At 41.4% G+C, this 58065-nt stretch overlaps 1 protein-coding gene across 1 annotated transcript; it reads left to right on the forward strand.

Moving 5' to 3' along the window:
- Positions 1–12613: 12613 nt before the first annotated feature.
- ZNF235 (zinc finger protein 235) lies at positions 12614–36552 on the forward strand. Its single transcript, XM_042918685.1, has 4 exons — positions 12614–12807; positions 15660–15786; positions 16504–16587; positions 33903–36552. Exons 1-4 carry the CDS (start codon positions 12700–12702, stop codon positions 35837–35839), a joined length of 2256 nt encoding a protein of 751 aa, XP_042774619.1. The 5' UTR covers positions 12614–12699; the 3' UTR covers positions 35840–36552.
- The last annotated feature ends 21513 nt before the right edge of the window (positions 36553–58065 follow it).

The raw sequence follows: 58065 nt of genomic DNA on the forward strand, positions 1-58065 counted from the left end.
CTTTTTTGTCTTTGTTTTGTTTCTTAAATTCCACATACTGGTGAAATCACATGGTATTTTTCTCTGAATGACTTATTTCACATGGCATCATACTTTCTAGATCCATCCATATGGTCACAAGTGGCAAGACTTCATTTTTTTTTTAACAGATGAATGATATTCCATTGTGTATGTATTTACCACATCTTCTCTAGTCACTCATCTATCGATGGACACTTGGGCTCCCTCCGTGACTTGGCTATGGTAAATAGTGCTGCAGTAAACATAGGGGTGCATATGTTTTGTTTTGTTTTGTTTTGTTTTGTTTTGTTTTGTTTTGTTTTGTTTTCACTTAGTGTCTTTGTATTCTTTGGGTAAATAACCCGTGGTGGAATGACTGGATCAAATGGTAATTCCATTTTTAATTTCTTTTTTTTAATGTTTGTTTTTGAGAGAGAGACAGAGCACGAGCAGGCGAAGGGCAAGGAGAGAGGGAGACACAGAATCCGAAGCAGGCTCCAGGCTCTGAGCTGTCAGCACAGGGCCTGACATGGGGCTCCAACTCATGAACTGGGAGAACATGACCTGAGCCGAAGTCGGATGCTTAACCAACTGAGTCACCCAGGCGCCCATATATTTTTAATTTCTTGAGGAACCTCCGTGCTGTTTTCCACAGTAGCTGCATGAGTTTACATTCCCACAACAGTGCACAAATGTTCCTTTTTCTCCACGTTCTTGCCAACATTTTTTGTTTCTTGTGTTTTTTATTTTGGCCATTCTGACAGGTGTGAGATGATATCTCACTTTAGTTTTGATTTGTATTTCCCTGATGATAAGTGATGTTGAGCATCTTTTCATGTGCCTGTTGGCCAACTGTGGGTTTATTTATGGCCTCTCTATTTTGTTCCATTAATCTATGTGTTTGTTTTTGTGTTAATATTATACTGCTTTTATTACTATAGCTTTGTAGTATATCTTGAAATCTGGGATTATGATATCTCCAGTTTTGTTATTTTTCAATATTGCATTGGTATTTTGGGTCTTTTGTGACTCCATACAAATTTTAGGATTATTTGTTCTAGTTCTGTGAAAAATGCTATTGGTTTTTATAGGGATTGCCTTAAATGTGTAGAGTATTTGGGTATTATGGACATTTTAACAATATTTGTTCTCCCAGTGCATGAGCATGGAATATGTTTCATATGTTTGTGTCATCTTCAATTTACTTAACGAATGTTTCATAGTTTTCAGAGTACAGGGCTTCTTTTACTTTCTTGGTTAAGTTTATTTCTAGGAATTTTTTTTTGCAATTATAAACGGGATTGTTTTCTTAATTTATCTTTCTGCCACTTCATTGTTAGCGTATAGAAAAGCAACAGAATTATGTATATTGATTTTGGATCCTGTGACCTTCCTGAATTTATTTATCAGTTCTAGTAGTTTTTTGGTGGAGTCTTTAGGGTTTTCTATATATGATATCATGTAATCTGCAAATAGTGAAAGTTTTACTTCTTTGTTGATCTGGATGCTTGTCATTTCTTTTTCTTGTCTGATTGCTGCGGCTAAGGCTTATGGTACTATGTTGAATAAAAGTAGTGAGAGTAAACATCCTTGTCTTGTTCCTAACCTTAGGGAGAAAGCTCTCACTTTTTAACCGTTGAGTATGATCTTAGCTGTGGGTTTTTCATATATGGCCTTTATTATGTTGAGGTATGTTCCCCCAAACCAACTTTGTTGAGGGCTTTTATCCTAAATGGATGTTGTACCTTGGTAAGTGCTTTTTCTGCATCTATTGAAATGATCATATAGTTTTTATCTTTCCTGTGTTGATGAGCTGTATCACATTGATTGATTTGTGAATATTGAACCACCCTCTTATCTCAGGAGTAAATCCCACTTGATTGGGGTGAATGAGTTTTTTAAATCTGCTGTTTGATTCAGTTTGCTAATATTTTGTTGAGGATTTTTGCATCTATGTTCATCAGAGATATTGGCTTGTAGGGGTTTTTTTTGGTAGTGTCTTTATCTGGTTTTGGTATCAGGGTAATGCTGGCCTCAGAGAATGAATTTGGAAGCTTTACTTTCTCTTCTATTTTTTGGAATAGTTTGAAAAGAATAGATACTAATTCTTCTATAAATGTTTGGTAGAGTTCACTTGTGACTCTGTCTGGTCCTGGAATTTTGTTTGGTGGGAGTTTTTTGATTACTGATTCAATTTCATTGCTCATCTATTCAAATGTTCCATTTCTTCCTTATCCAGTCTTGGTAGGCTATATTGTTTTAGGAATTTACCCACTTCTTCTAGGATGTCCAGTTTGTTGGCATATAATTTTTCATAATGTTCTCTTATAATTGTTTGTATGTCTGTGGTATCAGTTGTTATTTCTCCTCTTTCATATCTGATTTTAGTTTGAGTCTTCTCTCTCTCTCTCTCTCTCTCTCTCTCTCTCTCTCTCTCTCTGTCTTTCTACTTTTATTCAACATAGTACCATAAGCCTTAGCCGCAGCAATCAGACAAGAAAAAGAAATGACAAGCATCCAGATCAGCAAAGAAGTAAAACTTTCACTATTTGCAGATTACATGATATCATATATAGAAAACCCTGAAGACTCCACCAAAAAACTACTAGAACTGATAAATGAATTCAGGAAGGTCACAGGATCCAAAATCAATATACATAATTCTGTTGCTTTTCTATACGCTAACAATGAAGTGGCAGAAAGATAAATTAAGAAAACAATCCCATTTATAATTGCATAATCCTCTGGCTAAAGGATTATGAATTTTGTTGATCTTTTCAAAGAACCAGCTCCTGGTTTCATTGATCTTTTCTATTGTCGTTGTTGTTTTGTTTTGTTTTAGTTTCTGCTCTTATCTTTATTTCCTTTCTTCTACTGGTTTGGGGTTTTGTTTGTTCTTTTTCTTGTTCTGTTAGGTGTAAGGTTAGGTTGTTTTTTGAGGTTTTTCTTCCTTCTGGAGTAAGGCCTGTATTGCTAAATTTCCCTTTTAGAACAGCTTTTGTTGCCTCCCAAAGATTTGAGACTATTGTGTTTTCATTTTCACTGGTCTCCATGTATTTTTTTGATTTCCTCTTTGATTTCTGGGTTGACCCATTCATTGTTTAGTAGCATATTATTTAACCTCCATGTACTTGTGTTCTTTCCAGATTTTTTCTCGTGGTTGAGTTCTAGTTTCACAGTGTTGTGGTCAGAAAAGATGCATGGTATGACTTCAGTCTTTTTTAATTTGTTGAGACTTGTTTTGTGGCCTAACATGTGATGTATTCTGGAGAATTTTCCACGGGCACTCAAAAAGACTGTATTCTGCTGTTTTAGGATGGAATGTTCTGAACATATCTGTTAAATCCGTCTGGTCTAATGTGTCATGCAAAGCTACTGTTTCCTTGTTAATTTTCTTTTTGGATAATCTTACCATTGATATTAAGTAGGGTGTTAAAGTCCCCTACTATGGTATTATTCTTGATTATTTCCTTTATGTTTGTTATTAGCTGCTTTATATATTTGGGTGCTTTCGTGTTAGGTGCATAAATATTTACATTGTTATATTTTCTTCTTGGATTCTTCCCTTTATGATTATGTAGTATCCTTGTCTTTTGTTACAACCTCTTTTAAAGTCTATTTGGTACAATATAAGTATTGCTACCCTGGCTTTCTTTTCATTTCCATTTGCATGATAAATGCTTTTCCATCCTTTCACTTTCAATCTGCAGGTGTCTTTAGGTCTGAAATGTGTCTCTCATGGGCAGCATATAGATGTGTCTTGTATTTTTATCCATTCTGCCATGTGCTGTCTTTTGAATGGAACATTTAATCCATTTAAATTCAAAGTAATTATTGATAGGTGTGTACTTATTGCCATTTTGTTATTCATTTTATGTTTTCTTTTTCTAGTTCTTCTCTATTCCTTTATTCTCTTGCTCTCTTCTTTCATGGTTTGCTGGATTTCTTTAGTGACATCCTTGGAATCTTTTGTCTTTATTCTTTGCATATTTATTAGTGGTTTTTTATTTGTGGTTACCATTAGGCTTGTATATAACACCTTCTGCATATAGCAGTTGGTGGTCATTTAAGTTTGAACCCATTCTTTATTCCTCCCTCCCACCCCCCATGTTTTAGGTAAATGGTGTCATACTTTATATCCCTTTATTTTGTTAATCCTTTGACTTATTTTTATAGATATATTTAATTTTGCTGCTTTTACGCTTCCTACTTTTCTTACTCCTGCTTGGGGCCTTTCCTTTCCACTCAGAGTCCCCTTTAACATTTCTCGTAGGGATGTTTTAGTGGTGATGAATTCCTTAACTTTTCTTAGTTTTTGAAACTTTTTTTTTGTCTTGGAAACTCTGAAACTCTTTATCTCTCCTATTCTGAATGACAGCCTTGCTAAATAGAGTTTGTTTTGCTGCAGGATTTTTTTTTTCTTTCAGCACTTTGAATAGATCATGCCACTCCCTTCTGGCCTGCAAAGTTTCTGCTGAAAAATCAGCTGATAGCCTTCTGGGATTTCCCTTGTATGTAACTGTTTTCTTTTCCCTTGCAGCTTTTAAAACTCTCTATCACTACTTATTGCCATTTTAATTACTGTGTGTCTTGGTGTGGATTTCCTTGGATCGATTTTGTTGAGGGCTCTCTGTGCCTCCTGAATTTGGATTTCTGTTACTTTTTCCAGATGCAGGAACTTTTCAGCTATTATTTCTTCAAACAAATTTTCTGCCTCATTTTCCCTCTCTTCTCCTTCTGGGGTCCCTATAATACAAATGTTGTTATGCTTGGTGGTGTTGCTTTTTATTATTCTTTTTTCTATCTCATGTTCAGTTTGATTGCTTTCCATTACTCGGTATACCCATCACTGATCCATTCTTCTACTTCCTCTAATCTACCCTTTATTCCCTGTAGAGCATTTTCAATTTCACTTTTTGAGTTCTTCATCTCTGGTCCTTTTTATGTTTTGTCTTTGTTGAGGGACTCACCAAGGTCCTTCACTCTTTTCTCAAGTCCAGTGCGTATCTTTATGACCATTTCTTTAGCTTATCTGTCAGATATATTACTTGTCTCCATTTTGTTTAACTCTCTTTTGGTATGATTTTGTCCTGTTCTCTCATTTGTAACATATTCCTCTGTCTCCTCATTTTGTCTAACTCTGTGTGTCTGTTTCTGTGTTAGGAACGTCAGCTATGTCTCTTGCTCTTGAAAGTAGTGACCATATGAAAAAGAGGTCCTGTAGTGCCCTGAAGTTCAATGTCCCCTGTTCACCAGAAACTTGCACTTCATGGATGTCTCTTACATGTGTCGTATGCACCCTACTGTTGTGGCTAAGCCACATTTGCCTTCAGTCCAGTCATCTGCACTGACTCTTTGCCTGTTGTAGGCATAATTTGGTCTCTGTGTTGTTATGGAGCCAGTCTGGGGCCACCTTGAGCTTGAGTTGGGTCAGACCAGGCTTTTTCCACAGATTTAGTAGCACTGAACTGCAGGGTGCTCTCCGTGTATTGCCCCCTAAGAAGTTTTCATTGGTTTGCAGGGCCTGCAATCAGACCAGATGTCTGTCCCTAGCCAATTGCTTGAGCCACAATTGGACTGATATATGTGCTTATCTTCCCCTCTCTCTGGGAAAGGAGTCACTTTAGAGTGGTGGTACTGGCCTCTGTTGGGGCTGCTTGCATACTGCCATATTGTGTCACCACTTTGGATAGACTCCTGCTGAGGGCACGTTGGAGATGTTGGTCTACAGGAGAGTACAGGGGCGGGGGCAGCTCATGATGTTAGCAAGGTTTACACAGGTCTGTTGTGGGGGACCTGTAGCCACTTAGGAATACTGCACAAGGTAGGTCAGAGGGTGTGAGTCTTCAGGAGAGTGTGGGGATGGGGCATGCTGTTCGCAAGCTAGGTGGAGAGTGTTGACACTATGCTGACTCCCACAGTTGTCTTGTATCTAGACTGGGGTTGGGGGGAGGGGAATGGTTTCCACCAGTTCTTTTGTTCTTGGAGAAGTCTCATAAAGATCTTTGTCCCTCCAGCACATGTTCTGAGATTAGTAAATAAATCCCCTTCCTTTGAGCCTCAGGTGTTTTTCAGACTGCTGCTTCTAAGCTATATCTCGGTGGGGCTGTTTGTTATACTCTTTTTAAGGGCAGGGACTCAGTTTCCTATCAACCTCCACTTCTCCTAGATCTGAGCCCCACTGATTTTTAAAGTTCTAGGTGTTAAACCCCACTGACGGTAAGAACTCATGAAATTAAGTCCCTCTGATTTTTAAGCCAAATGTTAATGGGGATTTGTCTTTCCAGTGTGGGTCCCCTATGCCGGGGTTGCCTAGTGTGGTCTGTTCCTTTCCTTTCTCTCCAACTGAGGCATCCTCTTGCGTATGATCCTGCAGGTCAGTTTGGTTCCTATCTGCATCTCCACCCTTCCTACCCTTTTTTATGTGGTCTCTTCTCTACATTTAGGGGTGGAGAGTCCGTTCTGCCAGTCAACAAATCACTTTCTGGGTTATTTACACTGATGTGGATGTTATCTAGGTGTATCCAAGGGACAGGGTGAACTTAGGATCCCCCTACTCCACCATCTCCCCCCCACTTCCTGAAGCTACATCTTACCACTGGTTAGCACTTTGTAGCTGTGCCCAGAACTTATTTGTTAAATGGGTAAAAGGGAGAAAATTATATTGAGTTCATCTCAAAAATTTCATATAAATTTTACTCAGAAGAATCCTGCAAAAGGTCTTAATATAACTAATACAGGTAAACAGTCAAAATGAAGAAGACCATTGACTTTACTTGGGCCTTATTATGTAGGCATGATCGAATGAATCATTAGTCTTGGGGCTCAGTCTCCAGTCTCCTTCCCCTCCATAGATTGATATCACCTTGTTCAAAGTACCAACCCTTAATCACATGGTTAGTCTTTCTGGTGTGATCAGCCCCCATCCTGAGTCATCCATTATCATAAAATTATCTTGCCCTCCCCCCAAAACTCATCTGTCTGGTGTAAACTGTCAGGTGTGGTCTGAGGGAACCCTCATAAATAAGAAAGACTCCTGTCACTTAGCAGATTCTAAGGATTTAATGGCTATCTTCCAGGATCTGGGGGCAAAATTCAGCCAGCCTATTAATTATACAGGTGCACACAATTTAGAATTGTTGTATGTTCTTGGTGAACTTAACATTTTATCATTATGAAGGGTCTCTCTAGCAATGTTTTTAAAACATGTGTTGATTTAATTCACATTTTATAAAAGTCACCCTTTTAAAGTATACAATTCAGTTGATTTTTAGTATATTCACACAATTGTGTACCTCACCATTATTCTCCCTCCAGAACATTTTCAGCACTCCAAAATGAAACTCTATACCCATGCACAGTCCCTCCCTATTCTGCCTACCCACCCCCAGCCCCTGGCAACTCCCAGTCTACCTTCTGTCTCTGTGTATTTGTGTATTATGGACATTTCATATAAATGGAATCATATACATCCTTTTGGGCTGGTTTCTTTTACTTAACATAATGTTTTCAAGGTTCATCCATTGAAACTTTATTCTACTTTATTCTCTTTTTATGGCCAAGTTATATTCCATAGTATAGATAGACCACATTTTGTTTACCCATTCATCAGTTGATGGACACTGGTTTCCACTTTTCTGGATATTAATATAATAGGCTTTGAACATCCATGTGCAACTTTCATGTGGTCTATCAATAGTTTTTGACTTAAAATATATTTTGTCTGATATTGTATTTAAAAATTTGTCAAAATAATTTCAGGCTTAGGGTGGTATCTTTTTTCCAAAGAGGATATTCACTTGACCCTCAGGTACCCGAAGGTATTAGCAATTCAGGATTCCTTTTACATAGTTTTAAGGTTACAGCTGATTTGGATTTGGGCTGCAGACCCCTACCAGTGCAGATCTGTATGCTATTCACTCTTACCTCCAGGGTTCAGTGGTTCCTGGTGTCCAACACAAAATATAGGAGTTTTATCAGTTATCCACTCTTGGCAGGCCGTGGACTCCAACTTTTATAACCCTGGAGTCATCACAGTGTCAGAGATGAGTGCCTTGCTTCTCAGCCTTACCATTTTCAGAACTGGCCAGTGCCCCTCAGGGGAAAAGTGGCTCCAAGTTCTCCTGAATTTCAGAACTTATTCTCCTGAAATTCTGTACACACTGTTAGCTTACTGGTGCTTATCAACAGACTGTGTGTGTGTGTGTGTGTGTGTGTGTGTGTGTGTGTGTGTGTGTGATTAATGGGAGTTACCTATTTTGCCATTACTCAAAGTGGAAGCCTCTGTTATATTTTTTGTCAGTCATTTTTATCTTTCCTATTGTCAGGTTGATCCTGCTTAATATATAAAACAGCAAAACAAATGTTACCAAACGTTTTTATTTTGGGGAAGAATCTTTTGATCTTAAAATGGTTCTTTTCTTTAAAATCACCATTTTTCACACATTTAATGTTATCTATTTTCCTATTCAGAGGTGCATTGCCCCGGATTTGAATTGGCTTCAGTTGGTGTTCAGATATTTTCACTATCCTCCATGGTCTTTTTGTCCAGAGAGATAAACTCAAATCTATCAGGACTTTAGATTTAAACTTTATAGGAATTGAATCACTGTATTATACACCTGAGCTAATATAACACTGAATGCTAACTAACTGGGATTAAAATTAACACTTTAAAAAATAGGGGCACCTGGCTGGCTCAATTGGAAGAGCATGAAACTCTTGAACTTGGGGTCATGAGTTCAAGCCCTATGTTGGGTGTAGAGATTACTAAAAATAAATAAATAAATAAATAAATAAATAAATAAATAAATAAATAAACAAACTTAAAAAGTAAACTTTAAAGGAGATACATAGAAGAACAAATTATTTAATGACACAAAAAATAATTGGAGAGATCCAATTATTTGGATCCAGTTAACTGGGACATCATGACAACTGACCCAATTCCTCCACAGGTCAAAGATCTGAAAAGGTAAACTGAAAGGGCTGTATTCAAGGATAAATGCACCTGAGTGGATAAACGGAAGGAACAACTCTGGATGCTGACTTGACCAAACCAGTTATGAAAGATTTGGGAGGTAATTGGAAAATCTGAATAGGGATTGGGTATGTCAAAAGGCAATTTCTGCATACTGAATGAAACAAAGCAGGATGAGTTTACGGCAAGGCTTTTGACCTGCAAACCAGGAATCTCAAAGCTACAGAAACAAGAGTTCTGAGTTGTTCACAGGCTAAGGGGTATTTATGGGATAAATATGGAAGTCATTTGCCTTTTTTAGTTGATTGGTTGCCTAGTGGTCTTCTTTCTTATTTGGATCAGGGTAGCTGAGTCAAGGAAAGGAAGTCCAGACACAGCCGTGAACAGACTTGGCATTTGGGGATTGACTGGTGTCCTCCACTGATTTCTGAGATGAGCTGTAAATTCCTGTAAGGTTAGGTTAAGTTTCCTTTTTGCACCTGCATTAACCATCTCCATTTTGTCCCTGACCTAAGAGACTCCATTTTAGTTCGGTTCTGCCACCAAACTAATGTGAGTTTGCTCCTTGGTGAGTTACAGATAGAGACAACACCAAGTGGAGCTGTCACACAAAGGAAATTTTATTTGCAGCAAATAAGGAGATCACAGGGAATAATTTCCACAGCTGTGACTCCCCTGGCAGCGGTGAGAGGTTTCTTTTTGGGGTTTAGGATGAATATTCAGTAGGAGGAGCTTTGTCATTTTATGCAAAGGTGGGCATAAGGTCGTGCATAGGCGCTTAGAAAACATGCCTACACATGCATCCTATGTTATGTTAATACACTCTTGTGCTTCTCTTCGGGTGGAGACTTCAATAGGATAATGAAGCAGAGGTAACTGTCAGATAAGGAGAAGGGGCTATGGGCGTGCTCTGAGAGCCAGTATAAACTGGATGGGGTCTTGGGCTCTTTATCTCAGGTGAGGAACGAAAGGTCTTGTTTACTTTGGAAAGCTCCCAGGAGCTTCTTTCCATTTACTAAAAGGGATACTGCTCAATTCATGAATGGTTACATAAGGCCAATTCGATTTTTTAATTTACTTGGCTTTTTTTTTAAACACAACTCATTTTTTTAAATGAAGTTCAAGATATTTCTCTTTTAGGCGTAATCAACATTTGTATCTACTTTTTGTAAATTCTTAGCATATTGGAATGAATAGATCATGCCACAAAACGGTGTCAAAAGCCCTTGGGTGCCTTGTGGAATAAAGGAGGCAGGGGAGTCAAACACACTCCCTTTACCTCTGTTCCTTCCCCTCCGCACGAGACACAGCGTGGAACAGCTATGGTCACCGAAGACTGAAATTTCCTATCTACCTACCTCCTTTACCACCGTCTACCGTCTACGTTAACATAACTGTTCAGTCGTCATTAGCACAGGTTTAGTACTCCAGGGGATTCCTGTCCTAGCAAAGTGCTTGATTGTTCAACAAAGGAACTTCCACAAGGTCCATCAATTCTTCAATCTCTGCAAAAGAAAGCAACCGTTGGCACCTAAAAACCCTTGCTGTTCTCCCCAATCCTGGCCTACGCGAGTCTAATCCAAGTCCGTCGCACTGAAAGACCCGCCTGCAACCGAACTTGCAATTCTCAGTAAATTCAACCTTGACTTCGTGTCCGTGTCAAGGTGCCGTGTCCATCGCGGTGGTGTTCTCCCTCCCTGCGATTAGCAATAAACTCCGTGTATTACCCGACGGTGGTATTGGAGATATCGGGGAGCCGGCATTTGATACAAGTTTGAGATCCAGCCTTCCCCTAAAAATTTTGGTCCGTTTTTCTTTAATACGACCGAATTTTTTTCAACTCGCAATTTTCTCAGGCGCTCTAAGAAATGAATAAAACAAAAAGAAACGTGACGGTTACAGCAGCAGCGAGGTAACCCAACCTGAACCCGCTACACCCAAACAAGAGTCAGCTGTTGGAAGCGCGGTCCCGCAAGCTGCATTCTGGGAAATGTAGTCCAGGAGTTGCGTGAAATCGGAGGCGCTTCCGCTTGGGCATTCTGGGAAGTGTAGTCCAGGAGCGGGGTACAGTCGGGGACACTTCCGCTCCAGGAAGGCGAGGTCGGGGCCGAGATTGTTGGCGGGGAGGTGAGTTAACCCCGCGCCCCTGCGGTCCCTCCGAGCCTTCTCGGCCTCGGCGTGAGGCCAGCAGCCGCCAGGTCCTCGCTCCTGGGGCATGGGAGCCGCGGCGGAGGGCGGGGACGGAGGCAGTGGCGACGAAGCCTCCGCGTGGGGGCGGGCGCGCGTGGCGTGCGGAGTTTGAAGGTCTCCCGCGCTCTCCGCGCCCAGAGCTCTCCTCCCTCACCCCTAGAGCCAGCTGTGCGTGTGCCTCGAGGTGACACACTGGGCGAGTGATTAGCATTTCCCTGCCTCCGTTTCCCCCTGGCTGAAAAGGGTTAGTGCCTGCCCAGTAGTGTTCTTCTAAGAATTAGATGAGATTATATACGAAACGCTTAAAACCAGTGCCTAGTGCCTAGTAAAATGTTGGGTGGTGCCGGGAATGCTGTCATAATATCGGGTCCCCTGTTATTTAGAAGCTCCTGAGAGGCTGGCATCGGGGGCGTGGGGTCGGAGCCCCGGCTGCAGCTCCACTGGCCCTTCACCGATCTCTGCTGTGGGGCCGTCCCGGGATTCCTGGACTCTTCCCAGACCCTTGATTAGGAAGGAGAGTTATCTTCGGCTGAATCCCGGGGAAAGTTCTTTGTGGCTTATCGCAGAGAAACAGTCCTGCGCACGGCTTCGCAGAGTGCCTGCGGTGTACTGAGTCCTTAAGTGTTGTGAACGTGTAATAGCTGCGTGTTGTTCATTTAAGATGCAGCAGGATTTCTTAGTCTGCGGTTTCAGTCATTGCCTTCATGCATATGGGAGAGGAAACTTTGTTGAGCTTAATAACATGCTCAAGTAATTACACCTATTAAAATGGTGTCATTGGGGGGAAATCATGGCAGTTTTTCATTAGCAGCAGAACAGATTATCTGTGGGCAACCGGTCGGAATTAGACTTTCCTAGGGGCTCCTGGGTGGCTCAGTCGGTTGAGCCTGCGACTTGGGCTCGGTCGTGATCTCACCGTTGCTGAGTTCGAGCCCCGAGTCAGGCTCCGTGCTGGCAGCCCAGAGCCTGCAGCCTGCTTCGGATTCTCTGTGTGTGCCTCTCTCAAAAATAAATTAAACATTAAAAAAGAATAATAATTATTAGACTTTCCTAGGGTATCGGTGACTCGCCACCTGGAGCCTTCATCTCTGAATGAGTGGGTTTCTGAAAAGATTTATTTTCTAGAAAGCACATTTGCAAGGGAAGTTTCGGGAAGCATGAAAGCATCTGCCTGTCTGACACCTTAGGGAATAGGGAATACCTGCATTATTATTATGCCCACTTACAGGTGACTGGATTGAGGCACAGAAAGATTAATAATTTGCTCAAGGTTTACACTGGTAGTGAGTAGAAAGTAGTAAGTGGAAATGGCAGAGCTCGAACCCATGCACCTTGGCCCCGTTAAATTATACTGCCTGCCTGCTTCTCATTTTCTCTGAGACCCAGGCTCAGGAATACTCTGGAAGCTACCAGAAGCACTTAGGTGAGCGACTGTTCCTGAGCTCAGGCAGCTGTCTGGGGGAGCCCAGAGGAAGCTGGAATCCAGCCCCTGGTCTACAGGGGCACCTCTTGGGGTTCCCACAAGTGCCATGTGGACTGACGGCTCTCTCACGACGGCTTTCCCATCCACAGCTTTGCCTTCCCAGAACTCTGCCCTTCCCCAAAAGGAAAAGGAGAAAAAAATGACCAAATTCCAGGTAAGTTGGTTTTGCCTTTCTGTTCCTTAAAATGACCTCTCGTTTCACATTAATTAATTAATTAATTAATTAATGCGTTTCTCGCATTAACCCCCTACTTGGGAAGGGTGGAAGCATTTACCCTCCTACTTGGCAAGAACCCCAGGCACTTGAATAATTGTTGTGTACCAGCCTCTTGTTTTTTGTTTATTGCCAAATAACAGCGTGAAAATTGATTTTTAAAAAACAAACAAAAAAAAAAACTTGCACGTTCTAAACATGTTTACAAATGAACAGTATTAATCGTGCCGTATTCTTTCCCATTTGTGTTTACGTGTTTAGACTTGTAATCACAGTTTAGCATTTTGGATTTTTAAAATTTTATTTCTTTTAATGTGTATTTTGTTATCTTGAGAGAGAAAGAGAAAGAGTGTGAGTGAGTGGGAGAGGGGCAGAGAGAGAGAGAAGGAGAGAGAACCCCAAGCAGGGTCTGAGCTGTCAGTGCAGAGCCCGACGCAGGGCTCAGTCCCACGAACAGTGAGATAATAACCTGAGCTGAGATCAAGAGTCTCAACCCACTGAGCCACCCAGGTGCCCCCCATTTTGGATTTTTAAAATGCAACTTGATAATTACCTACAGTGTAAAAGGTCACATTATTTTCTGTCATTGACCTGCTGTTTTACCCCATTCTCCATATAAAACCCACATGGGGGGCGCCTGGGTGGCTCAGTCGGTTAAGCGTCCGACTTCAGCTCAGGTCACGATCTCACGGCCCGTGAGTTCGAGCCCCGCGTCGGGCTCTGGGCTGGTGGCTCAGAGCCTGGAGCCTGCTTCCGATTACGTGTCTCCCTCTCTCTCTGCCCCTCCCCCGTTCATGCTCTGTCTCTCTCTGTCTCAAAAATAAACAAACGTTAAAAAAAAAAATTAAAACTAAAAATAAAACCCACATGGATTTTACCGTTTTAGAGATGTTTACAGTAACAATTTGCTTACATATAACCTTTCACCCCATACAAAAATTCTGAGAAGTCAGTCTTTTTTTTTTTTCTCTTGAAAGTTCTAGGGGCTCGATTGTTTTCTCACATGTGGTGCCTCATTCTTTGTGATAAGAATGTCTACAGTATTGCCTGGAGCAGCAGGGTCTGCCAGAGACTGAACTCAGAAAATAATTCTAGTTTTCAAACAGCAAGAGCTAGATTCTGAGAGCGCCTGGCTGGCTCAGGGTAGAGCGTGTGACTCTTGATCTTGGGGTTGTGAGTTCAAGCCCCACGTTGAGTGTACAGGTTACTTAAAAATGAATAAGTAAATAAATTTAAATACTTCTTAAAAGCTAGATTCCTTTTTTTTAATTCGAAGTTAAATCATGTGTGTATTATATAGTTAAATATTTGTTTTATTCGTTGATGCGTTAGTATGTTTTGAAGAAGCACATTTAAAAAAAAAATTTTTTTTTTAATGTTTATTTTTTGAGAGAGAGAGAGAGTTTGAGCAGGGAGGGGCAGAGAGAGAGGGAGACACAGAATCTGAAGCAGGCTCCAGGCTCCCAGCTGTCAGCACAGAGCCCGATGTGGGGCTCGAACCCACAAGCTGTGAGATAATGACCTGAGCCGAAGTCAGACGCTTAACTGACCGAGCCACCCAGGCGCCCCAGCACATACTTATTTTTAAAAATCTTGAGCACTAGGGATTTGCCAGGCATTTACTCTGTGGGACAGCTGTGTGAGGATATACCTGGTCTTCTCTGCATTTTCACATGAAGAAACAGGTTTGTGAACCTTCAGATACCTCCTGAAATCCACTCGGTTCCCAGCTGACCCTAAAGTTCCCATTGCCTAAGTCGGGAGTTTCAGGTGTCCGATTAGGGTAAATGGAAAGACCCAGAAGAAAAGAGACTTCTCTGTTCGGGGACCTCGGGCCAGGCTAGATGTGTGCTGGCAGATCTGGTGGATGGGGGTCTCCAAACATAACATTGTTGCCACCTGATTCCTTTTCTTAGTGCCTGTCTCTTCTGTGTCAGACATGTCAAGTCGTTGTTTAGTACACAGGTGCTCAGAACTCCAGCTAGAGTTTTTATTTCCATGCAGAAAAAGTTATGACACAAATAGGAAACAGGAGTTGGGGGAGGGTGGTGGCTAAGAATTTATACATGCTAGAAAAAAGGCTTGATATTCTCAGTAGGAATTTTACTGATGCATAAGATACTCCGGTAGGATTATGAACAAAGGAAATGAACAGGTAATATGTGAAAAAAAATGGAAAGATGATCTTTTATTATTATTTGAGAGTAGTTGCCACACTGTGTCGAAAAGACTACGTTCTGGTTGTTTCGTTTTGAAGATTTTATTTTTAAGTAATCTCTACACCATACGGGGGGCTCAGACTCACAGCCCTGAGATCAAAAGTCCCAAAGCTCCACCAACGGAGGCAGCCAGGTGCCCCCCAGTTTGGGCCAGAGTGTAGAGAGTCCAGAATACTTGTAATCTTTTACAGGAAGAGTTAATGGGGGAAAATTGCCATTATGTTAACAAAATCAGGGTGCATATTTTTCAAGAGTGCAAATGCCACTTCCTGGAACTTATCCTAGGGAAGTAACAGGACAGTTGGCTGAGATCTGTATGAAAACTGTATAAAGGGCACGATGCTACCTGTATACAAGGTGTTTTTCTCCTTCTTCCCTCTCCTTCCCCTCCCCTGCACGGCCCTAGCGTGTTTGGTAAGACTGTGGAAGGGGAAGAGGAGAAACTATGAGAAGAGTTGCCCGGTTCCCTCAGAATCGGGAACGGCTTCCCCCAGACCTCCACCTTCTCCGTGCTGCCCCGCTCCCAGTGGCCACGGGGTGCGAGCTCGAGGTTACGTGTGCTTGGTGTTGTAGGAGGCGGTGACGTTCAAGGACGTGGCTGTGGTCTTCACGGAGGAGGAGCTGGGGCTGCTGGACCCCACCCAGAGGAAGCTGTACCGAGAAGTGATGCTGGAGAACTTCCGGAACCTGGTCTCTGTGGGTGAGCGCGAGACCTTTCTGTCACTCATCCCCTCGAGCAGGGTTTCTTCACCTTGGCACTGTTGGCATCGGGGGCAGATATTTCTTTGTTGTGAGGGCCGTCCTGTGCCTACTGGGATGTTGAGTGACATCCCTGGCCTCCGCCCACTAGTTTAAGGCTTCAGGGCTCCTCAGAGACCAGGGTTTCCCAGTCCCTTTAGAACACGGAGACGAGATGTTTCTAGTCTTTGTTCCGAGGCAGACATCGTCTCGTGTAAATGAACTATAAATGAACAGTTAAGCTTGTCTTCGCCTGGCTCCATATTTCAGGCATCTTTTTTAAACTTGTAGATCATGAGCCACTGGTGGGTCAGGACGTTCGTAAATGGCATCGACTGTCTTCTAATCTAGAATACTTACAGGACAGAGCTCCTTAGCGGGGGTTCACCTTGACGCGTTAAGTTCAGCTGTTTCCATTGAGGGGTGTCAGACGGGGAAGGATGTGAGGAAAACAGACGGTGGTTAGAAACCGTTTGTTTGGTCATTTATTTCAGTAATTTGTGTGGTAAGAATAGATTTCTAATGATGCCAAGCGTACCGCTCACCATGGGTCGTGACGGAAAAGTGTTTGGTAACCACTGCTGCGGGGCGGGGCAGAGCCTCACATTATGGGATGGGAACCCACGGTTTTCAGTACTCGCGCCCTTCGTGTTTTCACTCGCGTCTTCTCTTTCCACAGGGCATTCATCCTCCAAACCAGATGTGATATCCCAGTTGGAGAGAGAGGAAAAGCTCTGCACGAAGGAGATCCACACTCAAAGAGGTAGGCGCGGCTCGCGTCCTGGCAGGGGACGGTCCCGTCGATCTGCCTGCGTCCTGGCTGATCTTCGTGCAGCAGCCAGAGAGGCCCCTTGAAAACCTCAGTCCCGCTGCGTCACACCTGCTTCAGTCCCTCCCCGGGCTTCTCCTTTTACAGAATAAAACCCAGCGTGTTCCAGGGGCCTGGAAGGTCCTGTGGCATGGGCTCCTTCCCCCAGCCTCACCATTCATTCTACGTTTTTCTCCCGTCACGTCCCCCTCCCTCTGTCTGCCAGCCTCACGGCACTCAGGTGCCTCTGCATTAGGACCTTTCCCGTTCTCTCCTCCGGCCGGAACGCTGCCAGCCCGTACACGTCTGACCGCTCTTGCTTTCTCACTCGCTCCTGTCGATCCAAAGACCTTCTACCCAAGGCCTTATCCGACCACCACTTAAAATGCCATCTCCCGCCACTCGCCGTGTCCCTGACTTGCCTTCATTTGCGTGTAACCACCAGACTTATTAGCATCTGGGATTTTTACATTGTGGTAAAATACACATAATACCCTTTATTTCAACCATCTTTAAGTGGGCCTTAGGTACATCCACACTGTCGCACAACCCTCCGTGCTGTCCCTCTCCAGAACGTTTCCATCATCCCACACTGGAACCCTGCGCCGTAAACAGCGCCCCCTGTTCTTCTCTTACCCCACTTCCTGGCGACCACTGTTCTCCTTTCCGTCTCTTTGGATTTGACTATTTCACGTACCTCATGGAAGTGGAGTCATGCGACATTTGCCATTTGCACCCGGTTTATTTCACTTAGCATAACGTCTTCAAGGTTGATTGTGTCGTAACGCATGTCAGAATTTCCTTCTTTTTTATGGCTGAGTAATGTCGCGTCGTGTGCACCTATCGCATTTTCGTCATCCGTTGATGGACATTTGGGTTTGTACCGTTTGGTTATGGTGAAAAATGCTGCTGTGAACATGGGTGTACAAATATCTGTTCAAGTCCTTGCTTTCCATTTTTTGTGTGTATACCCAGAACAGAAGTGTTGGATCGTGTTAGCAATTCTATTTTTTTTTCCTTGGGAGAGGAAGGGAGGGGGAGAGAGAGAGAGAGAGAGAGACTGCAAGCAAGTTGGGGAGGGCAGAGCGACAGAGAGGGGGAGAGAGAGAATCTTAAGCAGGTTCCTTGCCCAGCACGGAGCCCCAGGGAGGCTCTATCTCACGACCATGAGATCATGACCTGTGCTGAATCGAGAGTCCGATGCTTACCCGACTAAGCCACCCAGGTGCCCCTGGTAATTCGGTTTTTAATTTTTGAGGAAGTGCCATACCGTTTTTCACAATAGCTGCACTGTTTTATGTTCCCACCAGCAATACACAAGGGTTCCAGTTTTCTTCATCCTCACCAACACTTGTGTTCTGTGGGTTGGTTTTTTTTTTCCCCTTAATAGCCACCCTAATGGGTGCAAAGCGGTACCTCGTTTTGATTTGCGGTTCTCTGATAACTAGTGATATTGATCATCTTTTCATGTGCTTAGTAGCCATTTGTGTTTCTTCTTTGGAGAAATATCTGTGCAAGTCTTTTGTCCATTTTTGAGTCCGAGTGTTTGTTTTCCTTTGAGTTTTAGGAGTTCTCTGTGTTCTGAATACCAATCCTGTTTCAGATAATGTGATTTGCAAGTATTTTCTCATTTGGCGTGTGGCCTTTTTACTCTATTGACAGTGTCTTCTGATGCACAAGAGTTTTTAATTTCCATGAAATTTTCAAATTTGTCTGTGTGTTTTCTTCCCTGTGCCTTTGGTGTCCTAGCCAAGAAATCATTGTCAAATCCAGTGTCACAAAGCTTTTGGCGTATTCTTTCTCCTAGGAGTTTTACAGTTTTTGCTCCTATGTTCTGATTTTTGATGCATTTTGAGGTAATTTGTGAATATGGTATAAGGAAAGATCTGACTTCATGCTTTTGCGTGTAAATAGCCAATATTTCCAGCACCATTTATTGAAAAGACTGTCCTTTTCCCATTCAGTGGTCTTGGCACCCTTGTCAAAAACCACTTGGCTGTGTATGCAATGGTTCATTTTGGGGCCTTGTAGACTATTCCCTCGGTCTGTATGTCTTTATGCCAGTACCACACTTTTTTGACTACAGCAGCTTTATAGTAAGTTTTGAAATCAGGAAGTGACTACCTCCAACTTTTTTTGTTTTTTAAAGGTTGTTTTGGCCACTGGGGGTCCCTTGAGATTCCATGTGAATTTAGGATGGGTTTTTCTGTTTCTGTACTCTTGGGATTTTGATAGAGATTGCATTGAACCTGTAGGTCCTTTGACCACGTAGCACTGATATCTTAACTGTAGTAAACCTTCCAATTCAGGAACGTGGACTGTCATTCCATTTTTTTAATGTTTTTAATTTATCAATGTTTTGTACTTTTCAGTGTACATGTCTTTCACCTCCTTGGTTCAGTTAATTCCCAAGTTTTATTCTTTTTGGTGCTATTGTATATGGATTTTTTTTTTTTTTAATTTACATCCAGGTTAGTTAGCATAGGATTTCAGGAGTAGAATCCAGGCATTCATCCCCTGCATATAACACCCAGTGTTCATCCCAACAAGTGTCCTTCTTAATGCCCCTTGCCCATTTAGCCCATCCTCCCACCCACAGCCCCTCCAGCAACCCTCCGTTTGTTCTCCACATTTATGAGTCTCTTCTGTTTTGTCCCCCTCCCTGTTTTTATATTATTTTTGTTTCCCTTATGTTCATCTGTTTTGTCTCTTAAAGCCCTCATAGGAGTGAAGTCATATGATTTTTGTCTTTCTCTGACTAATTTCACTTAGCATAATACCCTCTAGTTCGATCCATGTAGTTGCACATGGCAAAATTTCATTCTTTTTGATTGTTAAGTAATACTTCATATATACATATGGTATGTATGCATATATATATTATATTATATTATATTATATTATATTATATTATATTATATTATATATATTATATATATTATATATACATACACACATATATACACATACCACATCTTCTTTATCCGTTCATCCATCGATGGACATTTGGGCTCTTTCCATACTTTGACTATTGTCGATAGTGCTGCTAGAAACATTGGGGTGCGTGTTTCCCTTTGAAACAGCACACCTGTATCCCTTGGATAAATACCTAGTAGTGCAGTTGCTGGGTCATAGGGTCGTTGTAGTTTTAATCTTTTGAGGAACCTCCATCCTGTTTTCCAGAGTGGCTGCACCAGCTTGCATTCCCACCAGCAGTGCAAAAGAGATCCTCTTTCTCCGCATCCTCACCAACATCTGTTGTTGCCTGAGTTGTTAATGTGAGCCATTCTGACGGGTGTGAGGTGGTATCTCATTGTGGCTTTGATTTGTTTTTCTCGATTTCCTTTGCTGATTGTTCGCTCTTTGTATGTAGAAATGCAACTGGTTTTTGTGTGTGGCTTTGTGTCCTGCTGAATTCATTTATTTTAACAATTCTTATGTGGAATCTTTCAGGCTTTCTACATATAAGATCATATTATCTATGAACATAAATGATTTTACATCTTTCTTCCCAATTTCCATCACGCACCCCACCCCCAATTCTCACGACCATAAATCTGATCTCTGTTTCTGTAAATTTGATATTTTTAGATTCCACACATAAATGAGATCATAGGGTATTTGTCTTTCTGTGTCTGACTTATTCCACTTAGCATAACGCCCGCAGAGTCCATCCATGTTGTTACACATTTTCTTCTTTTTTATGGCTGAATCATATTCCTGCGTGTGTGTGTGTGTGTGTCTGAGTGACATTTCATTATCTGTTCATTAGTTACGAACACTTGGATGATTTCCATGTCTCAGCTATTGTAAATGATGCAGGGAACGTGGGGGTGTAAATATCTCTTTCGAACCGTGATTTTGTTTCCTTTGGAAATATATCCAGAAGTGGAATTGTTGGATCTCTTTTTTGATGCAAGTATTTACAGATAAAAATTTTCTTCTTTGCAATGCTTTCGCTGCTTCCCCTAAGTTTTGGTACCCTGGATTTTCATTTTCATTTGTCTCCAGATATTTTCTAATTTTATTTGTGATTGTTTTTCTTTGATTCATTGGTCATTGATAAGTATGTTTTGAGTTCCACATATTCGTCAATTTTCCAAGATTCCTGCTTTTGATTTCTAGCTTCAGTCCAGTGTGATTAGAAAAATTTGTTGTATGATTTCATTCAATCTTTTAAAAAAAATTTGTTAAAGACTTGTTTTATGGCTTCACATATGGTCTGCCCTGGAGAACGACTTGAGGAAAATGTATATTATGCTGTTGTTGGGTGGCATTTCCTGTGTACGTTAGGTCCAGTTGGCTTGTAGCGTTAAGTTCTCTATTTCCTTGATCTTTTGTCTAGTTCAATCCATTACTGAAAGCAGGATATTGAATGTTCCTTCTGTTACTATCAATAGCTATTTATCCCTTCAATTCGTCTATATTTGCCTCATGTATTTGGTATTCTGATGTTTAGTATATATCCATTTGTAATTTTTATATCTTCTTGGCGCATTGACTCTTTTATCAGTACAGATTGTTTCTTGTAAGTTTTTGACTTAAAACTCTTTTTTGTCTGACATCAGTTATAGCTATCCAGCTCTCTTTTGCATGGGATATCTTTCTATCCTGTCACCTTCTGTTTTTCTTCTTCTTTTTTAATGTTTATTCATTATTGAGAGAGAGAGGGTGTGAGTGGGGGAAAGGCATGGTTGGGGGAGCAGAGGATCCATAGCGGGCTCTGCGCTGACAGCAGCAAGCCCGATGCGAGGCTCAAAGTCATGAACTTTGGACACTCAGCCGACCAAGCCACCCAGGCACCCCTGTCATGTCACTTTCAAGCTATGTGTGGTCTTAGATATAAAGTCTCTTGTAGACAGCTTATAGCTGGATCATGTTTTGTTTTGTTTTCTTTTCTTTAAACCATTCCTCCAATTTATGCCTTTTGATTGGGGAGTTTAATCCATTTACATTTAAAGTAATTATTGATAGGGAAGGACTTTTGCCATTTTGTTTTTTGTTTTTATATTTGTTTCAGGTATATCATAAAGCTTTTTTGGCCCTCTTTTCCTTCATTATTACATTTTGTGTGTGTGTTTAGTTGACCTTTTTTTTTCTTTTTTTGTAGGGACACATCTCAATTCTATAATTCTGATACCAGTTCTAATAAGTGGAGGTTATTGCCATACTAAGCAATTAGTCAAGATTTCAGCTGCGTGTCGTACATTTCAACTCAATTCTGACACCATCTGTCTGGATACAGTGTCAGATCCTACAGGTTAAGGGCTCAGTTCTATAAGATCCCCACCCCTCACCCTTCACCCCCTTTCAGAGGCCAGTGATAAGGCCAGATTGTTAACTGTGCTTCAGAGGTTCCCTCAACCCCAACCTTGGGTTCAATTAATTTGCTTTAGTGGCTCACAGAACTCAGAGATACCGTTTACTCACTAGATTATCAGTTTATTACAAGGGGATATAACTAAACAGCCACATGGAGGGGACACGTAGGGCAAAATATGTGGGGAGGGGTGTGGAACTTCCAGGCACTCTCTGGGCTCACCACTCTCCCTGCATCTCCACATGTCCACCTACCTGAAAGTTCCCCAAACCCCCTCCTTTTGGGTTTTTATGGAGGCCTCATTAGTTAGGCATGACCGATTAGGTCATTGGCTGTTAGTGATTGGTTCAGCTTTCTGGCCCTCTCCCTTCCCCCAGAGGTCAGGAGGTGGGACTACAAATTCCAACCCTGTAATCAAGGCTGGCTTTCATGGCAACCAGCCTCCCATCCTTAGAGGATTTCCAAAAGTCACCTCATTAACCTAAACTCAGATGTGGTTGAAAGAGGTTTGTTAGGAAGTATAGGACACCCATCTCACCTTTATGGAAATGGAAGGATTTCAGGAGCTTAGGAAAAGAGACCAAATATTATAACAAAGATGCTCCCATTGTTCTTTTCTCTTAGGAAATTCCAAGGATTTGGGGATCTGCGGGCCAGGAACTGAAGACCAAAATATGTATTTATTATAAATCACAATATCACATTTTATAGCATTCAGTGGATAGGTTTTATATGTATCTTTAATTTTTCAGAAGTGTTTTATTTTTTTGACACTATATATTTCATTTCTCAGTTGTTTGCTTCTGTCTCCTAGGAATACAGTTAATTTTTGACATCAACCTTGTAGCCTGCAGTCTTCCCATATTGGTATATTCTAGAGGCATTATTGCACATTCCTAAAGATTTTCTATGTAGAAGATCATGATGTACAAATGTATATTCTTTCTTCTTTCCAATCTGAATGCCTTTGGTTTTTTTTTTGTTTTCTTGCTTGCCTCAAGGCAGGTGAACAGCGTCAGTCTTTTCAGCACTGATAATGGCGTCGTCAGCTGTAGGTTTTCTTTTTCGGTTGAGTTCCCTTCTGAGTTTCAGAATTTTTATCATGAATGGGTAATAGTATACGCATATACATCTTTCGTAAAATACTGAGGTGATCATTACATTTTCTCTTGTATGTTGTAAATACGATAAAATGCATTGGCGATTTCACATGTTAAAACAATCTTGCGTTCCTTCTATTAAAACCCAAAATTCGGCTGACTAAATTTTAAAGATCTTACTGGCTTTTTCAGTGATTCCTGAATCAGGCAGCATTCATGAGAGCAGATAGAAAAACTCCCTCAGGAGCTATATAAAGTAAAAGACTTACAGGCAGAACGGAACATGGACAAGGAAGTTCTGTGAGGCACAAAAGCAGGTTGGTCATTTGCAAGGTTACTTTCCCTTTAGGGGATGGCAGGCTACCTAACTAGAGCAGATCAGGGGATTCCCGATTGGTTTAAGATTGCATTTCTGGGTGAGCCAAAAATTATACTAAGTCTTGGTTTGGGGGCATGAGGCTTAGCATATGCAACTCCATTCGGGGCCTGTCGTCTTGTCTTTAACGCTGGGATTAACCCCACCTATTCATGATGTACTACTATTCTTTTTATTATGTTTGTAGAAACAAACAAGATTTGTTCTTTATTAAGGATATTTGTACTTTTGTTAGGGGGGATTTTGATTCGTAACGTTCTTGGGACTTGATATCTTTGTCTGGTTTTGATGTTGAGGTAATACTGGCCTTACACAAGTAACATTCAGGTATACCTTCCTCTTCTGTTTTCTGGAAGGGTTCGTGTAGGACTGGTATTACTCCTTTCCTGAGTGCCAAGTGGAATCCACTGGTGAAGTCGTCTGGTCTTACTGTGAGAATGTTTTTATGAATTAAATTCCTGAACTCTTTAGATTTTTTGCTTTTCTTGCTACAGATTTGGTTATTTGTATGTTTCAGGGAATTAGTACATCTTATCTAAATTGTTGAATATATCCCCTTATTTTAATGCCTCTAAGATCTGTAGTAATACCCTATCTTTCATGACTGATACTGAGTTTTCCCTATTGTTTGTTTCTATTTATTTGATTTTTACTCTTCTTTCCTGCTCTTTTCACGGCTTCTTGAGATGGAACCTCCGGTGTTTGATTTTAGACCTTTCTTATTTCCTAATGTAAACGTTTAAAGCTATAAAAGTATCTCTGAGTGCTATTTAACTGCACGCCAGAAATGGTGATATAATGTTCCTTCATCATTATCTCAAAGTGTTTTCTAATTTCCCATGCAATCTCCTGTTTGACGTGTGGCTTGCTCAGAGTGTATTTAATTTTCGTATGATTAGGACTTTTCTGGATGTCTTCACTGTTGTTTCAATCTAGTCTTTCTATCGACATCTAGTTGGCATACGGTGATACGTTCGTTTCAGGAGTGCAGCATAGAGAGTAGACAACCGTATGCACTGTCTGCCATCTGTCACCATACAGCACTGTTACGACCCCATTGCCGTACCTTTCATCCCTGTAAGTCACCCATTCCGAAGCGGGACCCTCTGCTTCCCACTCGCCTTCACCTGTCTTGCCCATCCCTCACGCCCCTCCAGCGACCACTAGTTCCCTGTATTTGTGGGCCTGCTTCCATTTTGTTCGCATGTTCTGACTGTTAGATTCCACCTGTAAGTGAAATCAAGTTATTTCTCGGACTTAGTTCACTCAGCATAACACCTCCTAGGTCTATCCATGTTGTTGCAAATGGCAAGATCTCACTCTTTTTTATGACTGCTATTCCGTCGTGTGTATGTATGTCCGTGTGTGTGTATGGACACACACACACCCCACATCTTCTTCATCCTGTTGATGGACACTTGGGCTGCTTCCATGTCTTGCCTGTTGTAAATGATGCTGCGATAAATATAGGGGTGCGTGTATCTTTTTGAATTGGTGTTTTGTTTTCTTTTGGTAAATATCCAGTAGTGGAATTACTAGATTGTATGGTAATTCTATTTTTTTTTTTTTAATTTTTTTAAATGTTGATTTATTTTTGAGAGAGAGAGACAGAGCAACAGCAGGGGAGGGGCAGAGAGAGAGAGAGAGGGAGACACAGAATCTGAAGCGGGCTCCAGGCTCCGAACTGGCAGCACAGAGCCCGACACGGGGCTGGACCCCATGAACCGCGAGATCATGACCCAAGCAGAAACTGGATGCTTAACCGACTGAGCCACCCAGGCGCTCCATATGGTAATTCTATTTTTGATTTTTTGAGGAACCCTCATATGGTTTTCCACAGTGGCTGCACCAATTTACATTCCTACCAGCAGTAGGCAGTGGTTCCTTTTTCTCCACGTCCTCATCAATGCTTATTATTCATCTTTTTGATACTAGCCATTCTGACAGATAGGATGTGATATCTCAATCTGGTTTTAATTGGCATTTTCCTGATGGTAAGTGATGTTGGGTGTCTTTTCATGTCTCTTGGCCATTTATATGTCTTCTTTGGAAAAATGTCTATTCAGGTCTTTTGCCGGCTTTTGAATTGGGTTGTTTTTTTGGTGTTAAGTTATATGTAAGTTGTTTATACGTTTTGGATATTAATCTCTTCTCAGATATATCATTTGCAAATGTCTTTTTTTATTAAGGAGGTTGCCTTTTTATTTCACTGATGGTTTCCTTGGGTGTGCAAAAGCTTTTTATTTTAGTGTAACTCCAGTAGTTTATTTGTGCTTCTGTTTTCTTTGCCTGAAGAGATAGATGTAGAAAAATGTTTCTAAGGCCAGTGTCGAAGAGATTGCTACCTGTGCTCTCTTCTAGGATTTTTAGGATTTCGGATCTCACACTTAGGTCTTTAATCCATTTTGACTTTATTTTTGTGTGTAATATAAGAAAGTGGTCCAGTTTTCCCAGCACTAGTTATTAAAGGGACTGTCTTGGCGCATCTGGGTGGCTCAGTCAGTTAAGTGTCCGACTCTTGATTTTGGCTCAGGTCATGATCTCACAGTCCTGAGTTCTCTCTCTCTCTGCCCTTCCCCTTCTTGCACGTGCACACAAGATCTCTCTCTCAAAGTAAATAGACTTTAAATAAAAGAAAGACTGTCTTTCCCCCGTTGTATATTTTTGCCTCCTTTGTCAAAGATTAATTAACCATATAAGCAGGGGTTTCTTTCTGGGCTCTCTCTTCTGTTCCATTGATCTCTGTGTCTTTGTGCCACTACCATACTATTTTGATTACTATAGCTTTGTAGTGTATCTTGAAACGTGGGATTGTGATACCTCCAGCTTTATTGTTACTGCCTTTGAATTTAATTCCACTCTGGTCAGAGAACATACTCTTTAGTGTTCCAGTCTTTTGAAACTTTTTTCATAACCCCTGGACACGGTTATTTTGATGGATTTTGCATGTGTATTTGGAGAAAAAAAATGTGTGTTCTATAGTTGGGTGCAGTGATGATCTATAAGTTTCATTTTAGTTAAAATGGTTAATTTTAAGGGTTCAGAGTTTGTATTGTTTCACTGATTTTTTTTTTTTTTATGGTCAAATTGTTTCACCAGCTAAGAGAAGTGTGTTAAAATCTCTAACTCTGTAGTTTTGTCCATCTCTCAGTTTCTGTTTTTGCTTCTTGTGTTTTGTAGCCTTTGTTAGATACATATGCGTTTGTAATTTTTACACCATTTTGCCATATTGACCCTTTTATTATGGCTCTCTCTGTCTTTAATAGTGTTCTGTTTTTGTTTCCAGTTTGTATTCAAATTCCAGTTAATTAGCATCAAGTGTAATATTCATTTCAGCTGTAGAATTTAGTGGATCCTCATTTACATGCAACACATGCAACACCCAGTGCTGATCACAAGTGCCCTCCTTCATACCCATTACCCATCTGAGGCATCCCTTTGCCCACCTCCCCTGCAGCAACCCTCAGTTTGCCCTCTAGAGGTGAGAGTCTCTTACGGTTTGCTTCCCTCTCTTTTTTTTTCCTTCCCCTTTGCTCATCTATTGTGCTTCTTAAAATTCCACATGTGAAGGAAGTCATACAGTAGTTGTCTTTTTCTGATTTATTTCACTTAGTATCATACACTCTACCTCCATCCGCATCTATTTCGTAGAGTCTCTTTTTATCTGATACTAGTTTAGCCACTCAATCTTTCTTGGGCTTTGCATGATATATTTGTATGTCTTTTATTTTTTTTAACGATGCATATTTAGAATAGGTCTCTTGTTGACAGTGTATAGTTGGATCTTTTCTTTTTACATGATCTGCCAACATCTGCCTTCCGATTTTTGGGTAGTACATTTACACACAGTGTAGTTATTAATACGGGTGTGTTTACATTCATCATCGTGCCTTTGGGTCTTCTCTCTTTGCTCATCTGTCGTTTTCTGTAATATTTTGGGCAGATTAAATATTTTTTGGTGTTTTGCTGTAATGCCTCTCATGACTTCTGGCTGTTGCTTTTTTAGTCCAGGCCCTGGGGTCTTTGCTACGTCTGCATAGTCGAGAGATCGGCCAAAGATGTGGGTAGGGTTTATAGTCCTAGTTAGGGACGGACGCTCTGTGGCTCCCTTAATCCCCTAATCCCTTTAGGGGATTTTTCTCCCCTAAATTTCCAGTGGTGTTTCTGACCTTGAGTTGTGACCTTTGACACTTCAAACCGTGTTTGGGTTAAGTAATAGCACTGAGTCAGCAGAGACTCAAACTCACAAATTTTACCCTGTGCCATTAATGGTGAGATTTGGGATTTGGGAAAAACTTAGATTAATCTTACTTCTGTGGCTTTCTGGCTTCCAGGATTTCCATCCTAAATTTCCTGTTCCCCAGCCCTGAACAGTTTTGGCTTTTTCTTGCCAGATCTGGAAGGGGGATTAACTTGGGAAGCACTCTGATACAAAAGAAATCTTTAAAAGTTGTGCACACTTCTCATGCCCACTTGTAATCTCTCCCTCTCTCCCCTTCTTCATGTCCCACACCCGTCCCCAAGCAACTACTGATCTTTCTGTCACTCTACAGGACTTTTTTTTAATTGAAAAAAAATTTTTAATGCTTAATTTTGAGAGACAGAGAGACAGACACAGAGTGCAAGCAGGGGAGGGCCAAAGAGAGAGGGAGGCACAGAATCTGAAGCAGGCTCCAGGCTCTGAGCTGTCAGCACAGAGCCCGACGCGGGGCTCGAACTGACGAACCGTGAGATTGTGATCTGAGCCAAAGTCAGACCCTTAACCAACTGAGCCACCCAGGGGCCCCTAAAACATTTTTTAAATCATATGGTGTTTTTTCTTTCCCTTGGCTGTCTTATTTTACTCAGTATAGGTTGAGATTCACCCGTGTTGTTGCATCTATCCATAGTTCATTCCTTTTTATTGCTAAGTAGTATTCCAGTGTGAATATACTACCATTTGTTTATTCATTCACCTGCTGATGGGTTTGTCCAGCTTTGGGCTATTACGAGTGAAGATGCTGAATATTCTTATATATGTGTGTGTGTATTGGCATACACCTTCATTTTTCTTAGGCAAGAATAACACATGGAATGGTTGCATCTTGTGGTTGGCATATATGTGTTACTTTTTATTTGTTTTTTTCCACTGGCATGTATTTAAGTCTATAAATACATTTTTATTTTTATTTTCATTTTTTTAATTTTTTTTTTACATTTTATTTATTTTTGAGAAACAGAGTGAGACAAAGCGTGAGTGGGGGAGGAGCAGAGAGGGAAGGAGACACAGAATCTGAAGCAGGCTCTGAGCAAGCGGTCAGCACAGAGCCTGATGCGGGGCTCGGACCCACAAACTGTGAGATCATGACCCGAGCCGAAGTCGGACGCTCAACCGACTGAGCCACCCAGGCGCCCCTATAAATACATTTTTAAAATAGGTTTTATTTTTCACCTAACTTTTGGGTTCACAGCAAAAGTGAGCAGAAGATACAGAGAGTTCCTCTAGACTACACCCACGTGCAGGCACACACACAGCCTTCCCCTGTCAACATTTGATACTAGAGTGGAACTTTTGTTGCAGTCGATGAACCTACCGTTCATCACGGTAGGTTCACCGGGATAAGGTTCCCCGGGATACATCATCATCGCCCAGTGTCTATACTTCAGAGTTTGCTCTTGCTGTTGTACATTGTAGGAGTTTGTACAAATTTATAGTGGTATGTATCTACCATTACGGTATGATCCAGAACAGATTGCCTTAAAATTCTCCGTGCTCTGTTAATTCCCCCTCCCCTCTAAACACTGTCGACTAGCGATCCTTTTGTCTCCATAGGTTTGCCTTTCCCAGGATGTCAGCTGGAATTGTAGAGCTTTCAGCTGTTTCAGATTCACTTCTTTCACTTAGCAATGTGCATTTAAAGTTCCCTCAGGACTTGATAGCCCTGTTCCTTTTAGCGCTGGACGATAGTCCATTGTCTGGACGTACCACAGTTTATTCATCCATTCGGCTTGATGGCTTCCAAGTTTTGACAATTACGAATAAAGCTGCCGCAGACATCTGTGTGATGATTTTTGCGTGGACATACGTCTTCCACTCACCTGGTAAGTACCAAGGTGCACTTGTGGTTTTGTAAGAAACTGCCAGACTATCTTCCAAAGTGGCCACACCATTTTGCGTTTTCAGCAGCAGTGAATTGAGGCTTCCGGTTACATACTCACCAGCAGCGGTGTCGACCTTTGGGATTTGGGCCATCCTAATAGGGGGAGTCATATCTCATTTTGATCTGCAGTTCACTAAGGGCATGTGATGTTGAACACCTTTTTCGGAGGCCTGTTTGCTCTTAGTGTATTTTCTTCGCTGATGTGTCTGTTCAGGGCTTTTGTCCATATTTTAAACACATTGTTTTCTTATCGTTGGCTTTGACGAGTTCCTTTGCCACATCTATTTTTTACAAATATCTTCTCCCTGACTCCCCTTATTCTCTTGACGCGGCTTGCTCAGAGCAGAAACTTCATTTAGGAGTTTGCTACTTTTGCGTTTACATTAAGGTCTGTGCTTTGAGTTCATGTCTGCAAAAAGCTTAAACTCTCCATATGGATTTTTTTTTTTTTTTCCGCACGTGAATGTCCGGTGGTTCTAGCACCGACTGCCTTTGCTTCATTGTATTGCCTTTACCCCGTTGTCAAAGATCAGCTGATTATATTCGCTTGAGCCCTATTTCTCACGTCTTTGTTCCACTCCATTGGTCCATTTCTTCTGTCGCCAATTCTACACCACCTTGAATACTGCAGCTCTACGGAATAGGTCTAGGTGTTGCCTAACGCGTCTTCCAACCTTGTAATTCTCCTTCAATACTGTGTTGGCTCTTCTGGGTCTTTTGCCTTTCCGTGGAAACTTTTAAATCCATTTGTCGATATCCACCAGATGTCTCGCCGGGATTTTGATCGGGATTGTGAAGGACTGACATCTCGACAATCTCGGGGCTTTTTATCCCTGAACATAGACTCTTAGGGGGTGCTAATGTAAATGATAATGCTATCGTAATTTCCAATTCCACTTGTCCATTGCTTGTGTATAAGGGAGCAATATACTTTTCTGTATCAATTTTGTGTTCTGCATCCTTGCTATAATTGTTTATTAGTTCCAGGAGGTTTTTTGATTGATTCTTTGGGGGGTTTGTACATCGACAATCACATCATTCTCCAACAACGTTTTATTTCTTCCTTTGCAATCTGTACCCATTTGCGTTAGCTGGGACTTACAGTACAGTGTTGAAAAGGAGTGCTAAGACATTCCTGATTTTAGCGGGAAGGTTTTATGTGTCTCACAAAGATACTAGTTAGATGTCCTTTCTCCAGTTGAGGAATTTCTTCTATATTCCTGGTTTGCTTGAGAGTTTTTATTATAAACAAGTATTGGGTTTTATCAAATGTTTTTTCTCTGTATCTTTTGATAGTCTTATGTGATTTTTCTGTAGTTTTTTCATGTAATGGATTAATTTTCCAGGGTTGAACCTTTCTTACATGCCTAGTATGCTTGACCAGAGCATCTAATTCTTTTTATGCATTGTTGCATTTGACTTGCTAATATTTTTGGAGGATCTTTGGCGTTGATGAAATATATCAGTCTGTAGTTTTCCTGTAATATCTTTGTCTGATTTTGGTATTAAGGTAACGATGGCCTCATAGAATGAGTGAGGAAATATTCTCATTGCTTTTGTCCTCTGAAAGCTATTGTAAAGAAGTAATATAATGCCTTTCTTAAACGTTTGGTAGAATTCACAAGTGAACATATCTGGGCCTGGTGCTGTTTCAAAAGATTAATGATTCAGCTTCTTTAATAGATACAGGCCTAGGGCCCCTGGGTGGCTCAGTCAGTTAAGTGTCCGACTCTTGGTTTGGGCTCAGGTCGTGATCTCAGTTGGTGAGATTGAGCCCTGCATCAGGCTCTGTGCTGGCAGTGCGGAGCCTGGTTGGGATTCTCTCTCTGTCCCTCCCCTGTTCGTGCACGCTCTCGGACTCTCTTTCTCTCAAAAAAAGTAAACTTTAAAAAAATACAGATGTAGGCCTATTCAGATTGTTTCTTCTTGTATGAGTTTTAGCAGATTGTGTCTTTCAAAGAATTGTTCCATTTCATCTAGATTATTAAATTTGTGGTCCTGGAGTTATTCATGGTATCCATTTGTTATTCCTTTCGTGTCCATAGTATCTGTATTGATGTCTCCTTTTTCTTTCCATTTTATGGCACTATAATTGACATATAGCACTGTAAAATTTTATTTTATTTTTTTTAACGTTTATTTATTTTTGAGACAGAGAGACACAGAGCATGAACAGGGGAGGGGCAGAGAGATAGGGAGACACAGAATCTGAAACAGGCTCCAGGCTCTGAGCTGTCAGCACAGAGCCCGACGCGGGGCTCGAACTCACGGACCGCGAGATTGTGACCCGAGCCGAAGTCGGCCGCTTAACCGACTGAGCCACCCAGGCGCCCCAAGCACCGTAAAATTTTAAGGTGTACATCATAATGACTTGACTTAATATTACAAAATGATTACCATAGTAAGTGTCGTTAAAATCCATTACCTGTTAGAGGTTTTTTAAAAATGGGTTTTTTCCCTTGTGATGAAAACTTTTAGGGTTTATGCTTTTAGCAACCTTCAGATAGGTCACATAAGCAGTGTTAACAATATTCACCATTCCAGTACTTATTTACCTTATAATTGGAACTTTGAGCCTTCTGGTCCCTTTCATCCAGTCCCTCCATCCCTGGTAACCACAAATTCGATCTCTTCCTCTGAGTTGTTTTTACATCTACCTATAAGAGAGATCATACGGTATTTGTCTTTGCCTGACATATTTCACTTAGCATAATGCCCTTGAGGTCCATCTGTGTTGTCATAATGGCAAGATTTCATTCTTTTTTATGGCTGAATAATATCCTCCCCCCCTTATACACGACCCGGTTTCTTTATGCATTCATCCATCGATGGACCCTTGTTTCCACGTATTCGCTGTTGTAAATGCTGCTGCAGTGACCATGGTGCAGATCTCTCCGACAGGCTGATTTTGTTTTCTTCAGATATATGCCCAGAACTGGAATTGCGAGGTCTGTGGTAGTTCTGTTTTAGATGTTTTGAGGGCCCTCCTTACTGTTTTCTGCACTGGCTGCACCAGTTTACAATCCCAACAACAGTGCACAAGGATTCCCTTTCCTCCACATCCTCACCAGCACTTATCTCTCGTCTTTTTGATGCCAGGAATTCTAACGGGCATGAGGTCATATCTCCTTGTGGTTTTGGTTTGCATTTCACTAGTGATGAGCGATACTGGACATCTTTTCACGTATAGGTTTCTCCTGCTCTCTGAACGTAGAGGGTTCCTATGAAGTCTTCTGTGAGCCAAAATGGCTTAAAGAAGCAATTACCAGGACACCTGGGTGGCTCGGTGGGTTGGGCATCCGACTCTTGATTTTGACTCAGGTTATGATGTCACAGTTGTGAGATCAAGCCCCGCATCCGGCTCTGTACTGAGCGTGGAGCCTGCTTAAGATCCTTTTTCTCCCTCTCCCTTTGCCCCTCCCCCTGCTCACATGCTCCCTCCCTCTCTCTCTCTCTCAAAAAAAAAAAAAAAAAAAAAAAAAAAAGCAGTTACCAGTCATTTATATGGAACATTTTTGACTGTTTTGACTGTTCCCAGACCCAGAAATGACCTCTCTCTTAGGCTTTCTGCTACCTAGGACACATCTTTCTCGTGGGTGCACAGATGAAGCACGGGTGCTCCCAGCCACGGTTAAGGCTATAGTGGCTTCAGCACTGAGATGCTGCCTTTAGTTCCGGAGCTTAGCCGTTGGCCCCTTGGGGCATGCGCTGCCTCTGTCACGGCTCACCGCAAAACGAAAGCTAAATGCTATTTTCACTTTTCACCTTTTCTCATAAAAGTGAAAACGCTCTTCGGATTTCTTGTGGTTTAGCAAATGCCAGGACTCATGTACGTTCTTTGTAAAAGTTAAACGGTGTAACACGCGCTTTCAAAAAGCGGGTGGTGCCTTGGGGCGCCTGGGTGGCTCAGTCGATTGAGCGTCCGCCTTCGGCTCAGGTCACGATCCCGCAGTCCGTGAGTTCGAGCCCCGCGTCGGGCTCTGTGCTGACAGCTCGGAGCCTGGAGCCTGCTTCAGAGTCTGTTTCCCTCTGCACCCCCCACCTGTGCACGCATGCTGTCTGTCTCTCTCTCAAAAATAAATAAAAGACCTGAGAAGACCTTAAGCCCTCACTCTGGGCTGATCCCAAATTTCCTTCCCTTTTAAGTGTGTGGGTTTTTTTCCACTGGATATTCTATTGTTTGCTGTAGACCTTTGTTTTTTAGCTAGTCTCTAGTGTTTTTTTTTTAATAAAAATGTTTCCTTTGCGGAACAAGGGCTTGGAGCTTCTTAGTTCACCACCTTGCTGATGTCAGTCTCTCTGTCCCTGATTCTTTATTCTCTTTATCCCTTCAGGAGGCAGGAATCAAAACGAGAAGGAGACTCTTCACGAAGCAGGAGTAAGGTGCCTTTCATTGGGAGAGTTTTCATGTTGGCAAATCAAGAGACATATCGTGAGCAAATTAACCAAAGATCAAGACTCCAAGATAAATCTTCAAGGAAAGAGTTCTGAGTTCCCTGAACAGTGTGATGCCCCCTGTCGAGTGGGAGCAGGAATATGTATTCAGGCTTCCGTGGAAGACAGCTGTATAATGAACCTTATAGAGGATCATTCCAGTATTCTTGAAAATCAAGAATTTCTGGCCGGGAGAGTTCAGAATTCTTGGAGTAAAATCTATCTCAGCGAAACACAGAATTACCAGAGAAGTTGCAAGCAGACTCCGATGAAAAACCAATTATGTATATTTGCTCCGTACGTTAACCTCTTTAGTTGCGTGTCGCACCACCACGATGGCGATAAACCTCACAGCGAAGACTGTGGTAAAGACCTCTTAAGGGTGTCCCCGCTGGTCCAGCAGACCTACCGCTGTCGTCAGTGTGAGAAAGCATTCAACGATGGCGCCAGTCTTGAACTTCATCAGCGGGTACACTCGAGAAAGAAGTCCTCCGAGTACGGCGCACACGAGAAGGACGCCCGCTATAGCTCAGCTCTGCCCGTTCCACAAAGTGTTTACACGGGGAAGAAACGCTATTGGTGTCACGAGTGTGGGAAGGGTTTCAGCCAGAGCTCAAACCTGCAGACTCATCAGAGAGTGCACACAGGGGAGAAGCCCTATTCGTGCCTTGAGTGCGGCAAGAGCTTTAACCAGACCTCCCATCTTTACGCCCATTTGCCTATTCACACAGGAGAGAAGCCCTACAGATGTGAAAGTTGTGGGAAGGGCTTCAGTCGTAGCACAGATCTTAACATTCACTGCAGAGTCCACACCGGAGAGAAACCTTACAAATGTGAGGTGTGCGGGAAGGGCTTCACCCAGAGATCACATCTTCAGGCCCACGAGAGAATCCACACCGGAGAGAAACCGTATAAGTGTGGAGACTGCGGTAAACGCTTTAGTTGCAGCTCAAATCTCCATACCCACCAGAGAGTCCACACGGAAGAGAAACCGTATAAGTGTGATGAGTGTGGAAAGTGCTTCAGCTTGAGCTTTAACCTTCACAGCCATCAGCGGGTCCACACGGGAGAGAAGCCATATAAGTGCGAAGAGTGTGGGAAGGGTTTTAGTTCAGCCTCAAGTTTCCAGAGCCATCAAAGGGTTCACACGGGGGAGAAACCGTTTCGCTGCAACGTGTGTGGTAAAGGCTTCAGTCAGAGTTCCTATTTTCAAGCCCATCAGAGAGTCCACACTGGAGAAAAACCATACAAATGTGAGGTGTGTGGGAAGCGCTTCAATTGGAGCTTGAATCTTCACAATCATCAGAGGGTCCACACAGGGGAGAAACCTTATAAATGCGAAGAGTGTGGAAAGGGCTTCAGTCAGGCCTCCAATCTTCAAGCCCATCAGAGTGTCCACACTGGGGAGAAACCGTTCAAGTGTGACGCGTGCCAGAAGCGATTCAGTCAGGCCTCCCATCTTCAAGCCCATCAGAGAGTCCACACGGGAGAGAAGCCATATAAGTGCGATACATGTGGCAAGGCCTTCAGCCAGAGGTCAAATCTTCAAGTCCACCAGATCATTCACACTGGAGAGAAACCGTTTAAATGTGAGGAGTGTGGGAAAGAATTCAGTTGGAGTGCTGGGCTCAGTGCTCATCAGAGGGTCCACACAGGAGAGAAACCTTATACGTGTCAGCAGTGTGGTAAAGGCTTCAGTCAGGCCTCCCATTTTCACACGCATCAGAGGGTCCACACTGGAGAAAGGCCATACATATGTGATGTGTGTTGTAAAGGCTTCAGCCAGAGATCACATCTTGTGTACCATCAGAGAGTCCACACTGGAGCAAATCTGTAGAAGTGTGAGGTGTGGGGGGTGGCCTTCGGTTAGAGTTCACATCTTCATCTCCATTGGAAAATCGACGCTCGTAATTGTAGAAAGTTCCTTCAGAACTCAGAAGCCTCCGGGAATCTTCACATGCAAGCCGCTCTGTGAAGCGCTCTCTTTTAAGGACAGCTGGGTGCCGAATTCTTTGCGGATCGGATCTCACAGACGAGAGAAAACCTTTTCCGTAAACACGGCCAGTGTTTGTGCCGGCATTCTGAATGTCCCAATTTTTCGAGATGCAACAGAAAAGAACTTCAAAATTCACCCCAGTCTACCCAGGAAAGAGGCCTTATAAGTGAAGATTAGGGGCAGGACTTTTAACAAAAGTATAGTGATGGACAAGTAAAATTAATGTCGGTGGCAGTGTAACCTCCATGTAGGGAGGGAGGTTTTTCACTACTTTATCTCTACTGTGTAGAAAAGTGCGCTCGGCTCGTAAGAGATGCCCAGCAATTACCGGACAAAGTGGAGAAAATCTGTCATTAGGACAGATACAGTAAAACCTTGGTTTTATGTGTGCCATACGTGAGCATAATTCATTCCAGAAACATGCTTAATCCAAAGCAGTTGAATACCTAAGCCAATTTCGTCATAAGAAATAACTCGGATGATTTGTTCCACAACCCAAAAATATTCGGATGAAAAGGATTACAATACTGTAATAGAACACAAAATCATAAAATATAAGGAAAAATAAATTAACCTGCACTTACCTTTGAAAACCTTAGTGGCTGGTGTGAGGGAGACAAGAGAAAGGAGGGTGACTGTGTAGGATGACCGTCACAGTCACTAACGGAATCACTGCCATCTGTTGGTTCAATGGACTCTTCTTCTGCACAGGGCCCTTGTATGTGGTCGCACGGATGTTGGCTACAGTACAGTATTAATAAACTCTTGTCATATACTGTATTTAATGTAACTGGCAAGAAGGCAGCAGAGGAAAGGGTCTCTAGCTGTAGGCAGCCTGACCTAGAATGAAGCAAAGCCTTCTTAAGCTTACTCTTGTATGGAAAAGCAAGGGGCTGTCCATAGGTGCTTTGAAGTGATAAAAATACACTAGTGCCTGTTGTGGGTACCTTCCAACATTCTGAAAAATCACTGATTTCCGCCGAACACCACAGCCTGAGACTGAGCATCTGAGCCTGGGAATCCTTCGGTGAGAGAGCGAGAACCATTGGCTCACTTGTGATCACGTGACATTGGGCATCACATACGACTTGTATTGCAAGACATCCCTCATCTGTCAAGTGAAAACGTATTAGAAATGTTTGCCCGTCTTGTGGAACATTCGCAGAACAACATACTCGCAGTCCAAGGTTTTACTGTATTTGAAAATTCTACTCCCCTACCCTGAATTCATAATAACATACTTCAAAGGAATCCTGCAAGTAGCCTTAATGAGATTAATTTCAGGAGATACTCAAGTACAGAAAATTACATAATACTGCCATCCACAATAATGCAAACTGGGATGGCACTGGTGAATGGCCCCCATCCCCAGTCTGGCCCTGGTTCTTTGTAGTGTGTCAGCCCTGTTGTACAGTGTAATATTTAATGTTATTTGTATTTTATAGACTGAAAAATACTGTTTTTAAGCAATCTAATAACATGATACAATTTATATGCTTGGGAATTTTGGACCCTAATCCATTAAGGTAGATTTCACTGTTAACTCTTTAAAAGTGTTGAATAGTTACTAATGACAAAAAGTTTTTTAGTAAACTTGAATTGTTAATAATCGGTTTCTTCTCCTTTTTCCATTTAGGCTTAGGTTGCCTTCTCTGTGCATAAGTCCCCCACACAGACCTCTGTAGGCAGGGGCTTTAGCAGATTTCAAGTACGTTAATTTTGTCACACCCCGCCCCCCACCAAAGGGAGTGTGGAGCAAGAAACCTGTTGAATTTTATTGAGATTTCATTAAATGTAACAATTTAGATGGATTACCATTTGCACAGCATTCAGCATTCAGTGCCTCTTGTTAGGAGCGAACACCATTAGCTGGTCAATATCACAATACCCTTTGACCTGGCAATCATAGCACTAGAGGCTTCGCTTAAAAGATTATAGGGAAAGTGGGAGTGGACACAGGATGCTTATACTTAATTTTATAAAAAAAAAAAAAAATTCTTAGCAAAATATTGGCGTAAATATGTTCTAATGATATACAACTGCAAAAAAAAAAAAAAAGATAACGACCTTGATCTATAATGGCAGGTAGAGAACCATCTTTCATGAGAAAACTAGGTTAGCGCCCTCCCAGTATGTGTGGACCAACAAACATGTATACCTACAGATATGCATATGGATGGCTTTATCTCACCATATGTCACGGGAACCTGTTTACAAAGACGCATGAAAGGATGTTCATTGTTTCATTATTGGTTATAGCACAGTTTGCATTCATCAGGTGGGTTGACCAAACAGTTTATGGTTTATCTATTCAGCGCAATACTATGCAAAATCACATGAAAAATAAACTTACGGTTACTAACACTGGTAAATACCCAGGATATGCAAATAAGAGTGGCCAGAGTTTTGTAGGAGATAGATGCATGTCAACCTATTATGTCCCCTTTAAAAGTAATCAGATCATATTCATACCTCTGGATATACTGTGCTATGTATGTAGAATATTCTCATGTATACGTATGATACAATTACCTTTAAAAGGGGGGGTATTATAGTAAAATTTTAACTTGTTTTGAGAGCATTTTAAAGCCTTTATTTTCAGCGTATTCTAAACATTCAGAAAAGATGCAAGAACAGAATTCCCATACATCCTTAGGTTATCCACTGTGATTACAGACCAAGCAGGTCATTCAACTGTATAATACCTGAGTTGAGAGGACCCACACAGCTTTGGTTCCTCGGGCATGTCTTTCCATCTCTGTGGTCGCAGAGCCACTTCATACCGACTGGACACTACGTGGAGGCTCAGAGTATCCTAACAAAAATCAGCAGACGTACTATGGCCTCGTCTAATCTACCCTCAGAAGTTACAGTGTTAATTCGAGGAGGCAGTTACAAAAACCCATCCAGGATCAAAAAGAGAGGGAGCACGGACTCCACCTTTTGATAAGAGGAGTGTCAAGGAATTTGCAAACGTGTCTTAAGATTACCATACTCGGTTATAATGTTTTCTACTCTACAGCTTATTCAAATTCCACAGTTGTCCCATAATATGTTTATAACAATTTTTTTTTCTCTATTCCAGGATCTAATCTTAAGACAGGTCGTTAAGTTGTCCTGTTCCTTTAATCTTTAATTTTTTTTTTTTAACGTTTATTTATTTTTGAGACAGAGAGAGATAGAGCATGAACGGGGGAGGGTCAGAGAGAGGGAGACACAGAATCTGAAACAGGCTCCAGGCTCTGAGCGGTCAGCACAGAGCCCGACGTGGGGCTCGAACTCATGGACCATGAGATCATGACCTGAGCCGAAGTCGGCCGCTTAACCGACTGAGCCACCCAGGCGCCCCAAATCTTTAAATCTGGATCAGCTCCACGGTATTTCTCTTTCATGAAATCAGTATCTTTGAAAAGTATGGGCTAGTTATTTTGTAGACTATCCCTAAATTTTGGTGTGATCTCTCATGATTAGATTCAAATCAGTGTGGCAAGCATGTTCCATGAATGACACATACTTCTCAGTGCATTAAACCAGGAAACACATTTATCGGTGATCCTAGTTTTGATCATTTGAATAAACTGACAACTTCAAGGTTTCTCCACTATAAAATTGCTGTTTTGCCTTTGATATTAATAAGTAATTTGTGGGGAGATTTTTGTGTAACAAGTACCTTATTACAATCTTTCACCTGCTAGTTTTATTGTTGATATCTTCGGTCTCAGTTATTACTGCGATGATTGCAAAGCGATGGCTTTCTTGCTCTGTCATTCCTCCTATATTTAGCAATTGGCATTCCATCATTACAGGAGCTTTCCCTTCTCCCCTGTGTCTCTTTTTTATCTGTATGTATCATCAATATGAACACTTGATTTCTGGTCTAATAGCATTTTGGGTTTATCTTGTATACTGCCTGCTGCAGCCACAGATTCTACAAAGACCTGATTCCTTTGAGTGGAATGGTACTTAGAAACCAAGATCTGCGTGCTATGTGTTATCATTATTGGGGTATCAGTCCTTCCTGTATATGTATGTATGCGAAAAATGAAGACACCTTCAACTTCAAATAAGTATGTCTAGTCTGTCCCTCTTCCATATTAACTTCTTTTGCAATAGTCGGAAATCAGTTCCCACTGTCATCAATCTGTTTACTGGTTATTCAGTCCTTTAATACACAGCAAGTAGTTTTGAGTTGCTAAACAATAGCATTGCGGGGGTAACTGGGTAGCTCGGTCAGTTTTGCATCCAACTCTTGATTTCAGTTCAGGTCATGATCCTACAGTCATGGCGTCATGCCCTGCATGAGGCTCTATGCTGAGCATGGAGCCTGCTTAAGATTCTCTCTCTCTGTCCTTCTCCCCGACTCGTGCGTGCTCTCTCTCAAAAAATAAACAATAGCATTGCAAAAAATAAACCTGGCTGTGTTCAGGACTTGTTTACAAGAATTTTTCTCTTTAAACCAAGTATATAAAGTACTTTAAAAGTAACTTTGTCTATTTCTTTTTTGTTTCCATTCAATCTAGTTATATTATTCATTTGAAATAAAGTTAGATTCTTTTCTTTAATGTTTATATTCCCTTTCAAGCTCTCCGTATCTTGTGATTTACAAAAATTGGTAAATGAATTAAGTTCTGATGAAACTCTAGTTCCATAAGTACCCTAATGTTTTTATTTGTATTGATTTCCTTTTATTTAGACATACGGTTAGACATATTTATTAAAGTTTTTGAGTTACCTCCTTAGAAATATACAATAAGTACTTTTCATTTTTCATGAAATTAATCTTTATATTATATATTCCTTTGTGTAGATAGGCCACAGGAATGGGGAGGTTAAAACGCATGGTGGAAATTGGGTGGATTCACAGAAGTTTGGTGGTTTACAAATGGTTAAGTCTTTGTATTTTCTTTATATTTGAAATCCAGGATTAAAATAAAAAAAATATATGTGTATACTTATATACACATATAAATATAAATCTATACATCAATATATGAAAAGAGAAAGAACTAGTGAGTATAGACTTTTAGGGTCAGAGAAAGTTTACCAAACTCTGCAGTTGATGTGCAGTTGTAGCTGCTCTGAGACTTGGACAATTTACTGGAAAAAAGCTGCCTGTTAATAAGGCATTCTTAATAACTGCCATGAAATTTCAATGAAGAAAGTTGTCCCCGACCAAGGATTCTAACTCTTCCAAATTGTCTCTTTTCTCTCACATTCCTTGTACTAGTTACTAGACTTGGACATGGGGTAGGTATCTGTTGTTCATTTTCCCTCCCAAACCATTATCTCCATCTCCCCTCTGCCCATTGATTTGCACAAACTACCCACTGTTCCTTCATGCAGCTATCAACCGATCTTCATTCTTCTTGTTCCTTGATTTTATCTCCAGAACGAGTCCTGTTACCCTGCCACTACTCTTGTCACACTACTTGAAGATTATTATATCCACTTCCAAAAACCTGGACTCTCAGTTCTTTGCTGTGCCACCAATGGTCTTGTCTTCCACATCACCTCAGCCTCTGATTCCAATGGTAACATCTTACAAGAAAGTAACCAGAAACCCTCTATAATCTCAAACATTCCAATCCAGTCACCAACTCTCATTTTACCAGCCTATATCCTCTTTATTCTCATTTTAATAACTTTTAGAACTCACAAGGACCTAAAATTCATCACTCCTACTCCCTTTCACTCTCCCACCTTAATTTCCCCTATGTGTGGAAAGAAGATCAGACTTCCCCTTAAATCCCAATGCCCAAAACTGTGTCTCATGTCAATCTCTAACAGCAAGGAATACTTCAAGAGTGTTTATGTTTCCCAGTCTATAGAAAGGCAGGGAAGAGAAAACTGGGTTAGGAATATATGCTAGATGAAGCAATCTACAGTTTGTGGTCCAAATAGGCTGTGACTTAAGTGTGTTTTTGCACACTAGCTCCAACCCCAATTTATTATCTTTCACGTAAGAGTCATATTGCAGTTCTAGTGAGAATAAGGCTATTATAGTAATAATGCCAACACTCAGGATTTGTACAAAATAATTTCAGGGGTGCCTGGGTGGCTCAGTTGGTTTAACATCCAACTCAATTTTGGCTCAGGTCATGATCTCACAGTTCATGGGATCAAGCCCACATCAAGCTTGTGCTGAAAATGCAGAGCCTGCTTGGTATTCTCTCCTTCTCTCTGTCCCTCCCCTTCTTGTGCTCTCAAATAAACTTAAAAAAAAAAATTAAGACTTTGGAGATTGATCAGTTGCTATAATTACTTATCTGTGCAACATCTCATGAATTACCGTGATGTAGTTGGAAAACACTGCTTTAGAGGTGAACTGCTTAGTGGTGTAAATATATGTAAACAAGTAACCATATATGAAGTATAAGAATGAGAGAAGCATTTTAAATCTGCTGACCAAATGGTCCCTGTTGCACCAAAACTCCAGCAGATGACAAGTATAAATTCTAGACCAAATAGTACAGGAAAAACTATCCAAAGGCATTTGAGAGTGAACAAAAGGCACGCAGATTCTGGAGATGGTCAACACTTGGAAGAAAGAAATAACACAAGGTCAGTTTCCTGATTTTCATGGCTTTTACCCAGAGAGCAAGTCCAGTCTGCACTATTTTGGTCAACTAAAACGTAGATGGAAAATCATAAGTTTTCCAACAAAATTGTTCAAGGCCTACACAACTGCTGCTGGAAAATAAAGTGTGTAGAATATCCTGGAAGAGGGCCAGAGAGGTGAAACCCCAAGTTCTGTATATAAGCATTTCCCAAATGTCTTGTTGACTCCTCAACTAGACAGAGGAGACAAATAATCCAAGCCAATACTAACAGAAGTTAATTAAAATTTGATCCACCACCCACGGGAAAAGGAACATTTTTGGTTCGAGTCGAGCTAAATTAAGTGCCTAATAAAAATACAAGAAGAAAATACTCTAGAGGAACATAATGGAATCCGGAGTTTCCTGAATATATTAATCACAATGTCCAGGATATAATTCAAAATTACTAGATATGTGAGAAAACAAAAACAGGAAAACATGACTCATTTTCAAGAGAAAACAAATCTGTGGAGGTCAACACTGCAATGATCCAGATGTGGGAATTAGACAATGATTTTTAAAAGCTATTATAACTATGTTTAAAATGTAAAGGAAACTATGCTCACCAAAGAAGGGAAAAAAACAAGAAACCTTAGCTGGAAAGTAGAAACTATCAAAAAACAACCAAATAAAAGGTCCAGGGAGAAGACAGTGGAGGAGTACCCTAAGCTTACCATGTCCCACAGATACATCTAGATAACACCCACATCACTATAAATACTCCAATAATGCCCCAAAGACTGGCAGAACAGACTCTCCAGAGCTCCATGTAGAGAAGAGGCCACATCAAAGAGGGTAGGAAGGGCAGAGACATGAAAGCTAAATAGACTTATGAAATAGTCTGCAGGAGGGAGGAATGCCATGGGTGCAGAGAGGGGAGAGGACCAGACCCCATGCCAGGTACCCCAGCCATAGGGGACCCACACAGGAAAGATAAATCCCCATGACATTGGGCTTTAAAAACGAGAGGGGCCAAATTTCTTTAGTTTTTACAACCAACGGGGCTTAACAACTGGAACTTTAAAAGTCAGCAGGTGGCTCTGCAAGAGCTTGGAGGGCAATAGGAAATGGAGTCCTCACCCTTAAAGAGATAGCACAACAAACAGCCCTAAAGAGATACGGCAAGAAGCAGCAGTTTGAGAAATGCCTGGAGTATATGAAAAGGAGATTTATTATTCTCAGAGCATGTGCTGGAGAGGCAGATATCATTGGGAGACTTCTCTGGGAACAAAGGAGTTGGTAGATGCCATTTCCCAACCCTACCCCCCAGCCTAGATACACACAGGAACCAACATAGCACCAACACTCCCTACCTAACTTGCTAACACAACACATCCTGCCACACATGGTGTGGACCTGCCCTGGCCTAAGCAGGAATTCTGGGTGGCTGCAAGTCCCCTCTTAGCTGACCGGTGCTGACCTTGCTGGTATCACTCACTCTGCCCCCACATCTCCTGAAGATCTGCCCGCCCCTGCCCCACCCCCGCCATAAGGCTTTGGCCAGATCCTATCCAAAGAAACATCCCCAATAAAGACCAGCACCACTCCAAAGTGACTCCTGCCCAAGGAAATGGGGAACACAACCACACATGCCAGTCCGACTGTGGCCCCAGCAGAGGGCTTGAAGGCACACATTGGGCCTGACTGCAGGCCCCATCCACCAATGAAAGCTTCTCAGAGGACAACACAAGGAGAGTGCCCTGCAGGCCAGTGCTACTGCGTCTCTTCCAATGATAAAAACTCAGTAAGCTAGGAAGAGTGGGGGAACTTCCTGAACTTGATAAAGAACATCTACAAGAAAACCTAGCACAACATAATAAATTAATGGTGGTAAGCTAGAAGTTTTCCTCTGAAGATCAGAGATCAGGCAAACATGTTCAGTTCACCATTCCCATTGAATATTGTACTGGAAGTCCTAGCTAACAAATAAGAAATGGAAATAAGAGGTATGCAGCTTGAAGAGGGAGAAATTAAACAGCCTTTGTTCACAAAGACTATGTAGAAAATCCCAAAGAACTGAAAAAAACAAAAACAAAAAACAAACACCTCCTTCTGGTTAGAGCAAGGTACAGGATACAATATACAAAAGTCAATTTCTTCCCTGTGTAACAGCATGGAAAGCTGTAGTTTGAATTAAAAACAAAATAGCATTTATGTTAGCTCCAAAAATGGGAAATACTTATATACAAATCTAACAAAATACGTATAAGAACCACATGAGGAAAATTATAAAGCTCTGGTAAAAAAAAATTAATGTCTGGGGCGCCTGTGTGGCTCAGTCGGTTGAGCGTCCGACTTCGGCTCAGGTCATGATCTTGCAGTTCGTGAGTTCGAGCCCCGCGTCAGGCTCTGTGCCAAGAGCTCAGGGCCTGGAGCCTGCTTCGGATTCTGCGTCTCCCTCGCTCTCTGCCCCGCCCCTGCTCATGCTGTCTCTGTCTTTCAAAAATAAATAAACATTAAAAAAAATAATAATGTCTAGATAAATGGAGAGATATTCCATGTTCTTGGACAGGAGGACTTAATACTGTCGAGATGTCCATTCTCCTGATTAGATCTACAGACTCAAGATGATGCCAACAAAATTCCAGAATGTTATATTATAAATATGGACAAATGGACTCTAAAGTTTGTGTAAGAGGCAAGAGACTGAGAACAGCCAACAAAGGAAGAAGAATAAAGCCACAGGACAGGACTGACATTACCTGAATACAAGACTTACTACAAAGGCACGGTACTCAAAATGGTATGGTACTGAAAAAAGAATAGACTAACAGGTTAATGGAATAGAGCCCAGAAACAAGCCTACACAAATATAGTCAAGTGATCTTTGAGAAAAAGATTATTGCAAAGGCAATAATACAGAGCCAAGAAAGTCTTTTCAACAAACAGTTGGGGAAGAACTGGACACCCACATGCAAAAGAAAAAAAAGAAATAGACACAAACCTTACATCCTTCACGAAATCTTACTCAAAACGGATTGCAAACCTAAATGTAGAAATGTAAAACTGTCAGACTCCCAGAAGATAAGAGAAAATCTAGATGACCTTGGGTTTGGCAATGAGTTTGTAGATAAAAAACCAAAACCACAATCCATGAAAGAAAAAAAATGTTAGATTTCCTTAAAATTAAAAACTCTGTTCTGCAGAAGACACTGTTGACAGAATAAAAAGACAAGCCACAAAATCAGAGAAAATACCTGAAAAACTCTGATCTAATAAAGGCTGTGTATCCCAAATATACAAAGAAGTCTTAAAAGTCAACAACGAACCAACTTAAAAATAAGCACAAGATCTGAACAGACACCTCACTAAAGAAGATACAGATGGAAAAAAAAGCTTGTGAAAAGATGTCATGTCATTGGGAACTTGCAAATTAAAAAAATGAGATACCACTATACACCTATTAGAGTGGCTAAAACACCAAATACTGGCAATACCAAATGCTGTTAAGAATGTAGAGCGCAAAAATGATATTTCATTGCTCGTGGAAAAGCAAAGTGGTACAGACACTTTGAAAGACAGTGTTTGGCAGTTTCTTATATGAGGCTAAACCTAGTTTTGCCATATAATCTAGCAATTATGCTTCTAGGAACCTACTCACTGGGGTTGAAAACCTATCTGTATACCTCCAAATCTTCACACAAATGTTTATAGGAACTTTACCTATAATTGTCAAAAACTGGAAGGAACATGGTTGCCCTTTAATGGGTGAGTTGACATACAATCTATGGTATATTCTTACAATGGAGTGTTCCTCAATGATTAAAAACAAAGAAATGAGATATCAAACCACCAAAAAGACACGAAGTGACTTTAAATGTATATTTCTAAGTAAAAGAAGCCAGTCTGAACAGGCTACATATTATAGCATTCCAGCTACATGACATTCTAGAAAAGGCAAAACTATAGAAACCATAAAATGATCAGGGGGTTGAAGAAAATAAGAGGGGAGGTTAACTAAGTGGGACACAGAGTAATTTTAGAGCCGTGAGACTATTATGTATGATACTGTAATGGGAGATACAGGATATTATGTGTTTGTCAAAACCCATAGACCTGTACAACAGAAAGAGTAAATACTCAGGTAAATATAGACTTTAGTTAATAGTATGGATCAAGATTGGTTCATCAGTAGTAACAAATATATCACGATAGCAAGATGGTAATGACGGGGGAAATGGGTTGGGGGAGGAGGAGGGAAAGAATGTATGGGAACTCCCTGGCTGCTTTATTTTTCTGTAAACAATAGAATTTCACTTAAAAAACAAATTAATTAGGGGCACCTGGCTGGCTCGGTTGGGCGCCCAACTTCGGCTCAGGTCATGATCTTGCGGTCTGTGAGTTCAAGTCCCACATCAAGCTCTGTGCTGACAGCTCAGAGCCTGGAGCCTGCTTCGGATTCTGGGTCTCCTCTCTCTGTCTCTGTCTCTGTCTCTGTCTCTGTCTCTCTCTCTCTGCCCCTCCCCTGCTCGCTCACACTCGCTCACTCTCTCAAAAATAAATTTAAAAATATTTTCAAAAAACCAAATGAATTAATTAAAAAGACAATAACAAAAACAAGTTCACTAGATTCCTAAAATAGCAAAATGCTAACAACAGAGAAAAGTATCCATGGCCTTGAAGACAGATTAATGGAAATTATCAAATTTGGGGGCACATGGTTTGCTCAGTCAGTTGAGCATCCAACTCTTCCCCCCCCCCCCCCACTGGGCTGTGAGTTTCTCAAATGCACAAGCCATTTATCTTTGATTTCTTTTTTTTTAATATATGAAATTTATTGTCAAATTGGTTTCCATACAACACCCAGTGCTCATCCCAAAAGATGCCCTCCTCAATACCCATCACCCACCCTCCCCTCCCTCCCACCCCCCATCCACCTTCAGTTTGTTCTCAGTTTTTAAGAGTCTCTTATGCTTTGGCTCTCTCCCACTCTAACCTCTTTTTTTTTTTTTTTTCCTTCCCCTCCCCCATGGGTTTCTGTTAAGTTTCTCAGGATCCACATAAGAGTGAAACCATATGGTATCTGTCTTTCCCTGTATGGCTTATTTGACTTAGCATCACACTCTCCAGTTCCATCCACGTTGCTACAAAGGGCCATATTTCGTTCTTTCTCATTGCCACGTAGTACTACATTGTGTATATAAACCACAATTTCTTTATCCATTCATCAGTTGATGGACATTTAGGCTCTTTCCATAATTTGGCTACTGTTGAGAGTGCGAGCATCCAACTCTTGATTTAGGCTCAGGTCATGATCTTGTGGTTCGTGGGATCAAGCCCCGTGTCAGGCTCTGTGCTAGCAGTGTGGAGCCTGCTTGGGATTCTCTCTCACTCCCTCTCTCTCTGCCCCTTTTCTTGAACTCACTCACTCTCACTCTCAAAATAAACAAACTTTAAAAAGAGAGAGAAATTATCAAATCTGAAGAACAGAGATAGCCCCAAATTTAAAAGAACCTCTGTGATCAGAAGGATAATCAAAAGGGATAACTTAGTGTATTTATAGTCCTAGGAGGAGGGGTAGGGGGAATAAGGCAGACAATAATTTTTAAAAAATAAAGATGAAAAATCCAAATTTGGTGCAAGATATAAATCTACAGATTTAAGAAGTGTACTTCAAACAGGAAAACCAGACCTATCTACACCGCAATCAAACTAATAAAAGCCAAGGATATAAATCAAATCATGAGAGCAGCTAAAGACAAATGACATTACAGAGGGAAACAATGGTTCAAATGACTGTTGGCATTTGGGGAAAAGTCCAATCAGAAAACAACGTGGGGCCAAAAAAAATAGCAGCACTGTCTGTAAATTGCTGCGAGGAAACACACACACACACACACACACACACACACACACACACACCAGTATTCAGAATAATGTCCTCTCAAAATAAAGATATTTTCAAATCACAGAGAACAGAGAATTCACTCCTAGCAGAACTGCACATCGAGAAATGTACATTTCCAAGCAGAAATGACACTAGAAACATGGACTTCCAGGAATCAAGGAAGAACACCAAAACTGTAAATATGTGGATAATTATAAAATGCTATTTTTCTTAATTTATTTAATATACATGATTGATGATGCATAATAACATGTGGATGCGATACATGTAAAAAATATTTTTACAGGAAATGACACAATATTAACTTTAAGACAACTGTGAAAAAGAACATAATCACTTAAGTAACTTAATGCAAATATGTACAGCCTGAATTAATAGTGAATGCTCAAAAATATTCAATTAGCTCAAAAGAAAGCAGGAAAGGAGAAACAAAGGGGACAAAAGAAGGGAGAGCAACTGGTAAAATGGAAGCCCTAAATGTAACCATGTAAATAATGGCATCAAATGTTAATTAACTCTACAAATGCAAAGATTGAATGGGTAAAAAATTCACTATATGTTGTCTTCAAGAAAGGCACCTCAAGCATAAAGACACAGGTTGAAAAGTCCATATGAACAGTAAATGTGTGAAGACTGGCAGTTATGTTAGTATCAGATAAAGTAGATTTCCTCACAAAAACTCTCACAGAGACACAACAGGGAAATCTCACAACGATAAAAAGGTCAATACATTAGTGACACATACAATTATTAATTTTTTTTAATATTTTTTAACGTTTATTCATTTTTGAGAAACAGAATGCAAGCAGGGGAGAAACAGAGCGAGAGGGAGACACAGGATCCGAAGCAGGCTCCAGGCTCTGAGCTGTCTGCACAGAGCCCTACCCGGGGCTTGAACCCACAAACCCTGAGATCATGATTTGAGCCGAAGTCGGATGTTCAACCTACTGAGCCACCCAGGTGCCCCATAATTATTGTTTATGTGACAAGTCACAAGGTTTTAGAATACATGAAACAAAACTTACAAAATTAAAGGGGAATATAAGAAAACCTAAAATCAGAAGTAAAGATTTTTAACCTGTCTCAAAAAGTATTACAATTGGAGTTTTTTAAATTACATCTGAAGACAGATATGAACGATATCAACCACCTTGATCTAAGTGATATTTATAGAACATTATATGCAAGAACAGAATACTGTTGATGGTACCTGGGAGTTTACAGAATAAATTTGGTAATGAAAGGAAACTGTATCAATCTGGGCATGTATTAACTTAGTCATTTTACATAAAAATACCCAAATTGTAATTTTTCTTCTTGGTACATTATTCATATAATAATTTGAACTTTAATAACTTCTATTTTAAACCATTTTGACAGTTTATCTCCTAGTGTGTGTGAATAACAACCAAATGATTTCTTTTTTATAATCTTAAATGTTTCACAAGAGAGAGAAAATAGGGGCACCTGAGTGGTTCAGTTGGTTAAGCGTACAACTCTTGATTTCAGGTCATAGTCTCATGGTCCTGAGATCGAGTACCGTGTTGGAATTCACACTGGGCATTGAGCCTGCCTAAGATTCTCTCTCTCTCGGGGCGCCTGGGTGGCTCAGTCGGTTAAGCGTCCGACTTCGGCTCAGGTCACGATCTCACGGTCCGTGAGTTCGAGCCCCACATTGGGTTCTGTGCTGACAGCTCAGAGCCTGGAGCCTGTTTCAGATTCTGTGTCTCCCTCTCTCTCTGCCCCTCCCCTGCTCATGTTCTGTCTCTCTCTGTCTCAAAAACAAATAAACATTAAAGAAAAAAAACAAGTGGAACAGAAAAAAAAAAATGAGAGGGATCCAGCTTCAGACAATGATGCATTTATACCATGATGAGGCTACTATGTTCTCTTTGCAAGAAAAAGGAAGAAAGTTTAGATGCAGAAAAAGATCTGGAATAGACCCATTCAAGGATTGACATATAGCTGGTTTTGAGAAAATTTGGTGCCTGGTAATTTTTAAAAGTTAAATTTAAAAGATAATTTTTATTTTTTTAACTTTTTTTTTTGAAAGAGAGACAGAGCTTAGGCAGGGGAGGGGCAGAGAGAGAGAGAGAATCTGAGCTGTCAGCACAGAGCCCAGTGCAGGGCTTGAACTCATGAACCGTGGGATCATGACCCGAGCCAAAGTCGGACACTTAACCAACTGAGCCACCCAGGCACCCCTAAAAAATAATTTTTTTTTTAAATTTTTTTTTCAACGTTTTTTATTTATTTTTGGGACAGAGAGAGACAGAGCATGAACGGGGGAGGGGCAGAGAGAGAGGGAGACACAGAATCCGAAACAGGCTCCAGGCTCCGAGCCATCAGCCCAGAGCCCGATGGAGGGCTCGAACTCACGGACCGCGAGATCGTGACCCGGCTGAAGTCGGACGCTCAACCGACTGCGCCACCCAGGCGCCCCTAAAAAATAATTTTTAAAGTTATCAATGGTCAACTCTTTAAATACAGAAACAAAGGATCAGGTATCTACCAAATTAAACAAAATGCTCTCACTTCTGGGCAAAAAAAAAAAAATCTCCCAATGAATTTATCTTCCCTTCACTTTGTTCCAAGGTGCATCTCAAACAGTCTTGCTCACTTGTAAAAGTTCCCCAAGTGGCCAGTGCAATTCTAAATCGTCCCTCTAGAAATTGTGCCAGTTAGGCAACTGTACAAGTTAGCACTATGAGTGAGGAAATGATAGAGGCAGCAGGTGGTAAGCCTGGGATAAACATTGGGGTGCATGTGCCCCTTTAATGGATAAAGAAGAAGTGGTATATATCTACAATGGAATATTACTTGATGATCAAAAAGAACGAAATCTGGCCAGTTGCAACAACGTGGATGGAACTAGGTGGTATTATGCTAAGCGAAGTCAGAGAAAGACAAATGTCATATGTGGAATTTAAGAAACACAACAGACGAACATGGGGAATGGAAGAAAAAATAAGATAAAAACAGACAGAGAGGCAAACCATAAGAACCTCTTAAAGAGAACAAATTGATGGGGCGCCTGGGTGGCTCAGTCAGTTAAGTGACCCGCTTCAGCTCAGGTCATGATCTCACGGTTCCTGGGTTCCTGAGTCTGAGCCCCGTGTTGGGCTCTGTGCTGGCAGCTCAGAGCCTGGAGCCTGTTTCGGATGCTGTGTCTCCCTCTCTCTCTGACCCTCCCCCGTTCATGCTCTGTCTCTGTCTCAAAAATAAACATTTAAAAAAGAGAGAGAGAGAGAGAGAGAGAACAAATTGAGGAGTACTGGAGGGAGGTGGGGGAGGCAGGTGGGGGAGGGGGGTGGGCATTAAGGAGGGCACTTGTTGGGCCGAACACTGGGTGATGAATCACTAAGTTCTACTCCTGAAACCAATACTAAACTGTATGTTAACTAACTTGAATTTAAATACATTTAAAAACAAACAAAAAAGAGACCCCATGAGTATTGACCAGGCAGTAAGGATCGTGCTTGTATAACTTCATGTCTCTGGAGCTCAGCCAAAGCACAACAGCCACCAGTTTGGGCAGACAAAACAAAACAAAGAAGTTCTCAGCGACGCAAACACTAGGGAAGAAGTTGTTATACCATTTTGATAGCGACCTGAAGCAAAGTTTGTGTCCAAAAGGCTATGGTCTGAGGAGACCCTCTGACTTTCCCAATCCCTACAGCAGCTTGACCAGAGTCATGGAACCTGTGCTCATTCTATCAACGAGCAGACAGACCACAGGAGCAGGTGTTAAAAGCCTGGAAAACAATTTCACCAAGGAGCAGTTCAAATTTCATCAGATAACGACAGCAAAATATCCCGGGGGACTTCAATCCTAGAAAAACAAACCCAATGCCAAATTGCTTCATTGAAACCTCAGAGGTAAGTTCTGCATGAACTTGCCTTCTGGGCAGCACCTTGAATACTCAGCTGGGGGTGGAAATGGTTCATACATACACACTGTTATTGAGCAGGAAGTCCCCATCCAAGGCAGCGAGGGCTTCAATGGGATTATAGTGAAGCTCCATTCTGTCAATGCCCCCTAGTCATTATCTTCGCTAAACCTTCAGATCGCTATCCAAACCGTAGAAGAACTTCATTATTTGTTTGTGTCCCTGAGAACTGCTGTGTTTAATCTGCCCTACTTGGTGATAACTGGACTTTGGCTCAACTCCAGAGGCACAGAGTTCCACCAGAAACACTCCTGCTATGTAGCCGAACAAGTTAGGCTGATTACTCATTGCAGCGAGGGACAGCAAAGACCGCAACCAAGGGATTTTCAGTGAGTTGTGTGAGGTGATATCGCGGAGGCTTCAAAAAAGTGGGGCTTTGCTCTGGGTTGGGTGTTGTCAGGGGGTAGTTCTGTGATTGGGTATATTCATAAATGTTATGTAGGAGGGAAGGTTGGACCAAGGCTAAGGGTAGAATTGGTGAAGAAACGGCAGTCACTCAAAGCAGCTGGGAGAGGGTGCTAGTTAGCCATTTCTGTCATTTGGGTAATACTATTTTGTCCCTGCTGAAACAGGATTGCAGAGTGGTCTTGTTTTTGCCTTGATGCATCATGGCGAAAAAGCAGCCTTGTTCAAAGCTGAATTTCTGTGAAATCATTTTTTTTCTTTTCTTTTTTTTTTTTTTTTTTTTTGAGAGAGAGCGAGTACAGGAGGAGCAGGGGAGGAGCATAGAGAGAGGGAGAGAGAGAATCTTAAGCAGGCCCAGCACAGAGCCCAACGCAGGGCTTGATCTCACAACCACGAGATCATGACCTGAGCCAAAATCAAGAGTTGACTCTCAACTGATTGCCCTGAAAACTGTTTATTTTTCAAAAGAAGGCAGGAAAAGGCGAGCAGTGGGAACAAACAGAAATCAAATGGCAGACCAAATTACAAACGTGAAGGGAATTCCAAACATTTCAGTAAATACGTCTAAAAATACAACAATGAGAAGACAGATTGTCAGAATAAAATTTTTTTTCATGACACAACTATACGTTGTTTACAAGAGAGGAGCTTCAGTTACAATGATATAGGCAGGTTAAGAGTAAAATGATGGGGTAAAATTTTACCGTGTAACAATCACAAGAAAGCTGTGGCTGTTTGGGAAATGCAAATTAAAGCCATGCCAAGATACCACCACATACTCGGAAGAGTGGATTAAAAAAAAAACCTGACGATCTGAAGGGCTAGTGAGGTTGGAGAGCAAATGGATCTGTTACAGGTCGCTAGTGAGAATATGAAATGGTACAGTCACTCTAGAAAAGTTTGCAGCTTCTTTAAAAACTAAACATGCCATATGACCATATGACCAAAGCGTATCGGCAAATGTTCACAGCAGCTGCAGTTATAATATCCAAGTGGACCCTGGCTAGCTCAGTCTATAGAGCATGTGACTCTTGATCTCAGGGTCATGAATTTGAACCCCACTTTGGGTGTGGAGCCTATTTAAAAAAATAAAGTATAATACCCCAAATTATAATAATAGAAGACAGATCAGTGGTTTCCAGGAGTTGGGGTTGGATAGAGGGTCTATTTATAAAGGAATAATACCAGGTGGGCCAGTTCTATATCCTGAGTGTTGTGGTGGTTACCAAAACCTGTATGTGGAATAAATTTTCACACACACACACACACACACACACACACACACACACACTTTCTGCATGCAAACACTGATTAAAATATGCAGCTCTCTGCCAAGCCAGCAATTTTGCTCCTAGGCATTTATCCTGGAGAAAAGGAAACATGGTCACACAAAAATCTGTGCACAAATGTTCATGGCAGCTTTATTTGTAACAGCCGAAAAAATGTAATCAGTGCCCATGTCCTCCAACTGGTGAAAGGTTAATCAAACTGTGGCATATTGCATGGGATACTACGTTATCCTAAAATGTACTGAACTACTGATAACCACAATTGGATGGATCTCCAGGGAATTTTGATGAGTGTAAAAAAGTTAATTTCCAAAGGTTACCTGCTCTAAGATTCCTTTTATATAACATTCCTGAAATGACAAAATTACAGAGATGGACACAGATAGTGATTGCCAGAGGTTAGGGATGGGGTGAAGAAGTTGGAGGTGGTAGGTAGGGTTATAAATAAGACAAGAAGTGTTCAATATTTTGACTATAGTTGTGGATACATGAATCTACATGGCACTTGACATACACATAATGTGTACCAATAAAACTGGAGAAATCTGATTTAGGTCAGTGCATTGTTTGAGTGTCAATATCTTGGTTGCATTATTATATCATAGTTTTGCTAAATTTTTCTATGGGAGGAAACTGGGCAAAAGGCACAAGGGGTCTTTCTGTATTGTGTCTTATAACTGCATGGCAACCTAAATTACCTCATTAAAATTTTCAAGTAAAAAAAGGAAACCATCAAAACCCTAGAGGAGAAAGCAGGAAAAGACCTCTCTGACCTCAGCCGTAGCAATATCTTACTCGACACATCCCCAAAGGCAAGGGAATTAAAATCAAAAATGAATTACTGGGACCTTATGAAGATAAAAAAGCTTCTGCACAGCAAAGGAAACAACCAACAAAACTAAAAGGCAACCAACGGAACGGGAAAAGAGATTTTCAAATGACGTATCAGACAAAGGGCTAGTATCCAAAATCTATAAAGAGCTCACCAAACTCCACACCCGAAAAACAAATAACCCAGTGAAGAAATGGGCAGAAAACATGAATAGACACTTCTCTAAAGAAGACATCCGGATGGCCAACAGGCACATGAAAAGATGCTCAACGTCGCTCCTCATCAGGGAAATACAAATCAAAACCACACTCAGATATCACCTCACGCCAGTCAGAGTGGCCAAAAGGAACAAATCAGGAAACTATAGATGCTGGAGAGGATGTGGAGAAACGGGAAACCTCTTGCACTGTTGGTGGGAATGCAAACTGGTGCAGCCACTCTGGAAAACAGTGTGGAGGTTCCTCAGAAAATTAAGAATAGACCTACCCTATGACCCAGCAATAGCACTGCTAGGAATTTACCCAAGGGATACAGGAGTACTGATGCATAGGGGCACTTGTACCCCAATGTTTATAGCAGCACTCTCAACAATAGCCAAATTGTGGAAAGAGCCTAAATGTCCATCAACCGATAAATGGATAAAGAAATTGTGGTTTATATACACAATGGAGTACTACGTGGCAATGAGAAAGAATGAAATATGGCCCTTTGTAGCAACGTGGATGGAACTGGAGAGTGTGATGCTAAGTGAAATAAGCCATACAGAGAAAGACAGATACCATATGGTTTTACTCTTATGTGGATCCTGAGAAACTTAACAGAAACCCATGGGGGAGGGGAAGGAAAAAAAAAAAAAAAGAGGTTAGAGTGGGAGAAAGCCAAAGCATAAGAGACTCTTAAAAACTGAGAACAAACTGAAGGTGGATGGGGGGTGGGAAGGAGGGGAGGGTGGGTGATGGGTATTGAGGAGGGCACCTTTTGGGATGAGCACTGGGTGTTGTATGGAAACCAATTTGACAATAAATTTCATATATTGAAAAAAAAAAAAAGGATGAAAACAAATAAAAATGTGTACAGTTAGTAATATTGTATCAAGGGCAATTTCCTGGTTTTAAAACCAGGAGCGTACAATGGTTATGTGAGATTTTGTCATTGTGAAAAGTTGTGTGGCAATACTATCCTTCCCCCTTGCCCCCGTCAAGTTCTTAGGTCTTAAAGTATTTCAAAATAAAAAGTTTTAAAAAGAAAAAGTCAAAATGGCCACATTAATATAAGACATACTAGTCTTATAACAACAAAACTTACCAAGGATAAAAAGAGATATTATTCAGGAACCTGGGTGGCTCAGTAGGTTAAGCATCCAACCCTTGATATTGGCTCAGGTCATGATCTTGGGGGTCATGAGATCAAGCCCCCTCATTGGTCTCCACACTGAGCATGGAGCCTGCTTGGCATTCTCTCTCTCTCTCTCTCTCTCTCTCCCTCCCTCCCTCCCTCCCTCCCCTACTCTCTCACTCTGCTTCTCCCCTGCTCACACTCCTCTCACAAAATAAATAAACATTAATTTTTTTTTTTTTTATTTTTGAGAGAGAAAGACAGAGAACGAGTGGGGGAGGAGCAGAGAGACAGGGAGACACAGAATCTGAAGCAGCCTCCAGGCTCTGGAGCCCTACCCAGGGGAACTCACCCACTGCCAGATCATGACCTTAGCCAAAGTGGGATGCTTAACTGACTGAGCCACCCAGGCGCCCCAATAAATAAACATTTTTCTAAAAAAAGAGATATTATGTAATGATTAAAGGTCAATTCATTAAGTAAATGTAACAAGGATAAACTATAAAGCCACCTAACAGTGAAACTTGAAAATACTTAAATAGAAAGCTGAGGAGAGGAGTTAAGATGGCAGAGGAGTGGGGAGACGGTAAGCTTGTCTCCTCCCTCAAACACAGCTAGATAGTCACCAGATCACTCTGAACACCCAAGAAATCAGTCGGAGGTCTGAGAGAACAAAAACCGCAAGTAGAAAAGCTACCACCTTCTGGAAGGTAGGAGGTGTGGAGACATATAGCTATGAGTATGGCAGTGGGGAGGGAGCCTGTTTACAGAGCCTACTGCAGAGTGTTACAAGCAGGGGAGGGCAAAATCTGAACTTTTAGAAGTCTGCTACAGTGGGGGATGTGCCTTAAAGGCTTTGCTCAGGTGGCAAAGCAGGGTGGAATCCCAGGAGTGACAGCATGACCTGAGGATCCTTGGGTCGCAAAGACAGGTGGTGCCACCATGCTGCGCAGTTTTCAGGCATAGGAACGGGGACTGGGGCTGAGGGCAGAAACCGGAGTTGCCGGCTTTCTGCTCTGTTTTGATATAAACCCTACTGCTACATGGTCATGTGACTGCTTTCCTTGCAAGGGCCAGCAAAAGTACAATTAGACCTTCCCGCGTAGCAACAGAGCAGGTCTGCACTGTGGGAGTCCCTAAAATTTGGAGTTTTGAAAATGAATTGCACACCTGAGATTAAAAAAAAAGTTTGGATACAGGCAAGGTAAACACAGGGTTCTGATGGAAACCAGGGACACAAGAGGGTGACTGACTGCTGTTCTGTGAGGGTTCCCTGAAGAGTGGGGGGACATGATCTTTCAGCTCCGGGAAGAGAAAACAAGGCAATGCCATATTTATCCCCTCCCCCCAGTCGGAGCTAAAAGCCTTCAGGGAGCAAAGCAGCGCCACGTAATGGAGGCCAGAGCCACTTACGCCAAGCCCTACCCCAATGCCTCCGGAAGCACAGTTCCACTGAAACAAGTCAGCCTGAGAATCAGCCCATCAGGTCCCTCCCCAAGAAAACCAGCACAAACAATTCCCTGGCACCAACTCTACTGATTATAGAGTGCTACAGAGCTTCAGCTCTAGGGGAAATAGGATCTAGCTTTCTGTTTACTTTTTTTTTTTCATTTATTTTCTCATTTTTTTATTTCCTTTTTAAATTATATACATATATATATATATATATATATATATATATATATATATTATGTATTTGTTTATTTTAATTTTGTTTTATTTTATTTTTAGATCAAGATTATTTTAACAAGCAGACAGAAACACATCCAGGATGTAGTTTTTGGGTTTTTGTGGTTGTTTTTGTGGTCT

The sequence above is a fragment of the Panthera leo genome, chromosome E2 (genome assembly GCF_018350215.1).
Source record: "Panthera leo isolate Ple1 chromosome E2, P.leo_Ple1_pat1.1, whole genome shotgun sequence".
Taxonomy (NCBI): domain Eukaryota; kingdom Metazoa; phylum Chordata; class Mammalia; order Carnivora; family Felidae; genus Panthera; species Panthera leo.

What these genes read in the sequence shown, in the direction of transcription:
- ZNF235 (XM_042918685.1), top strand. Translation starts at nt 12,700, where the DNA reads ATGTGGACTGACGGCTCTCTCACGACGGCTTTCCCATCCACAGCTTTG. An exon ending in AAAAAATGACCAAATTCCAG is followed by an intron (nt 12,808 to 15,659) that starts GTAAGTTGGTTT and finishes TTGGTGTTGTAG; the next exon opens with GAGGCGGTGACGTTCAAGGA. An exon ending in GGAGATCCACACTCAAAGAG is followed by an intron (nt 16,588 to 33,902) that starts GTAGGCGCGGCT and finishes TTATCCCTTCAG; the next exon opens with GAGGCAGGAATCAAAACGAG.